General features: G+C 41.2%; 1 protein-coding gene across 1 annotated transcript; it reads right to left on the bottom strand.

The window, feature by feature from the left end:
- Positions 1-1,169: 1,169 nt before the first annotated feature.
- On the bottom strand, positions 1,170-33,006 carry GOLM1 (golgi membrane protein 1). The gene is made up of 10 exons (XM_082497102.1): positions 32,929-33,006; positions 26,928-27,100; positions 24,315-24,494; positions 13,944-13,998; positions 12,802-12,904; positions 9,405-9,543; positions 5,355-5,484; positions 3,808-4,095; positions 1,611-1,724; positions 1,170-1,284 (listed from the first exon to the last, which is right to left on the bottom strand). Exons 2-10 carry the CDS (start codon positions 27,054-27,056, stop codon positions 1,220-1,222), a joined length of 1,203 nt encoding a protein of 400 aa, XP_082353228.1. The 5' UTR covers positions 27,057-27,100; positions 32,929-33,006; the 3' UTR covers positions 1,170-1,219.
- Positions 33,007-57,745: the final 24,739 nt, after the last annotated feature.

The raw sequence follows: 57,745 nt of genomic DNA, 5'->3' as shown, positions 1-57,745 counted from the left end.
GCCATACAATGCCAGTTGGACTGCAGTTAAGGGTGCTTTAGTGGTAGTAAAGGGTTTTTCTAGGTTATCGCAAGTAAACTAGTTTCTAGTTTACATTCAACAAGTTGTAGAAAAGACAAAGACTACAGAACATTAACACCACAATACATTGTGCCTAACATAGGACTTCACAACAGCTACAGCTTCACCTGTGGGACACATTGAGATGTCTGGTAAATGCATAGTCTGGTTTACCTTCTTCAAAAGTCTGGCAGAGAAGACCAGTCACTTCAAACAGCTGAGATGATTGCTGTTCTACAAAGCAAGCATTTGCCTTTCTACAGTTTAGTGGAAGATAGTGGCTGAAGGAGTAAAGGGTAGTCATAAGCACTTCATAGCCTTTTCAGATGGCTTCTGTCATGAAAAGTTCAGGAGTTTGAATTTTTACACTCTGAACTTGTGCAAGTTAGTGGTAACTGAACCATACTGAATCTCGTGAACAGGAGTCCAGTAAAGCTTTCAGAAAAATCTGCTAATCTCTTAATGAGAAGACAGTATTGTCAGAATCTGTTTGTTGGGCTTTTTTTTTTAACCTGAAAGCTAAGAACACAACCAGGACAGTGCTTCAGCCTGGTTACACATAGTGTAAGCTAGTAATTTCATTTAGGAGGCCCAGGAAAATATATCATACTGCATAATATCTGAGGGCTACAATCATACTTTCTGAGTCTATTTATCTACACTGCAGTAAAAAGGTGCCACAATAGGTAGACAGGTAGACTGCAGCATGGGCCATTTTTCACTTTTCCCAAATTTTATCAAGGTAAGTTAGCTCCTCTTTAGGCTGGGGATTTCTCTACTGCATTGCTCAGGGGAGAGATCGATCCTTGGAAGAGGACTCTTTCTCTTCTACCACCAATCCACACATACTTTGTAGTATCACTGTACAAGTTAGCCGACTTCAAAATTGCTATGCTTATTGCTAGGTGGTTTCAATTTTGTAATCAGTTGGAAGGAAACAGTCATTGCAGAGGTTAAGCTGCTTTAAAACAAGCCTCCAGAGATTTAACATTTTTTTAACCACTGAAACAGTCCTAAAACTTCACAAAGAAATACTACTTCATTTGGGCCCTTACTGAAGCCTTGAGAAGATAATGAAACCATTCTCAGATCACTTTGTTCTCATCATTCCTGCATTTATATGAAGAGGTGAGTAAGTTGCGTTATGAACCTCCTTTGTTTACAACCTCTGCTGCTCTTCACCATGCTCAGATAAGTGCTTCTTCAGATCTTCAGGGTTTTGAACTAATTAGGAAAAAAGAAAAAGATACAGAAATATCTTCAAGAGGCAGAAGTGATGGTTCATCTAAAACACAGCAGGAGAAATTTTGAAAGGACTGTTTAGTACTGTATAGTTTAGTAAAGCTAGACATACTGTCCCCACCACATGTTAAACAGTAGGTAGCTTCAGCAATGCTATACAGAAAACAGGTCACGCTGTCAACATGAGGGAAAGCTCAAAAGACAAACAGAAATTAGCTAGCTATATCTGCTACAGGATAGCATCCAAAATATCATCTTAAAATTTTCAACATGGTACTTAAGACAAAACTTTTTTTTTTCTTTTTTACCATTTTCAATCCCTGCAAGTGCTGCTTGCTTTTCTGTTTCTGATTCAGCTTCGTTCTCATCTAAATTGTAATCAACATCCTTGTCCTGGTTCAGTACTTCGTGTTCCTGTTTGTCTGGAAAAACATTAAAATTAAATAGTTTTATGCTATACCATAAGCTCAACTGCACATGAAACAGTTACTGTCACAATCTTCCACAGAATTTACTTTGCTGCTCAATAAATTGCTGTTTAGAGTAGATTTTCATACTAATTTTCCTTTTGAACTGTTAAATTTTAGAACAGCTTTTGCTGTGTCTTGTCTAAAGAGCTAGATAAAAGACAGAATCTTTTGGGATTTGGAAAGTGTAATAAAATTCAGCCACCACTCAGATGCACAGAAAGAAAAAGCATTAAACAATTTCAGAATACATTAAAGGACAGCCTAAGGAAGAGTAAAACCTGAAACCAATGCTGAAAGCTTGATTGTGGTATTGCTTTTAAATGTATTACTACCAGTGCTAATTCCCTCTTTCTTGTTTTAAGTTTGTCCAACAGGCAGAAAGCTGTGAATACAGCGTATTAAAAAAAAAAAAAAAAAAAAAAGTATTTTAAGTGCTAACTTGACACAAAAGTGCTTTTCTGTAAAAGATTTTCTTCACCCAATCATTAATTAATCTCAAACAACTTTTATTGACTTTCTTAAGATTTCTTTATATAGAGAGCTCAGAATTAAGTGGAAACATTATTTCTGATTACTAAACTACTACCATTATTTTTCAGTTAACCAGCCAGAAAAAAACATAATGGCATAGAGATATAAGCATACTCCAGTTAAGAGAGATCGGAGTCTCTGGTTCTGAATGTTCTTAAGCCAAGCCCTCAAATCAGTAACTGGCTTAGAAACAGGCTTGAAAATGTTTAGCCTTATATGTTGTCCATGTTCAGACCACCACATCAAATAGATTTTTACAGTTACAGACCTAGAGGTCTCAAACTTTTAAAATAAACTTACTTTTATTAAAAGAGAGAGGATGCTGAGAAGATGTAGAAGAAATCTTTTTCTACCTTAGGCTCCTTTGGCTACAAGGAACCTATGCAGTAAGGTATGGTACTTTTGTTGAACAATCAAGCCTGAAGAACATCCTGCCAGTCTTTCTAGCTCACAGAAACTCTGACCTTTCACAGGCTACATGGCAGAGTTTTTTCTTGCAGTAACTGCTGGATGATTTTTTTAACCTAATCTTTCTGCTATTTCCATTAAAATGGAAGCAGTTTAGGTAACTTGTATTCACATCTCTGTGGGGGACAGCCTGCTCTGGCCAGCATCTTTTTGGAGCAGTTGGCAAAATACTATTTTAGCCATGCAGATGAGATTATTTATCCCTGCCAAGTGTTCAACAGTGTTAACACCATTACCCATGATTCTATGAATGCGTTTACTAGAAAAGCATAAACAGCATTTTTTGTGGGCATCAATTCCTGGTCTGACTGCCCTAAATCCTCTTGATTACTCTGGGCCACTGGGTCCACCTGAGACCGAGTTCCTCAAGACACAGAAGGTTGTCTAGGTTCTGGTCAAGTTTAGGCGTAACGTCAATACTCTGCTACTCGGTGCTGTGGAGACGCGTGGTTCAGGGTCACATGTCATAGATGCCAGAAACAGGCACCTTTGCAACATCGATCTGCAGTTTTGCAGACTCACAATAAGAAACTTTAGATACCTCAAGTCTTAATCGAGTTTTAGTCACGCTAGCTTATTCTGAAATATGGATAACTAGCATTTACACACTGACACTGTAAAAAGACTATCTGCAAAACATCAATACTAGTATCTCTCTACTTATCAATGCTTTGGATAGTTAACATTTCATGCTTTTCAAATGCATTGTATTCTTATAAAGCCTCACTACCAAAAGGTTTTGGGGCTAATTTCCCCAAATACCTTGTACAGCCAATGGACAGAGAGACAGGAAGGCTGCTATGGTGATGCAGAAGAACTCAGTCTGGTAGCTCCATGCTGCACAAGCAGAAGCCTTCGTCTTTACCCACAGACTGTAGAAGACTGCTGGGAACTGACTAACCTTTTACATTTCACACTAACCTTTACGAAACCTTACACTAAGCCTGGCCAGCTGCCACCACTGTTGCAGAAATCACGCCCTCTTCCACACTTTGATTTCATTACTGTTCTTAACAATACGTGACATGCTACCAACCAGCCTTTCCAGGGGGCGAGTCATCCTGCTTAGCGTCATAATTTACCAGCTGCTCCCTCTCAATTTCCTCACTGGCAGCCTGCTCTGCTGCCGGCTGTAACGCATCTTGCCCAGCTACATTTTTTTCATCTTCAGGTGGATTCAGCTCCTTCTCTAACTCAGGCAGCATCTCCTTATAACCTGCAGCAGCCTTGAGTGAATCCTGTGGGGTTTTCAGTTGACTAGAAAGCTTCTCCTCTGCTGTCTTAGGCTCCTGTTTTCTGATGTCAGCTAGGCCGTTTATTCTTTCTGTAAACAATAAAAACAATTCTGTGTAAAAAAACTAATGCCTTTCAGTGGTGGCTCAAGTTAAAAACCTTTAATAAATACTGCTTTATCTATCTTCCTCATTCAATTCTTGTTTTTTCTCTGAAAGAACATCTTTCAACCACATCATTTTCAAAGACAAAAAGACGACAACCCATGTTTTTCCTACTGGGAACAGCTAAAGGATGAAACATGGTTTACTGTCAACAGATTCACTCTTCTACCTACTTAAAATTTTGATATGTGCAGTTAACAAATGGGCGGGTGAAACAGAGAAGTTTAAATAAAAATTGCAGTGCCCTAAATAAGCATTGGGTTTCTGTCTGTTACATTTTGTTAATGACAAAACTGATGTGGTGTTCAAAAGTAGCTCAGGACAAAGCAGTCACATGGGCAGATTTGCAAGTAAATCAAGGCTTTTTTTATTTTTAAATATAAAGAGGAAATGCAGGAGGGCTATTATTTTTAGCAGATATTACCGTATCTTTTTTCCTGTGTATCTGTATCTTTAACTAAACAAAAAATCATGATAAAATTTGCCTGAATGAACTATATATAGATGTTGTCTTCAGTTGCTAGCTCTCTAAAATGAGTTGCATGCTCCCAGGATTTTAATTTAAGACAGCATGTAAGTATTATTAAATAGGAAATTGAATTTTTATCACACATAGTACTACACGAGACTGATGCATGAGGATATGTCCATTCAAATTAATAGTTTCTGGGAGTTTAGTGCCAAAAGCAACCATTAGGTTAACTAATCTGATCTCCTGCGTATCATATCTGGTACTTGCATTTTGCTCAGTGACAACACATGGGAATCATGGATGTGTGTTTGTTTAAAGCCTACCTTTCGGCTATTCCCTAGGGAGGGATAGCAGGCTAAATGTGTCAAACTTCCTAAGAAAGCAAATTTTAAATGTGCTTGAAAATCATTGCTTCCAAAAGCAGGGTATTTTCTCCATATTAAATGAGGAATATGACCCCAGAATTGTAAATATTCGTATTTTCCTTTACATGCAACATGTCAATTACAACAAAAACAGACCAGTAGAAATACTAGTAATAAAAATGCTTGAATAGATATTATACCTCTCCACAGCTGAAAAAATTGTTAAAGTTCAGTCTACTGGTGTTGCTTTTTCCATCTTAATCTTGTGTACAATAATGCTTTTGAAATGTTCAATTAAATTGCAAACGTTCTTCACCTGTTGCTAGTGAGACAGTGATTTCCATCTCACCTTTAGCCTGCAGCGGGTCTATCTTTTTTACTGTAGGTACTGCTTTAGGTACATCTTCATTGGGTTTCTGCTGTTCCAAGTCAGCCTGCTTGAACTCCGTTTGCTTCAAGGCTGGCAGTTGAATATTGACCTATAAAGTGAATGTACGCAGATAAGCATTGGTCTATATAACTACTCCTGGATTCGGGAAGGGAAGTGGAAGTTAGATAAGAATTCGGGGGGGGGGGAGGAGGGGGAGGAACCCTAACACACTTGGAAATAATTTGGACTGAAATTTTTATTGGTGATGGAAGTACTATACAATCTCGAACATGCAGTGATATTTCTATATAACAGCGCAACACATCAGGAGAATTTACACACCTCCTTTAATCTATCTGCAGCTAACAATGAGGTTACTGTTCTTGGTTAGTGTTTCACAAGAAAACACTACCTGTTATTGTCTGAGGGTCACAGAACCGTAACACCACACACTTCTCCACAGTTGCCCCGCTACCATGCCAGGGTCAGTGGAACCAAAAAAACCCAGATGGTATTAACTACTGTTAGTAATCTACAGGGGCAGGTAAACTGAGTTTAATTAAGCAAGACTGTATAGAACTGGTCTAAAACTATATTGAATGCAGGATTAAAAGAAGAAAAACATAAATCAATCAGCTAGACATCAGTATCTGTTTAACGTGATGGAGATACTTAAGAATGCATTAAATACTGGTACTAGAATGCTCTCCACATCTAACCAGCTTAAAGATTAATAGATAAGATGTACATCACCTTGAAGATCTTCCAATTTAGCAATTAAAATTCTATACACAACTTTTACTTATATTATTGTTAAATTGGCTGAGAGCTGTGTCAATTCAGTTCACAAAAACACTGAACATGAAATGTGCCTGGAAACCGTGCTGCACTATACCAGCTTTGGTGCCGAAAACTGGACTGTTACGAAAATGTTTGTTCTATGGGGTGTTTTCGTCTGGGTTTTGTTTTGTTTAAAGAAAATCAAAAGAGGCAGAGAAAGAACAAGCATACAGACATTTAGAGATATAAACCTTTTTACACCCAATACTATACAAATGAATGAGAAACCTTATGGTACAGGAAATCATACAGCCAACAAAGTCTTCTGTTGCAATTGTTGATAAGCCTGTAGCTACCTGTTGTTCTAAGCAGGTTAATGCAACAGTAGGTTGCCCCATGTTCACACAGTCATTTGGAAAAATATCTGCAGAAAAAAGTGGTTAAATAACCAAGAAGCCAAAGTCGTAGAGGATTTGTAGGATATTATTACTTGGCTGTTTTGAAAATGTTTAAGCTCAGTGAAAGCCAGGCAGAACTAAAGACCTTGTTGGGTCAACACCATGGAGTCCAACATCAACAACACATAATCTAGCATCAACTCTTATGAAAGTTTGAGAAGCAAGTATTACCACAGAATATTTGGTTATTGCAGTAAGGATATTCAGAAGAACTCCATCTTCCTTCAGTCATTAAAACAAAAATGCTGTATTTAAAAATGTTTCTGTTTTATAAATAATTTGGTCTCTCAAGGTCACTCTCTATAGTAGAAATCACCAGAAACTGAACATAAGACCATTTTTCACTTTATGCTGAGCATGAATTCTTCTGTAAAAAATCTGAGCCTGCACCTAATAACAAGAACTTACCTCTTAATTAAACATGCAAAAGCCCTTAACTTATATTATTGTAAATTTCTAGCTCAGTAATTTTTAATGACAGTGTCATATAAATTAAAAGGATGTATGCTGAATTTTTTTTAATTTGAAGTGATTGGATAAAAAGATAGCAGTTGGAACATGTTGTATATTCCTCAACTGAGAAGTATACATCGTTCCTTAAAATACAGAGCTGCAAGAAAAGCTGTATACTTACTAATCAACCAACACTCTGTTTTCTTTCCCCGTTTTATTTTAACGCTGACTTTTCCATTACATAAGCATCTGCATCTTACAAACAGGAATTATTCCAGCTAAAAAGTCAGGCTAAAAACCTAGATTTCCTCAGGGTCACCTTGCACTAATCATAAATAACTCAGCTTTTGCACAAGTAAAAAGTTGCAATCCTTCGGTAAACAAACAACTGATAAGGTTACAGCTTGACATAAGAAACACTGTCACAGATATTAGGGAAGACAAGCAGACAGAATTTATTTAGGCTGTAGTTATATTAGTGGTTATCTCATCTGGGACCATCCTATCTATAGATCAAAAGGAGAACAGATAACCTGTTCTGCCTAACCTACTGCCTGCTTTGAGTTAAGATTGCCTCCAGCTATGGGACTTGTTTCAGGAGACTGAAATTATCCTGCAAAGGGACTTCAGCCAAACTCCTCAGGTTCCTTCTGGAATGATTTCCCTTCCAAACTGGAAATGGTACAAATAAAAAACCCAAACCATGAAACAAAACAAAAATCAGCATCTGGTGAAAGTAACTGTAATGAAAATCTGCTGCAAAGCCACACTAGAAATTATGCTGACCACCTCTCTAGTATGGTCTTTCCCACATCAACTTTCCAAGTAGTATTTTACAACTTGACATTACACAAGATACGTTTGTTTGAGAAACAAATGTAATATCTCCAAACGATGGGCTTTTTATGTACCTATTACTATATATTTACTATTACTATTATTACTTTTCACTTACTTATTTGACACTGTTGATGTTTATTGACAAACAAGACTTTCACTTTTTTCTTTTTTTAAGGGATACCTGGCTAGCATTTCCTGTCTCCAATGCTGCATTCATCATGCAGCTGTCACACAGTGCAGGTTCCCAGCGTAAAAGGTCACAAACTTCAGCAGCTCTCTCTCCCACCACTTTACGTGAAGGACTGGACACAGACTGGAACCATTACCTGAACACCTAGGGGTCTCGGGGCAGATGTTTCAGCCATATCCTCCCACCCGTGTCCAGCTATCTGCAAAACCCAGCTTCAATCCTGGTTGCTTTACCCTTTCCACTTCTGAAGTCATCAAATTGTTTCTTCTAGTAGCCTTTTCTTAGCCTTAGAAATATATATATATGCCCTTAGAAAAGGGCATATACCACCAAACCCCTGCTGCCTTTGCAATGAGCATTGGCCACCCAGGTATGGGGGAAAGTCCCCCATTTCAATCGGATGTAAAAAAAAATGTAACATCTGTAACTGGTTCTTATAGTCCTGAAGAAAGGGCTACTTTGGTACGTAGAAATAAATCAGTTGTCTTCTCACCCAGGATCTTCACGGTGTGTTTCCAGGGTCATCTGTATGAAGCTTAAACAATCCAGTCCTATCCCCGAGCAAATCCTGCTTCACTGAAGAAGCATCAATAATTCATACACCAAGACAACAGGATGATCTGAAATTTCCTTTTCTCGGGATTTCCTCCCACCCTCAGCACCTCAGGGAAGAAAGAGTCAGCTGGCATGCAGACACCCTATGCAGCAAGCTTGCCCTATCCTAGCGAGCCTTCTCATGTCACCTACAGCAATGCCTTTTGTGGTTCTCTGACTCAGAATATCCAAAAGCAAACAGCTAACACATTTGATCTTCCCCTCATTCCCACAGGAAAAGGCTGACGTTAGGATTTCTGTGAAAATTCATAGCTGATGACTGAAGACCCTTGGACTACAATATCACATTCAGGGCTTGCTACTACTCTGACATGATTCACAATTTATCCTCACCTTTAACAGATATCCTCAATGCACAAAGCAACTATGTCCTTTAAGAAAGTCAAAAGTAGCTGTGAACCAAAGCTCAGCACTGTAAGTATTCTTTTATGGGCTCCACACCACTCCCAGCATCAGCTCTCAAATTCTGCCCATCTCAGAGACACAGTGACTTGGGGTCTCCTGCAGGACCTCTGCCTGTTCTGACCTTGGAATCACTCCATTTTCCATAGATCAGAAACATTCAACAAATGTGAAGGAAAGCAGCGCAAAACTTAGTAAGGTGGGCTAATGTTAGTTGGAGATAGCAGAAAGGTGGAAAAACGCTTCAGAATTCCAAAGAAAAAGATTTTTAAGAGATTACCCAAACCATACCTGGCTTTTTTTTTTTGAGTCTTCTGAGAAGTCTTTGTTTTCTTTGATTTGTGGTACATCGCTACCCTTTTTGGTAAGCTCATCTATCCTTTCTTCACATTGTTCTTTCAATTCTTTCATCTGGTTGATGCACTGTGACCTGGAGAACACATGAACAAGTGAGCAGTTGTTAACATTTGTCCACACTCTTCTAAAGTGTTCTTTTGTAAAATGAATTATTCCTTTTTTTCTTTTTTCTTTTTTTTCATTTTATTATTTTCTTAGTTCTATTATCTGTGCTTACATTTGAGAAGTCAGCAGGAAAAAACGGAGTGTTAACCTAAGTCCTAAGGACAAACTCATGGTGCAGGCAATCCAAGTCCTACTGGAAGAAGCAATTTGAACTGCTTTTGTTAGACCAGTTTAACAAGGTACATGAATTTTCTTGTCTTCCACTAACCAGTCAGTTTCAGTTAAGTCAAAATCAATTTTCACCCTTGAAGCATTTCTAGTATAACAGACATGCGTATTTGTTTATGCATGCACTCACAGTCTTACACTTCTTTGGGCTGCAAATACCAAACCAATCATCAGACTTTTTACAGGTAGCAAAATTCCCAAAGAATCTGCTGCATAACAAAGCTCCTAGGAATCAAAATGCCTCAGTCCAGAGGCTTCTGTTTCCCTCTGGTCGCTGCAGGGGTAGAAGGGTCAGCGGTGCCAGTCAGCCTTTGCTAAACGAGCTCTACCGCAAGCAGACAGCACGGGCACAGAGTGCACCAAGGGGATCTCGGTAAGTTGGCTGCTGAGGAACATGCACTCCTTTTGCACACAATACCAGTAAGCTCAACACAACTCCTGCTGACTTCTGCATGGAAAACACTAAGATTCTCACCCACAAAAAAAAAAAAAGGTAAGATGAACCTTCAAGACTTGTGCATGAGAAAAAACAATGATTTTTGTGCCTTCTAAGTTCAAAAGTTTGGTTTTATTCCACACAAACAACCAATTTTTATTACTGTCTTCTACTGTGCAAGATCCCATTGTTTAAAAACAGTGATTTACAACGTGTGCAGTTAAAAAAAGGCATTGGACTTCTGTCATCTTTTTGTCAGATTTTCAATTATACAATAATACTCTTTCTTCATTCCTCTACTGGGCAAAGTGTACTTGACACATAAGGTGCGAAACCTTCATCTACACAACTCCAACTCAGAGGCAGAAACAGTGGCGTAGCACCAAAGCAGGTCTAACGCCCCCTCCTGCCAAGGCCTAATAAAGATGAAGCAACATGTTGGTTTACTCCTAACATTGAGGGGAGGAAGGCAGACAGATAAAAAGCAACATTTTGAGTCTTTCTAATAACATTTGGTTTTTCTAGGTCCATAATCACATTGGAAAAAGGTTGTTCATTAGCATTTAAAATGACAGCATTTAGTAAGAGCAATGTATATTTCTACAGCTACCAGAATGCAACGCACAGTAATGTAACTTACTACAACAGTGAAATATTAATGTTCTGACATCCCCCCTAAAGGTACGCAACAAGCAACATTCAAAAATCCATTTATATATGTTCTGATAGAATTGCGTGAATGCTACAGGGTGCCCAAGCTGCAAATCATTCCATGAAAATTTGAACTCCAAGTTTGTTTTCTGAACGTGCATAGCTACAAAAAAATCCAGAAATAGAAAAGGAACACTTATTCAGCAAAACTAGCAAAGACAGCCCAGCTCCTTGACTGAGATAACTGCTTTTATGGACTCCCATGGAGAAACTGCAGGAAATAGTGCTAGCATGTGGCTGAATTATCATGCCTGTCTCTACATCTACCCTGACACAAGGAAACCCATCTTCACCACCATAACTTGTTTAGCTCTTCACCTTGAGGCAGCCTTGACCCTGGAGCTGCACCCTCCGGATCCAACCTTCTTCTGTTAAACAAAGAGGGATTCCTTACAGTACACTTCCACAAGCCGGGATACTCTGTCAGTGATTTCCTCAACTGAGCTGTACTTGAAAACATTTCACCAGACATGGGCAACAAACCTGAGTTTTCAGAAACTGGATTCACTATGTTTGCCTTGTATCGCTTCCCTGCACACGTGTATCAGTCCAGTGCTTCAAGGATGTACCTCTCATGTAGAGCATGACTGTACAGCACATCCATACACCTACAGATCCATTTATTCTTTCTTGTTCTCAGCCTTACAAGGAAGACGCTGGCAAACAGATACTATAACTAGCCAAGAATTATCAACCGAGGTCCAGGAGTCCCAGCTGTCATTTAACTAAACAGCAAAGAGATGGTGCTTAACATTCATGGTACACAACAAACTTGGAGGGAAAATGTACCTTAACAAACACGTAAGTGAAACGTGGCTTAATAAAAAGTTGGTACAAACTTAAGTCCCCAACTTCCTTCTACTTTCCTGTTAAAAGCCCTAAATTATTAGAACTCGACTAATACAATCCAACAGGGTCATCACTATGAAATGACCAATAACGCCCCAAAAAGAGTACACAACCAACTGGTATTCAGCAAGTATCCCAAAAGCACTAATACTAACCCTTAATTCTTAAGCTGGGGGGGGGGGGGGGAGTATTTCAAGTTTGGCCTGCAGAATTCAAGTTCTTTAATTGCCTTGTTGAGCTTTTAGTCATAATTCCTACAAAATTTGGCTAAACAGTGGCTGCTGGAAAAATACTTCTCACTACAGCAATATTATTACTGATGGAAAATCATTATGAGAACATGCAAACAGCAAATTCTGTTGGTTTTCTATATCTATGCAGCAGAGGGAAGATACAATAGGATGTGAAGACAGGTAGAGAAAACAACAACATTATTGAAGAGAAAGAACCCAGGAGAAAATCCTAGAAATACCAGAAATGTGTAATTAGTGTAAGGATACTGCTAAGCACTTGTGTTCAGTTATCCATGCCTTATAATTCAGTGGGAAATCTCAACAAAAAAACATGACTAGGTATGAACTGTAATGCAGAACATATGGCTCTGACCATAACTGTGCCAGAAATTTTCTGAGACCTCTGGCAGCACAATGAGCTACAGCTTCTCATTGGGTATTCCCATAAACTTCTTCAGAGTTTAGCCTCTTTGTGTTTCAATTTTCCTCCCAACTCTTAAGTGAGAATACTGCTACCTTTCATTTCCTTCAAGGGAAGGAACATTAAGAAGTTTGGGAGAAGTCTGTGGATACTGAGATGCCAAGCATTGCAAGATCTATGCTCTTCTCCAAGACCAAATGTAATCAATTTTGGAAGATGCATCAGGTGTCACTTTCTCCTTAAAACTGTACATTTACTAACAGTGCTACAGCTATCACAAGAATAATCTGGGTTACAACCAAGACACCTATAACTCCTGAAGCCATCTTTTAGAAAGAACATACTTACAGGTCATATGAAAACTTCCTCTGAAGGTTAGTCTGGTTCTTCTGAAACCAGTAAACATCCAGCTGTAGCTTTCCATATTCTGTCTGTAACTCTTTCACGTGTTCTGACCAAAACAGGATTAAAACATATATTAAAATATATACCTACACATATTACAACAGAAGTATCAAACAACAGATCAATAGTAAGCATGCTAACTCCATCCATCATGCTCACTAAATTTTGTATATAAATGCATAGAGAATTGTTGAATTCATTCATCAAAGATGCACAGGATTGGGTAAGAATAGTCTTTCAGCCTAACACATTAACAAAAACGGTGTAACATAAATTTCTGACCTCCTTTTCTTCATAAGGAATACTCTAACTTGTTTGCAAACCCTTGCTCTGCTAGGCTTCAGCCCAGGAAATCTTTAAGACTACGAAATATTACTCAGAACATAGTACAAAATGGCATTCATGTTTATTAGCCATGAAAAGACAAGCTTACAATGCTCCTCCGAATAACATGCAATTTCCAGTCATGTTCCCCAAAGATAGAGACATCTATGATTTAGCTTTTTCTTCCCAGTAGAAAACTCTGCGTGAGGGCACCAGAAGAAAGCACCACAACATATTTACCTGTTTACGGAACTTATGATCCATTCCCCATACTTCCTGAGAAATAAATTGCTAAGAACAATTTTGAAGCACCAACACGAATAGAAATGAATTAGACCAAGTTTTCTTACTTAATCCAGGAGTTTCTAAATTCCCCTCATGCTAAAACACGTAAGCCAAACACCTCAAGGAGAAATGCAACAATACATTGCAAAAGGTAGAATATATAAAATAAAAAAAAATAATATAATAAAAATACACACAGAAAACAGTTTTATCCATATTATTTTATATCATAAGGGTCAGGAGTCCTACATCAAGCGCAACATGGACAAATCCTTTTACCATTGAGGCAGATTAGTCTGACATTTCACTGAACTGGAACTATGCAGATGCAGGATCTAAGTCACTGCAGCTCCTGCACCATCCCCATGACTTGAATAAAGGCAGCATTCTCAGAAGTCACCAGAAAAATGCAAGTCTTAAAAACAGGAGGCTTGAAAACCAGTATGAGAGAGAAACAGAGGGGTATTTTGACATACCTCGTAAGTTCTGGATCAATCGTTCATTTACTGTGATGTTACTCATCAGCATTGCCTGGAAGGACCAAAACAGAAAACAATGTTTTAATTCCAAATGACCATTAATATTATAAACACCACCAACCATATTACTTGTTACAAGATCTTTTCTTTGTGAAGTGCTGGGTTACAGCCAAACACAAAAGCTTTTAGCTGCTCTAGAGATCTACTATTAAGAACAAACACTCGTTTTAGCCCAGATTTCCCAGTAAGCAGGGGGGTGGGGGAGAAGATGTCACTGCACTTAAATAAAAAGAGGAGGAATATAAGGAGTCCGCTGCTAAAACTGCCTGCTGCTTTATTCTGGCTTAATGTCACGATTGCAGTCACAGTCTGATTTACTGTATTTATCCTTTGAAGAAAGAATACAGCATAGCACAGCTCGCTATCAACCACCCTCTCACCAGGGAATCAATACACCTGCATGCAGGCAAGCAAGGATAGCTATGAAAGCATTAGTCATAAAGCATAAAGGAACACTACAAAAGCAACGTGAAACCCTTGCGTTGTACCACTGTTCTAACTATACTCTCCCTCGCTTTGATAGGAAAGCGCTGGAGTGACCTTCTGCCATTCCCTCACTTTGCCCTCTCTCTCATTCTGAAGAGGGAGTCAACATAGGAAAATATTTTGTCCGTTCCTTCACCAATCCCCCTCTACCAACCCATACATACACATGCCCCAAAACACCTGAATATTGACAGAACTAAGGCAAGTCTAAAGGAAATTAATTCCTGTGAGCCAGATGAACTCAGATTCATATTTAGCATTAAGAAAGTCTGGTGCAGAAGAGTCTTAAGACTACAAAAAGATGAGATCCTTCAGAAATTATCTAGTCCAATCTTAGGAGCTTATTGTTCATGCTTCAGCTCCCATTTCCTCGTTATCCCTCTCCCAGGAGACCCCACTGTTCTGCAGAGGTCCCAGATCAGGATACACACAGTTTCCTAAGTGTCTGCTCAAGTACTGATGTGTTCATAAGTCCACACCACTTTAATGCAAAGAAGTAACTGCATCCATTCTGTTTGCTCAAGTCATCCTGACAACACTGTCAGTGCCTTTTTTCACAAAGGCTACAGTAATAAGCGCTGCTTCATTAGGGAAAGCAATGGGTTTAATCAGTCTGAGTGGGATAGCACATAGAGGGGTAGATTTGTCTTCTGTTGACCCTTTAAAGGGTAACAGTTCAAAGAGGCAGTTGTTTTCAACCCAATAAAAGAAATATTCCTACACTATTCTACACATATAGCCAGTCAGCGAACACCACTGTGAAACCTCAAGAGCAAAGGCCTTGCTCCTTTGTTAAAAAGGAAAAAATAAAGATTAACAACATATACATAATATTGTTTAATACCTCTCCCTCTCCTTTCTCATAGGACAGGGAATAAAAGGGTCTGGACTTGTTTTTTCATTTTCAGTCGTTGACTGCAGAAAGGAAGTTAATGATTTGATGGAAACGCTAAGTTTTGCTAATGCACAAGCAACATAATCAGGTTGTTCCATGATTATCATCTTCATATAAACACAGAATCATAAAATGGTTTAGGTTGGAAGGGACCTTAAAGATCATCTAGTTCCAATCCCCCTGCCATGGGCAGGAACACCTCCCACTAGACCAGGCTGCTCAAAGACCCATCCAGCCTGGCCTTGAACAGCTCCAGGGATGGGGCACCTATAATTTCTCTGGGCAACCTGTGCCAGTACCTCACCACCCTCAGAGTGAAAAATTTCTTCCTGATCTCTAATCCAAATCTACCCTCCTTTAGTTTGAAGCCATTATCCCTCATTCTATCACTACATGCCCGTGCAAAAAATCTCTCTTCAGCTTTCCCATAGGGCCCCCTTAGGTACTGCAACACCGCTTGAAGCCTTCTCTTCTCCAGGCTGAACAATCCCAACTCTCTCAGCCTGTTCTCACAGGAGAGGTGCTCCAGCCCTCCTATCATCTTTGTGGCCCTCCTCTGGACCCGCTCCAACAGGTCCATGTCCTTGTGCTGTGGACTCCAAAGATGGACACAATACTCTGGGTGTCGTTTCATGAGAGTGGAGTAGAGGGGCAGAATCACCTCCATCGACCTGCTGGCCACATTTCTTTTGATGCAGCCCTGGATACGGTTGGCTTTCTGGGCTGCGAGCACACATTGCTAGCTCATGTTGAGTTTCTCATCAACCAACATCCCCAGGTCCTTCTTCTGAGGGCTGCTCTCAATCCATTCTCCACCCAGCCTGTATTTGTGCTTGGGATTGTCCCACCCACATGCAAGACCTTGCACTTGGACTTGCTGAATTTCATGAGGTTTGCACAGGCCCACCTCTCAAGCCTGTACAGGTCTCTCTGGATGGCATCCCTTTGCTCCAGCATGTCGACCACACCACACAGCTTGGTGTCATCGGCAAACTTGCTGAGGGTGCACTCAATCCCACTGTCCATGTCACCAACAAATATGTGAAACAGCACCTGTCCCAGTATCGACCCCTGAGGGACATCACTCGTCACTGGTTTCCACCTCCAGGTTTTCCGGCATTGGCCATTACCAGAAACCATTAATGGACTAGAACAATCTGCATGATATGGCAACTCTGTGTTCCTACAGTTTGTTTTGTTGTGGTGGTGTTTTGGTTTAGGGTTTTTTTTTGTTTTTTTTTTTTGTTTGTTTGTTTGTTTGTTTGTTGTTTTTTTCTCCTTAAAATGAAACTCCCAAATACCAGGGCTCATTTGACAGTAAAACAGACAAGTGTTAAATGTTTTGTACATTAGGACAATAATAACTGTGACTAGCTGAAATGAATAAAATGATTTGCCATGTGAAAAACACTCCTTAAATCACAACAGGGGGAAAAAAAAAAAGGGGGTCCGTTGGTCTTTCTGGATTGTATATAAAACTTCCTTTTGGCAATGCCACACCTAGGTCCCTGAATTTGTGAGTAAGAGGCCAGGAAAAAATACTGAAAATCTAGTTAGCTAGTTAACTTGAGCGGGAAATACTTTTTAATAATTCACAGTGCGGCGTTCCAACTGCCAGCTTCCAATATGACTCTACCAATACCACCAGGTTTTCCATTCCACCTCCTGTCATCCAAGTGTTAACTAGTCTTCACCTCATGGCTGTGAATTAGGCAGACATTATTTTCTTCTGGGGTTTTATGCAGGGCAAGAAAGCAAACTGCTGGGAAGTACTCAGCAAACACATGCCAAAACTGAGTTCTAGGAAGAAACTCACATTTTAAATCTCCTTCAGCCCAAAAAACAATACCTATGAACCCTAGGAGTGAGAATCCAGCTTTTGGAAACTCACTGCATCACCACATCAAAATCTGATCTTCTGTGAGAGAGTAACTCTGTAACACAGAATGAGCTGGTTATTTTTGCAAACATTTCTTGCAGAGAAGTCGCTGTGACTATCACAGAGAAAAAGCCAGTCTCCTGATTGGAGTCAAAGCTGGGAACTGCAGGTCTTCAGAAATCAAAAATCGAAAGCTACACTGCTACTAGCAGTGATGGAAAAATATTGCTCCAGCTAGACAGCAAATTTTTTAAATGACAACTGTCAGAGAAGTACTTAAGAAACACAAAATTTAAAGTTATTGTTTAAAAAAACCCCAAAACATACCTGCAAGGAAGCTTTGAGATAATTTATTTCAAAGGATATGTTTTGAGCACATATTCTGAACTATGTATGTGCATTTGATCCAATTAATGCCTTACACAGTAGCCTCCATAAACCTATTCCTTGGAGGCATTACTACACTAAACTCCTTCAGCATTTCCTACCATTTTAAATCAAGCTAACCCAAGCACACTGAACTGACATACGCTCTTTCTAACACTGACTGCATGTGATGTCTATAAAAGCATAATGAGACAGTGCAAAAGGAAAAAGGAATAAAACGGCAAAGAACTTGATGAGAGTAAGCACTGGTTTCAGAACTAAAACCTAAGAAAAAAAAGGGACTTTGCATTTGCAAATATAGCTTGCAAAAGGAGAAAAAGATGAGCCACAGCACCAGTAAATCAGCTGCTAAGAAGAAAACCAACTAGGAACAAAGCAAGCTGGGAAGGTAAGATTCATACACGTGGAATCCATCAGAAACAAGCATTTATAATTAATCAGGGAGAAGAAGGGCACCGATTTCATTATTAACTCAAACTGATCAAAGTCCTTACCGCAAAGAAAAGGAGCAGTTCTGCCTTGCATACTCCTACTGCTCCCACCACCACATTGGCAGCGCAGCACAAGACATACTTTGATTATCTGTTGTTCATTTCTTAGTTATATCTGGAAATTCCCACCCTGCTTCTCTATTTTTGCAAACACACGTAGCCACACACACACTTTTGCTGTAACATGCATTGTCAATTCTTTTCTTTCTTTGTACTCTTCTTCTTTATCACTTTGAAGTAATCTTCAGGAGTAAAGAAACCATTTATACTAGTTACCAAAAGGCTTCTTCATTCTAGAATATGAGATTAATGGCTAACTACATAATAGTAAGTGGGGAAAAAGTTCACAAATAAGATCCCTAAGAAAATATTTCTCTTTTAGGTTGGTCTGTGGGCTGCACACTCATGCATACTTCAGTGGAGAAGCATCAATTGAAGCAAGCCTAAAATAAATTTCAAGCTCAAAATGGAGGAGACATTGTTCATTTAAACCTATTTCTCACTGAACTGAATTCCATTCAGAAATTACAGGCTTTTCCCTATCCTCAATAAAGAGAAAAAAACAAACAAAAAAAAAAAACCAAACAAACAAAAAAAAAACAAACAACAACCAGCCAAAGAAAAAAAACAAAAACAACCTCCAAACAAAACCAAACCCACAGCTCTATTCCTGAAGAGCGATCCGCAGAAAGATGAGGGATACAATCTTGTTTCACATCCTCTGCTATAAGCAATCTAGACTCCATTTTTTCATGATGAAGGACCTGTGCACTATGGCATGCACCCCAAAACTGCAGAAACCACCAAAATCATAAAGTTAACAATTTCTTACACTCTCAGCGAAAGAGAGAGGAAGTTGACACATATGAATAAGAAGTTACTTTTATAAGTGCAGGGCAACAGCAAGTGGATTGGAGAAAATAAGCCCTGTGCAGCTACAGGACTTTGATGGCATTGCTATATTTTTAATTAAATACCAAATAGTAGGCAGTGTAAACAAAACAGAATCCTGTGATATGAGAATCTTAATATAAAACCTGTACAGGTATATATAATTTACCTTCTGCTTTCCTTTTTGTCCCTTCATTTTGCTATGAAGAGGTAGAAATGTTCCAGTACTCAACTCTTAAGCTACACATAGTCTAAATTTCCACTATTAGGGTCCCTACAGTTCAGCTAGTCCCAAACCATCTGTTTTTTTTTCCTCCACCATGTAAAAATATATTTTAAATGGAGGTAGTCTTCTAGACCTATGTTGTACCAGTTATGACTAAGGAGACTGATTTCTCTTGCTATTTAATTTAGTAACATCATGCTATGGCAAGCAGACCTGGGCGCGAGACAGTGCTTGCTTTTCCTTAAAGCATTTTCAAAACTAGAAGATGCAACATTGTTTGGTTTAAAAAACACACACAAAACACGCATAAGCACCTGTTCCTTTTCACAGCAGGCCACCTTCTCTCTCCCCCGCCACCCAGTGTCATTCCTTTTGAGAACGGAGCCAACTGATAGGTATTTTGTCTCAGAAGGCTGTGCTGGGAATACAAATTTTCCCAGAGGGAAGGGATCTGAAAGCAGCTGTGGCCATGTTAAAAGACACTGAGCAACAGGGCCCTGACGTGCTTCACTTATGTACAAAGCTTACCCCTCTCCTCAGTAAAAAAAAAAAAAAAAAAAATGTGGGCTGGGAAAGAATTACATAAATCCAAAGAAAATGACAAGCTACAAAAGCATGTTCTAGCAGTTAAAAATAAGAGAGATTACACATATTGTTCTTCTGCTACACTTTTCAAAAAGACTATCATGGCTGTGTACATCCCAGAAGCTGCGAGTCCTGAATAACATCCATACAGAATATTGTTCTTCAGAAAATTGCTTACAGATTAGAAACAGCTCTTTTGCACTCCTGATTCCTCATCTGTTGTTACTAAGAGTTTGTGTAAGCTCTCTTCATCTCTTCAGTCTACTTCTGTATGGAATTCCAGAAGCCATTTGCTAAATCTACATAAATCCTTAAAAATTCAAGCAGATTTTTTAAAAGCAGACTGGTAATAGAAGTGTTTTATACATACTCAGACCTAACGGAATAATTACAATAGCTACTTCCCAGGATTACGTTGCCTCAGTGACTAGTGAGCCCACCAGGCGTATTTCAGGCTCTGGCTACCTCCTACCTTCTATGCCCATGTCCTTTAAGAAGCACAGAGACAGTTCTACTAGAAAAGAAGGCAGATTTAACTCAAAGTGATTACCACCAACAATGACTTTAACGTGGCAAGTATCTTATTGTTCTATTAGTTTGGTATGATACTAAATCAGTGGCACAATTATTCTTTATTTTATCAGCAGAGTAATAAGATGCAGTGAGCAGAGATGAAATGCTATTAAGATGGGTCTTGAATGTTACTTGAGAGTTGCTTTTGATAAGGAATCCAGATTGTGAAAGTTTGTTCCTGAATAGCTTTCTTCTATAACCAGAAGAACCACAATTTTGCCCTGAAAAAGAGGGGGTTTTGAGACAGACCATTCACTCCTACACATCAGCTGAAAGCATTTTCATTTTTCTTTAAGAACAACAAGAACTAATTAAAATCCAGTTTATCACTCAAAGATCCGTCTAGTTACTTAGACAGTTTGTATTACTTGTAAAGCAGGTTAAGAGACTCGGGGTTTGGATTTGCATTCATCCTTCCTGGGCTAGGTGAATACTTGTTGCTAATCCCTATGGGGCAAATAAAGTTCAGTTCAAGGACCAAGTTTCCTATAACCAGAAAGAGTGAATTCATTACTTGCCTTCCAGGAATCCTGGATTCCATTGGAATCCATGAAGCTGAAAAACAAGGATATGTGCGTGCCTCTGTTTTTATATGAATTATGTATGCATATAAGAATATTCAACACACACTTATACATGGATATAGATAGACACACAAAAAGAAAAGCACTGTGAAACAGTCTTTTCTTATATTCCACATCCCTCTGTGGAATAACCTCTGATCCTGGAAAACTTCTTCAGATCAAGGTCCTCAGTGAGGAGAACTAAGCTTTCCCTCTCCTTCCCTGCCACCTTATCAGGGGCATTTCTAGATTAGAGTAGTTGAATCCATGCCAGCTTGGCTAATTGAATCTTTTGACAAACACACAGGTTCCCAGAAAACAACTCTCGCTACTTTTAAAATCACAAGAGTTGGAAAACAAACATCATCTGTGCAGGATATTTGCTCAAGTGTCGCAACAAGAGCAAATTTTGAATTTGCCATGAAGTGGTGCACAGCCACACACACACTCTCCTACCACTTCAGGCTCCTGGGACATGCTCTTCTCCAGTCACAAAAAGCAGAAGACATGAAATGAGTCCACTGCACCACTTTTATCAAATGCTTCCTACAGCATCAGCTCCTGGGGTTTCAATAGCAAGCTTCATAGACTACTCCATTACTGAACAACTGAGTTTTAGGATGATGGAGGGGAAAGTACTTAAGAGGAAGGAACAACTATATCAGATTGGCCCCAAAATCCATCTTCCCCAACATCCTGTCTCTAACACGGGATGCCAAATGAACATCAAGGCAGCCATAAGGCACAGTATTTTCTAAGCTGCAGCTCCTTCGCTACTTCTTGCTGAGGAATGACTGGAGCCAGAACAAACACCTCTGTATTGGGTGCTGGGGCAGGTGTTTGTCCAGAGTTATGCAGTTGCTTTTTAACCCACACAGACCCACTGCAATTGGGCATTATGGATGTCACACATTTGCAGCTTCACCATCTATTGTAGTTCAGACTGGGCAGAAGTGCTCTTCACACAACTTGCTGACTGCATTTGAAGCCCATCAGTGGATGAAGAACAAACATGCCTTGTCTTCCCAGCCACGAGCACTTTCTGCACCATTTGGGATCCTCAGATCCACGTAACAGCTCTCCTCAGCTGGCTCGTGTCCAGCCTGTAACCTGTGGATTCCTGTAGAAAAACTGATGCACAGCTTTGGTTATCCTCCTTGCTCTCCTCTGCATGCCTTTCCCAGCACTCCAAAACTCCACCAGTGACCTCCCCACAGTACAACAAGTAACCCAGTTTATTTCTAAGCTGCTTTGTAACTTTTGCCTTATCATTCACCCCTGTGATAACACCAACTTACAGAACAGTTGCATAATTTCTCTAGAAGCCATGCGTGTGCAGCCTTCTGCAATTCCAGGTGTGAATACATTCATGTCTCCCTCACCCTTGTCACTGACTCTTTCAGAGGGAAACTCCAAGAGACTTCAGAAGCAAGATCTGATTCTTCCCCAGACTACCTCCACATCCAACAGCAGTTCTGATTTTGTAAAATAATTCCCACCGCTTTTCCTGGCACAGATTTAATGGGCAACAGTTCTTAAGTGTCCTCTAGACTCAAAAACACCACTGCAACAAGAACAGTGGATTGTGTGGTGCCAGCTACATTTGCCTGGTACTACAGTAATTTGAAGCAGAACAGTTGCACACCATGCTTGGCAGAAGCACCATTTCATCCACTGAGATATCTTAACACTCCTGGGTGAGCTCCTATTACTAGCTCTCAACATCCACCTCATCTGGCAAGCCTGCACTGTAAACTGTGGCAAGCACTTCCAGTTCCAGTGACTTTTAATAGTTCTGGCTAAAGGAAAATCTATTTATGAAAAGGAAGCATAAGATGTATTTCCCTTGTAAAAAAGACTGTAGAGTAAATTAAGGAAATACTAAGTTCTATTTGCTGTTTTCTTACTTTTTTTTTTTTTTTTAAACTCATGCATGTGCTTTCACACCTTGCAGGACAAAATAGGAATGCGAAAGGATGCCAAAACAGAATTATGGGTTTCACCAACATGTAAACTCGGGTACTTTCCCAGAAGATAGTGAATTTAAACAATTCCCACACCACTCAGCAGCAACACCCACTATTAGGAGGCAGAAGTGACAACAAGATTGATTACTCATTCAAATGCCGTCTGACTATCCTGGAGTATCTTTTTAATACATACACACATTTGAAAAAAAAAATAGGCAAACTACACTTCACCTTTTTTTAAGTATATGCAATGGCTGAATCCAACTAGAAGAGAGAAATTATCAGACATGTGTTTGTCTAAAACGAGGTAAAAAGAATTGGTTTATTATTTCTTTGAAGACCTTGGATAAAAATGACTTCAAAATATATTAAAAATATATGCCACTGATGTGCATATTAATGAAACGATTCCACCTTCCATTTTTATTCATTTTTTCTTCCTCTAAGTCCTTCAAAGATTATTCCCGTGGTATTTTGTTCATGCACTGCAAGCTTGGAGCAACCAACCGTTACCTAATGGTGAACCATTTACTTGAAAAGCAAACTATTACCATCTTCAGTTGTGTCTGTTCAATCTGCTGAAAATAATATTCCTGGAAAGCTGATCTATAAACTTCAGTCAAGAGACTCTACAGGAGAAGCAATAAACCCAGAATGAATATTCTCAACTAAACACTTCTGCCAGTAAGAAAAGTGGTATTAATGACTAACAGCCACATCCAAGGTGGTATCAGCAACATGAGGAAAATACACAACAAAACAGTTTGCAAGATACTACACGGCAGCAATCATACACAGTGCTATTTAAGTAGGTATGTTCAGATTCTTCACAACTGACTCCCATCCCTCTGGCAATGCTGCGTTGTCGGGAGCACTGCCATGAAAGACTAGTCCAACCTTCTGATGTCTTCCAGTGCTATTGGGTTTTGGAGGCAGAAGGTCAGGGTGCCATGAAAATTTGTAATGCATTTAGAAAAAAACATCAACCATTTATGCCTACAAATATATCTGTTGGTGCAGCTGCTTCTTTTCCATAAGTTTTATAAGATCAGTGTCCAGCAAAGAAAGCCAGAGGCCAATCCAAGGTTGATAACAATGATTTATAGAGGTGGCAGAGATTCTATTCAGAAGTGCTGTTACTTGCAGCTTCGAATATTTCACATATTATACAATGAATGCTATAATGTGCATTCAATGTTCATTTTCTAAATATTATGCAATAATACATAGATTAAATGTTTTGCCACACCAACCCTGACTGTATGCCCATCAGCTGGAACATCTGAGCAACCGTATTCTGTTGCAGAGTGCGTCTTGGTAAACCACAGCCTCACAGAAAACCGTGTCTAGAAAAGGCCCTACCTTCTCTTCCTGATGTACTCTGTTGGCATTTTCCATCTGAAAGCTGTGCAAGGACTGGATTTTGTCAATCTGCTGTCGCTGTTTCTCTAGCTCTCCTTGGAATTCATTCTTTTTGAGCTCCACAGCACCCCTCTCTGCTGCCGCCCTGCGGACCTTGCCTTCCAGATCCATGATCCGACCCTGAGAAAGAGCAAATTAGTCAAAGCAAATAGAAATGCTTGCCCCTTGCCAGGCTCTTCTCTAATACATTTGAGGTATACCAAATTTAGCAGAACAATGTTAATGTCATCAAAGTATTGTGTCAGCTGGTGATACCTGCCACACACACAGGCAGTCACCCCCCCACCCCAGTTTTACCTAAATTACCAGTACAGCATATTCTGCAGACACTATAAAAATTTCAGTTAAAGATACAAGCAAAGCTGCCATATTACTTGACCTTAAGGAAACCCAAAATACACCCCTCCCCCCCCAAAAAATAACCCCAAACCACCATAAAAAAAAGATTGCAGTTTACAATCTTTCTGAAGTACAAGGTCAAATCACTTTTTAAATTTAATTCAGACAATTAGGACATCACTGCACTTCCCAGTGTTGATCCTAAACTACCTCAGAGGGAAAACTCCTCTCTCAAGTGAATACATTTTTCTGGAAGACCAGGGAAACAGTGGAGGGAGGACACTGCCCAACTTTTACTTAAACAATTGACATATGGCTGTTACACAAAGACAGATATGAGAAAAACTCATTTATAAGCAGAAAATCATCATTCTTCAAGCAGAAAACTATCATTCTTCTTGATTGCTCAAAGAGCAGTGACAACCAGAGGAAAATTCAACACCATCACATACTGCACATACAAACACAGAGACATAAGGCAAAGGAATCAAGCCTGACAAAGCTGTTACAGCTTTTTTTTTTTTAAGTACCAATTTATTTTTGCAGGACATTGTCACGCTTTGGGTTAAAATGGCTCTTCGGCATCAAGGAAGAGTACAAACAAAGACACATGGTGGGGGCAGGGGGAGGAGTGGAATATCAACAGAATTTATCCAGGTAGAAGGACCTGGGGATTCCAGGTGGATTAAAAAATAGATTAAAAAATAAAAACCGTGCATCTTCCAAGATTCCAAGAAAATGGACCAAATCTTCCTACAGCACAGTATGCTGCATATTACTGCCTGTCTACTCTGCTTCTCTGTCATGGAAAGCAAGAGAACAGAGAGGTGGTGAAGTGGGGGGGGTGAGAAACACTTGCAGTTTAACTGGAAGAGAGAAGAAAAGCACTTATTCCATTTCAGGCATAATAGCTGCAAGGTCTTGCCAACAAACGAATGGGACGACAAAGTGCTTTAGAAGCTCCATCTGTGCCTTCAGCTACGCTTTTATTTCATTCAGAGTGCATGACTATGCAGAAGTGAAAGGATTTTCAAGCTAATGTTGGGAGAAACATACAAGGTGATGAAGTAAATCAGTACCAGTAAAGAGGACCTTACATTTCTAGGTTATTGAGATGAAGAATAAGGTAGTAAGGTAGCTTATTCTCCTCACTATCAGCTGCCTTACGGCCATGCAGCAAAACTTCAGCAGTACTGACACAGTTACTACCTGCTGGTAGCCACCAACCCAAGGCCACCAACTAAAAGCAAAACAAGGGATTACCAGAGTCCCAGAAGACAGGGCATCATACCCTACACCAAGGGAAAGCTAAGATATACCCTTAACTGCATGGCCAAAGACACATGTCCCGTTTGAACAGTGCCCACTCTGAGATGAAACAGGATTTCAATTCCTACAACTGCTAACTCAGTACTAAAATTCAGCTCAGTTACAAAGAGGATACAAATCCATTGGAAAAACTTGGGAGCAGCTCTCATCAGCCACATTTAATCACCAGGTTGTTAGTTTCTAGGTTTGCTTATTAAAAAAAAAAAGCAAAACACAACAACAATTCTGCACACATTGTCACAAACCAGAAACTTTATTCACGTACTCCTCAACTTTATAATCCAGAAAGGATTAAAACCCAAGCTCTACAGTCACAGGAAATACATTCACCATTAGAAAAATAGCAGACAAGGTAATTATTCCATGTGACTTGTGTGTCCTCTTCAGTTTCTAAGAAACACAAATTCAGATTTTTAGACCCTGTTCCTGAACAAGCTAGATTTCCTTGTACTTGGTGGGAAAGCATGCATACATTCTTATGGGTCATATAAGAAAAAAAAAAAAACTTAGGGAGGTGAGCAAATTGCAGACGCCCATTCAGACTAAAAATAGGAGTGCCAGTCTCAATGTACAATTAGGAAGAAAAACAGAGGATGGCATTTGCCACATCTGCAAACTGAAACAGCACAAGATAGCTGAACGCTTTGTGTGAGCAGAAGTGACAAGTCCCATACAAGCAGGTCTTCAAGATTTGGGTCCCCCTCACCTACATATAGGCATTCTTCCCATTCCCCCCATCTCCCACTACTGTAATATTTGTGAAAATTCCTATAACAAGCTGAAGCTCCTGGCCCACCACACACAGGGGAAGCATCGTTCTTGTTGTGAACTATGTTTTTAAACACACAAGTACAAGACGGCATGCAGAGCAATAGGAAAAGTTACCTGCAGATCCACGCTGCGAGAACTTGCAATCCAGTAATTGAAACCCAAAACAATGATGCACGCCACAAGCGCAGCCACAAGGAGAGGTGGAGACTTCATCCCTCGGCAGCTGTTTCCTAGCCCTACCATTTCACGAAGAAAACAAACCCAAAGAACCACAACTGTGTGGAAACCTGCAAATTAAAATAGACACATTATATTGCATCCTCTGCTACGGCTATTTTATACACGCAATTAAACTTTTATTGCAATAATGCAACAGCTCTCAGATGAAGGGACTACACCCAGCAATGAAGCCTACGTATTTCCATCTGAAGGACAAAGAAAGGCCAAATTAGCAGACACTCCAGTAATTTCAATGGTAAATTGTATTAAGTGATGTTTGCTTCGATCCCCAGATGCTTTCTCTGCTCCTAACAGAAAATAAATAACCTTACTTTAACAAATAAGCAAGGGTACTGCTGGTTGAGATTTGGGTTGTTTCTGTGGAACAGCCTGTCTTAACAGAAAAATACTGGCAAAGGGCAGTTGCAATTATGTTTGAAATAGGCCACATTCATCCTATGCAATCACAAAATCTGGTATGAATGAGTGTAATAGCACCTAGCTCAATGAATCCTCAGATTCCACCAAGAATCTTGGGCACAGTTTGTAACACGTTGCTCTCCTGTAAACTGAGATCAACTTTTTTTCTTTTGCACTCTGCAGACAAAAGCCAGCAAAAACGAGCACAGAAGATCAAACAGACAGCAAACACGGATGCATCACAAGACACTAACTAAATCTGAAACAGGTACATTTACTATTAATATATTGTACAGTCTCTCAAGGTGTGTGCTCTTAAACCAACTTCTTCCCTACAGATGCAATTCACAGGTTGCGATGTATTTAAAAATGAATAAAAGGTAGCAACCCTCAAAGGGTTTACACATGGACATACGCTGTAATTACAGAGGAAGAAGGCAACACCAGCAGTGAGCAGGTACCAGAAATGCTGATTCTACTGTATGTCCAGCACTTAAGTCCTTCAACAGCTCATCCGTACCTAAGTGCGCACATGCACCTTCTGCAAAATCCCCTCTTTGCATTCAATTTAAGATACAACCCAACCTCCTCTTTTCTCAGCAGGGAGTGCACAATACTGCCAGACTGGTGAAGGTTTCTAATCTGTTTGTTCATTTGAAAAGTCTGTGAATTTGTTTATATTTGTGAATGGAGCATATAGGGAGCCTAAGAGTAAAACACAGCTTCCTGAAAATGCTGCCTCTTCGTGTACATACACACAAAACCAAAACAAATCCAAAAAAGTGTGCACAGCTGCACAGGTCTGACACTGAGGCCCCACTCGCTTGCCTAAGGAAACCTCATCCACGGATCAAACCAACACGTGCAGCACAGCTCCAGTGGACACCCGTGGGGTCACGTACAGCTGAGGTGAGGTCAACAGAAAAAGCAGAAGTACGGGGAGGAACCACACGTTTTTGCGGTAAAGCAAAAAAATCAAGATGCAGTAGACCAAAACACACAAATAGAGAAGTATGCACAAATTTCCAATACAAAACTAAGAACTGAAAGAAACACATACATCTTGCATGGACTATTCTCCTGCTGAGCCATCCTAGGAGGAGCGCCTCACAAGTACGGAGCCACCTCGCCTTACACAGGTTCCCTGAAAGCCAAGAACCACAGATCTCCAGAGTGGCAAAAATGAAAGGCAGTAAATGGGGATGATCAACACTGCCACACCAGCTAAAAACAAGATATGTAATTTACTTTTGCTTACTACATTTCAAAAAATGTATCTCAGAACCTGTCATGAAGTCATTCATATCCTGTTCTTTGCTTTAAGGGTATTAGTTGGTACACTTGAAAATCCAGAAAAATTACTAAATATAACACTGCAAGACATAGTGCATCATTCCAAGTGCTACTTGAATAAAATAATTGGTAATTTCCACCTAACAGTCAGAAATAGAGAACGTTATGCTACCTGTGTTACCAGCAGTCACAACTTGCACTGGAATTTAACTACTGAATAAATACAAGGGACAAGCTGTTTAGATCAAAAATTTTCAGAGGTAAAGCATATATATTGTTCAAATGACAAATGATGCTCGAAGTACAGGTGCAAAACCGTGTTAAAGGACTGCCGATACACCTACTGACTACACAAATCCAGCAGCCTCAGTGACTCTTCTGCTATTTTCAGCTATTAAAAACAAGCAGGCAAGAAAGCGTTGTCTTCACTAAAGCATGTTTGACTTCAATACATTGTTCTCTCTAGAAAATCCAGTGTTGTTTGCACTTAAATAATTTATGTTCGTTATGAATATATTTTTATAGTCAACAGAAGGATAGGCAAAAGGAAGTGGAAAGAGATGAAACAGAAGGACCTTCCATCCAAATAGTGCAGACCCAAAACATCACCTCAGTTGTAATATTGATATTCCCTCTCTTATCAGTTTAAAAATAAAAACTGTTTAACCTTCTATCATGGATACACACACGCATGTATTTTGGAGAAGATATAAACAAATCAGATTAGTAAGTACATTTACATGGGAATGTATTTGTACATGCTGTTTTCCAGGAAACATCTGCCTGGACACAGTTATTTGAGTTGAAAATAACATATGTTTCTGATTTGATGGGTAAGAAAGTGACCTGACTGAACATGAAGGAATCCATCTTTCATGAATGTTTACTACAGATGTGAAAATGAGATGCTGTATCCCGTGCATAATGTTCTACAATTGGCAGAGCATATATTTCCTGACTTCTGAACAGCAGATTTTATCCTTCTGCTTTGCCAACCTAGCAGTGCTTCATTGAGAGAGATGTTGTAGACTCTGAGACATTCAATCAGACTAACATATAGCATACTTTTATTTCCCATATTAATATACCATCAGTCTGAGCAACTCTTTCTTTTACTATACTCAGCTGAAGTAAGATAGCTGGTATCTAGCAATCTTTCACTACAGGTAATTAATAACCGTACTGACTAATTCTCAAGACTAAGACATCAGAAGCAAAGACGGAGCAAAACAATTTGTGCATTTCAGACTCCCAGAAGGAAAGCCAAGTCTCTCTGCTCACAAAGTCCAGCTCTGTGTATTTACATGAGACCTGCCTAGCGGCAACAAAGCAGAACAGATGAAGAATTCAATAAAAGGAGTGCACAGCACCCCCAACTTTAATAAAAGCAATTCTTATATAAGCAAATCAGAGAGCAAACATTTGTGCACCCAGTCTTCCAAAAGAAGGTGATCATTTCCGGGTGGGTGGAAACGGAGAGGTGACAATAACGAGTCAAAAACTTTCAGTTTTAGTTTTTATATATGGTTAACATACAGTAGTGATCATCCTTGAAAGAGAAATCCAATTGTTGGATTGTCACTCACAGCTGGATGTTACCCACAAGTATCACCACTCGCAGTGGCGTAGCAAGAACCAGTTACCGCCAGCAGTAACCTTTATGCTTTCAAGGGTGCACTGACTGCTGACGGGGGTGAGAGACTGGGTCTAATACACTGTCATAAAACACAGCAAACAAATTTCTTATCATCCTCTGCAGCAACACTGTTTGGGGGTGGGTTTTTTTCAAGTTCGCAAATCAAAAGAGGTCAAACAAACATTTCTCCAGTAGAGATTTAAAGTTTGTACAATGAACTCAGTGCTGCTGACCACAAACTTTCTAAATGCCTTTCACAAAAATCCACAAACTGCATGCTAGGAAAAAAAAAAAAAAACAAAAACAAAACAACACGAAAAAACTCCTGAAACACTCAGCAATTTCAAACTTGTGTACTTTGGACGACTGGCTCACTTCGAAGTGGCAACCACCACCACCCCCCACCCCCAAAAAAAGCAAACACAGATGCCACAGTAATTCACTAAGTCACTATTTGCGCAAATTATCAAGTTACATTTTTCAGAAGAACAGGAAGGGGAGAAGTATTTACAGCACAACACGTTCAGCAACTGCACTCTCATCCCTCTCAGGAATAGCCATCAATTCGGTCTTAGGTCTTCCTTTTCTAATGCATTTTAAACTAGAAGTAACAGATCAGAAGAGTATGAAAATATTGAAAGAGCATTATCTGTTCAGGGGGAGTAGTATCAGTCAGAGACTGGTATCAATCGCCACCACTTATGTTTCAAATTGGGAAGTATCTCTTCTTTCAAAAGATTACTTTACAAGAAGCTGATAACCAATCGCCCAAAATGTCCTGCCCTTTATCTGATTAAAGAGAAATCCCAAATAGGGGTATTGCTAAAAAGATGCCAGAAGTATAAGGTAGGTATCTCTTCTGATAAAGGAAGTTAGGTAACCAAAGACAACTTGACAAAGTCTTCTAAAATACCCGCACAAAGTTTCCAGACATGCTGTCTAGGTGTACTTGTAGACAATACTACTACCACCTGAAAATACTGTGTATGAAAACTGAATAAAACAAGCAAATTTATACACCAGAAGGATCTGAACAGTTAGTCAGACTGTTCATTTCTTTTTAGGAAAACAGTTTGTTGTAGGTATTTCTACCAAACAACATGAACTATCTTGTTAGGATCACAATTAATAGGACACCCACTAACAAATTAAAAAAAAAAAAAAAAACAAAACCACCATTAGAAAATGGAGTACAGTCAGTTTAGATGTGTGGTGAGAAAACCACAAAACTGCTACCATCCCCCACTCCTGTAACACTACGCCTATGATTTCGCTGTAAAACACGCAAACCTCCCCCTAGAAAGAATAAAAATAAAAATCAACATTGCAAGTAGTTCTTTATGAGCAAAGAGCTGTTAAGATGCAAGATGAAGGGCCATTTAAAAAGACTCAACCCAAGAGCAAGGTTAATTAACCTGATCAACTACTCCCATCTTCAAGTTGACAAGTGAACAAGGGAATCCAGTAAAGCGAAACAAGGTAAACCTCCCGGGTGCAGGAAATAAACCTGGTATTTACTGTAGACCCAGCAGCCAAACCAAGACTTCTGAGGAGGTGGGGGAAACACTTTTCCAAGCAGAAGTGGGAAGGCCTCCGGAGGCACCAACGTGGCGAAAAACTATCAACCACCCCAGCTGGGGCAAGAAGGGAGAGAGAGACCTCCGCAGCTCTGCCCGTGGGAAGGGAAAGCAGTGAGCGCCAGCTGGAGTGGGGCTGGCTCAGGAGGAGGATGAGGGTGAACAGTGTCAGGTCACAGCCCTGGCTGGAAGGGACCTCCAGAGACTACCTGGTCCGACCTTTGCTGGGAAGGGGAGCCTGAAGGAGACTACCTCACACCCTGCCTTGTTATGGCCCGTTCTGATCTCTAGCATCATCTCTATTTCTACCTCCACTGTGAATATCCAGAGCTGTTTGGGGCTCAACACGCTTCTCTGTGCAAAAGACCCCAAAGAGGGAAGATTGACTGAAGGAAAAAAAAAAAAAAAAAAAAAAGAAGTAATGTAATAAAGCGCTGCTAGTGTCAGACGTGCAGGCAAGATTAACTGCAGGCGAACCGCCCCGGTACCTCCGCTGGCATCCACCCGCGGCGAGTAGGGAGGTACCGGGGGGACGGGGTCCACCGGGGGGACGGAGCCCGCCGGGGGGACGGAGCCCGCCGGGGGGACGGAGCCCGCCGGGGGGACGGAGCCCGCCGGGGGGACCGGGCTGCACCTTGCCGCCCGCTCCGCCGGCCTCACCGCCCGCCTCCCGCCGAGACCGGCGGCTGCCGACCCCCACCCCCGTCGCCGGAGACGCCGCTCGCCGTCCCCGGGCTACTGGAGCCGGCCGAGACGAGCCCGGCAGGGCAGTGCCAGCCAAGCGGCGGCAGGCCGCCGCCCGGGGTCCCCTCACGCCGCGCCGCCCACCCTCGCCCGGCCCGGGCCGGCCCGCCTCCGCCGCACAGGGCCGCCGAGCGGGGGGGGGGACGGGGCTCCCGGCAGCGCAGGCCCGGCCGCATCGACCCCCAGCCCAGCCCGCCCCAGCCCCGCGGGGGCCGCGGCCGCTCACCTCACCTCGCCGGGCCGCGCCGTGCCGCTGGCGGCGCCCCCCGCTCAGCAGGAAGGCGGCGGCCGGTGCCGCGCCGCCCGCTGCGAGGGAGAGCGGCGGCGGCAGGAGGGCCGCCGGGGAGGGGAGGGCTGGGCTGGGCTGGGCTGGGCTGGGCTGGGCAGCGCAGGAAGTGCGGGGCGCGGAGGAAGTCTGGCGGCCGCGGGGGGCAGCGAGTGCCCGGCCCCGCCGGCGCCCCCCCCCCCCGAGGCACGGGGGGGCCGGGGGAAAGGGCAGGTCCCGGGCGCGGCGCCGCGGGGTCGGGACTGCGGCGGACCGCCGGTACAGCTGGGGGGGGGGGGGGGGGGGGCAGCGTCGCTCGTCCGCCACCGCGGCCGGAGTTGCCCTTCCGAGTATCTGAGGCAGAGAGCCAGCGGCTTTAGCCGGGCTCCGAACTGCCAGCGCTGCCCGGTTTTCTGGGAGGCGACGTGCGGGGGAAAAAAAAATAAAAAAAGCTGAGCGTCCGAAATCGGAGGCGAGTGAAATAAAACTCAGCAGGACCGGTTTAATGCTTGGTTTTGACAGCCAAACGGGTATTTCCTTCGTTCAGAAATTTCAAAGCAAAATAAAGAAAGAAAAGAAAAATTAGGCAAGTCGTTTTTTCTCGTGGGTATTAACTCAGGTGGGTGTTTTCCACCATCGAGGGGTGCGAGTTGTGTCTGCATTTGCAAGGGGAAGAGCAAAAAAAAAAAGTTTGCAGTGCAAACAGCAGTTGAGTTGTCGGCTATGAAAAACCGCAAAATAATTTATTAGGTTTTGGCAGGAGTTATTATTTCGAGGTCAGTTTCCTTAATGGTGTGGTGGATTTAACAAAAATCTGAAATGTCTCACTGAGCAAAGGGCACAAACTTAACAAAAAATTATCTTCCACGTGTCAGAAGATAATGCCAAATATGAACCTTTCTTCCTGCTCTTGAAGACCGTTTAAAAAGTGATCAGCGTACGACCTGCATTTTAGCTTTTTCATGGGAGAGAACAGATACTTACTTTTTTTTAGTAATACATGCAATAACTTTGTCTAGCTCAGAAACAAAAATCTTTCTTTTAAGTTCAAAGCCATGTTGGATCACATCACTCTAGTTAGGGAGAGACATGATTTCCAAAGTGGGAGCTTTTTTCCCTTGTTTTTCAATTTTTAAGGAAAAGTGGATTAATTTTTAGCAGCCCAGCACCACCCAAGCCTAGAGTTGTAATCTGACTAAAACCAGGGTTTCAAACGTTTAGGGAACTGAACTGTTTGTTGCGATTCATAAAAACACAATGAGACTCAGAAAACAGCTCATTTGTCTTTGTCAGTAAGACGAGAAGATGTTAAAAATAAGCACCAGTAAAAACGTTAATTAGGAATAACTGTGCAAGCAGAAAAAAATGAGGAGTGTGCAGCTGGGACGACTGATTGACTAATTTTGCCCTGCTTGCTTACAGGCAGCTAAAAATTCTGGAGACATAACCCCATTGTTTTCCCTGTCTCATGAGGTTGTCTTGAGAAGATGCAGTCCTGTCCAAAAGATGGGGGGGTGGGGAATCATTTAGATACAGAGATAACTGACAAGTCTCAAAATCTTGTTGACTATAAAGCCTATCTTTCATAGGGAGAGCGACGGTTTTATTAAGTCCAGCACTGTCCACAGCATGAATCCAAGGAGAAGAAATGAAAAGAACTACTTCAAAATGTTTATTGGCAGTCATCATTTACTAGGGTTTCATAAAATATCAGTAACTGATACTGACAAAGAGGAAGTTGTGAAGAGCTCAGATGCTGCAGAGCAATGGTTCTTAGATAAGAAAAAAACAACTGCTCTATTTAATCCTCATAGCTATCATTTCCCTATTAATCAATACTTTAAACTACAGCTATAACCAATCTTGCACAAAAATTAGTAGAACATGCAACATTAATAAAAATGTATCTTTATTTTAAAAATTAATAGCCATGTATTTTAACGGAGAGCTAACAAGTTTTGTCTTTGAACGTAAATGTGGTAAATCAAAAGAGTTCTTAAAAGAAAAAACCCACTCATGTGAGCAAAATGGATGGCATATAGCGGCCAGACCACTCAGCATCGTTTCGTGTTTGCTATGTATTCACAGTCTTACGATGGTCTTTCAGAACTATCTTCTAACACTGCTTTGAAGCCAATAGGAACACACATCAACACACTTTAAACAGCAGAAAGCTTGAGGATCTCAGCAGGATCTCTTGGGACCAGTACCAGAAGCAGTACATATGATAAGGGATTGTTTATATGGGCTTCACAAGACAGCATTGTGACCCTCAGCCCAGGACAGAGCTGGCCTTGATAAGGAAACCCAATTTGTACTTGAAAACACTACATACTGGGACTGTTAGTGACTTACTGCTGCCAAAATACTGTGTCTGAAGAGCGTGGTGTAGAGGTAAAGCAATTTGCAGAAGGCTGCTGGAGGTGGTTTGCCTGCATAATTTGTATTTGTTCCAGAGGTATTTGGGAAAATCAAAACTTCTGTTTTAAACTGAAGTAAGAAAATTAGATGCGCTTTGAGAAAGAGGGATTAAAAGCACCCAAATCTGTATAATAATGGTTATTTATCATTGGATTAATTAGAAACACAGCAGTAGATGTGTGATCATTGACATATGTATAGCTGTCATAGCACTGAAATCAGGATGCATTCACATGCAAAACTGAAAGTCAGCAAGTTGGTCAATGGTAAAGGAACAAATGTTGGTTTATTTGTGTCAGAAACATTAAAACTGATGGTGGTGCACATTTTATTAACTTTGAGGGTTATCCCATGAAAGACAACAGTATTCATCAGATGCCTTTATTATACGAGTTTCATCATGTTGCTAACTCTGCACAGAAATTTCATTATAAGCAGTAGGTTTTGATAGATGTTAAAATCTCCCTAGAAAGAAAACACATGAGGTACAAAGTACTTTGCAGTTGATGCTACGAAAATAGTACATCTGTTTTTTCTTGAACTCCTGGACAAATGAATCAGGAGAGTTAATCTGTGTGAAAGATTGTTCTGAAATGTGGGCATACTATGTTTTCAGGAGGTGACTGACATATAATTGCTTGACATGTAGAATCTACAGTTTTTAGATATTACCAGCCCGGTGTTATGTGTCTGTGCTTTATGTGGTGTTTGTGATGTCTCCATGCATGAACAAAACTAATGCTAAACCCGCCTGATACCTCCTTCTCTTTTCTACTTTAGAAAATATCTTCTAATTTTGCATTGTGCTTTTGTCATTAACTGAAGTACAAGGATGTTAATTATTTACTTATCTAACATATGGGGAAAGAGCTATAGTATTTTAAGTGCCATGTTGTGACTAGTAAGAAGGGATAGATCAAGCCCTGCTGAATAAGCTCTGTTTGATTAGTTCAGGCACTTCTGAAAGTTTGAAAGTTAATTAAGATGTATTACTTCAGTGGCTTGGACATAGAGAACATCTCAAACACAAAAAGTGTTGTCTTTTCCACGAGTCCACGCAATCTTCTATGTTACCTGAATTCCTGAGAATCTGTAAAATAGATTGTAACTATAGTGCTGAGACCTGTTGATCATGCAAGCAGCTGATCTCTTCTTTGATCTGCATTGTTTAAACATGTGTGAGAGATGTGGATGTAGCCTTTATTTCAAATTCCATAGTTTTCTGCCTACTTGTGAGGAAGTGAATTTTTTAAATCACGCTGCTTTACAGTCTGAAGAGAAAAATAAATGTCCTACCATTTCTTAAAAAAGTAGCAGTTTATAATCTTGATCTGGAGGAGTACACTCATAAATTGTTTGGGGTTTTTTTCTTGACCTTCTCTATGGTCGTTCGTACATACATACTAATGCACAGGTAATGCATAACTGTTGACAGCTCCCTTGTCCTGCTCTGGGAAACAGGTTTTTCACTCATAGGCTATCTCTGAAGGTTGCTTCAGAAGGTTCATTGATTAATGTTACTCTTCACTATTGGTTGCTGCCATTTTCTTGGGAAAAGTAGTACCTGCAGGCAATGGCTGTATTCACTCTTGTTCACCTTGGATACCTATGTAGCCAGAATTAAGTCATTCTTCTCTCTTCCAAAACAATATGTAAAAGACGGAGTCCCTTATTTAAGCTTCCATATGTGGAAACCAGTAAGACAAACACAACGTATTCTCTTCTATGGATGTTATACTGATGGACAGATTTTTGTGATACCAGTTGCATAGGCAATAACAGATGCCAGATTTGCAAGCATTTGCTGCAGCCTTGTGTATATGTATAGGGTCACATGCACAGGTCACAGACTGAACCTGGTTTTCCTAGAATGCAGGCTGCCACTTGCAAAACTTAGGCCTATTTGACTGAAATTCAGAAAGTGCAGTTTCTAGCCTGACCTCTGCTGTGCACAGTTAAAGTACAAGTCAATCTTCTCTATTCCTCAGTAAGTCAGAATAATAATGCTTTTTCCACCTAATGAGGGCACCGAGAGACTTAATTTATTAGGGACAGCACATGGCTAGTCCAATACAAACACGTAAAACAGGGTAAATGTTACGAAAACTGTCTCCAGATCTTGAATGTCCACCCAGGTCTTGGTCTGTATTTTCTAGAAAAACAGTGACACAAAACTGCAATTCTGCAGGGAAGGGCACTGGTAACTAACATGGTAGCTAAGTACAGTTTTGGCTAACTTGACTCAGTTCATCTTACAGGAAGCTAGAACATGTAAGGATCATTTTTTCACTTCTTTGTGCCAGAGTTCACACTAGGTAGCAGGTTATGGTAACATATGATAGACTGTCTATGAAATTACCTGTCAGCTGCAGTATTTAGCTCTGATGGTGCATCTTCCTACAGGGGTCTTGTCTCTATACAGCACAGGCTGATTTACACCTCTTTACATGAATCTGCACTACCTTGTACACAATACATGTACTGCATATGCAGGTATAGGGCAAAAAGGGAAACAATGGTAAAGGTCACATGGGAACTTCTAGAAGTACTTTGGAAATGCAGATGGGAAACAGGATTATCCAGTGAGGCACTCTATAAATGGAGGAGTAGCAGCAAGACAAAAGAAAAATTATTTTCTGTTGAATTTTCAGAGGTTCAAAGCACACGTTTCATACAGTGGTATTTGTTTATGTGACAGCAGTGCTGTTTTTTCTGGGACTGGTGTCTGCGCGACACAAGTGCCTGTGTCTGAACCTGATTTGCCATCTCATGGGTCACAACAGGGAGCTAATAGAGCATGACAGCCTTACCAGTGATTTTGCACCAAGACAAAGCAAAGCATTTCCACTAGGGCTGCTAGCTAATTGTCCACACTTGGGCTGAGACTGCTGCCAACATTAACTCACTGGCTGCATGAGTCAAATCTTCTTTTGCCATCAGCAGTTCAAAGATGGTATGTACAGGATGCCACTGAAATTGAGAAAATGATGTTTTTGCACTCCCAACATAGCAACAGGTATAAAAATGCATCACCTTTGGAACGTGTCATGTCAACAGCATTTCAAGCTTTTGCATTGTAAAAATATGGCTAGCACAGCAAAGCCTGAAGGTTCAGATTAGACAGCCTCTGTGACGGTCTGTTGCTTCTGCAAACCTACATGAGTTGATACTGCACAACAGGCACATTTTAAAAAAACGCCATTAATTTTGCATCCCTGTTATTTGAAGGGACAGAAATAATTAGCAAATAAAAATGCAGTGTATGGAGATAGCCACCAGATGGTAGCAACCACAAAGTATGGGTATCTGTTGAATTTTCTAAATTATACTGGATTTCTTGAAATCATGAACACTCACATGTGTATTTATACATGTGAGCTCAACAGGCTGTTCTGTAAAAATACTACATAAATTGTGAACAACTGCTCAAACCCTCCAACATCAAAAAATACTAATGAGAAACATCCTCCGCGGTCACCTTGCTCCTGTTAGCAGAACACACCCTTTATGTTCCTTCTGACAAACAAGTGAGACAAAATTAGGATGTTTGCAAAAATCAGCAATATGGTTGACAGTAGTCTTCAGTCAACTGGCTGTTGCATTGTCAAATTTGATTCTCAATCTAAAGTCAAGAAGCCTCTGATCCTTGCTAAACTCTTTTGCCTGATAGCTTCTGCATAAAGGTTGAAAAAGTAAATAGTGTGGAGTGGAAGAACTTTTTCCAGGATATTCATCCACTACTTTCTCAAGGAATTTTTTGCCTCAGTCTTAACTAGCAAATGCTCTAGCCACGCTGCCCAAGTCACAGAATGCACAGGCAGGGACTGGGAGCATGAGGAACCACCCACAGTAGGAGAAGACAGGAAGACTAGGTTCGAGAACATCTAAAGAACCTGAAAGTGCACAGGCCCATGGGACCTGATAAGATTCATCTGCAGGTCCTGAGGGAACCACGGATGAAGATGCAAAGCCCCTGTGCATCATATTTGAGAAGTTGTGGCAGTCTGGTGAAGTTCCAGCTGAGTGGAAAAGGGGAAACATAATCCCCATTTTTAAAAAGGGAAAAAAGGAAGACCCAGGGAACTACAGGCTGGTCAGTCTCACCTTTGGGCCCGGCAAGTTCATGGAGTAGATCCTCCTGGAAACTCTCCTAAGGCACATGGAAAATAAGGAGGTGATCAGTGGCAGCCAACATGGCTTCACTAAGGGCAAATCATGTCTGACAAATTTGGTGGCCTTCTACAATGGCATTAAAGCATTGGTAGGTAAGGGAAGAGCAACTGACATCATGACCTGGACTTGTGCAAAGCATTTAACACTGTCCTGCATGACATCCTTGTCTCTTAATTGGAGAGACATGGATTTGATGGATGGACTGCTCAGTAGATGAGTAATTGTCTGGATGGTCGCACTCAAAGAGTTGTGGTCAACAGCTCAATGACCAAGTGGTGACCAGTGACGAGTGGTCTTCCTCAGGGGTCAGTACTGGGACCAGTGTTGTTTAGCATCTTTGTCAGTGACATGGATAGTGGGATTGAGTGTACCCTCAGCAAGTTTGCCAAAAACACCAAGCTGTGTGGCATGGTTGACACATGGGAGGGAAGGGATGCCACCCAGAGAGACCTGGACAGGCTGGAGAGGTGGCCCCGTGCAAACCTCATGAAGTTTAACAAGGCCAAATGCAAGGTCCTGCATGTGGGTTAGGGCAACCCCAAGCACAAATACAGGCTGGGTGGAGAATGGATTGAGAGCAGCCCTCAGGAGAAGGACTTGGAGGTGTTGGTTGATGAGAAACTCAGCATGAGCTAGCAATGTGTATTCACAGCCCAGAAGGCTGACTGTATCCAGGGCTGCATCAAAAGAAGCATGGCCAGCAGGTCGAGGGAGGTGATTCTGCCCCTCTACTCTGCTCTTGTCAGACTCCACCTGGAGTGCTGCATCCAGCTCTGGAGCCCTCAGCACAGGAAAGACATGGACCATTGGAACAGGTCCAGAGGAGGGCCACGAAGATGATCAGAGGGCTGGAGCATCTCTTATGAGAACGGGCTGAGAGAGTTGGGGTTGTTCAGCCTGCAGAGGAGAAGTCTCTGGAAAGACCTTATATCAGCCTACCAGTACCTAAAGGGGGCCTACAGGAAAGACAGGGAAGGATTCTTTATCAGGGCATGTAGTGATAGGATGAGGGGGAATGGTTTTATACTGGAAGAGGGTAAATTTAGATTAGATAGTAGGAAGAAATTCTTTACAGTGAGGGTGGTGAGACACTGGAACAGGTTGCCCAGGGAAGCTGTGGATGCCCCATCCCTGGAGGTGTTTAAGGCCAGGCTAGATGGGTCTTTGAGCCGCCTGGTCTAGTGGGAGGTGTTCCTGCCCATGGCAGGGGGTTGGAACTAGATGATTTTTCCAACTCTAACCATTCAATGATTCTATGATTCTATGCTGATACCATCTGCTCACCAAAGTAATAGTGAGACCCTGGCCTCTACACTGTTTTTTGCAAACATCGAAATCTTCCATGTCCCATAGAAAAATAAATACATAACTCCTAATCAAATACTGTAGTTTGTTATATTTCTGGTGACCCTGATTTACAGAGCTGCAGGGACTGCATCGGGCTTCTATAGTTACAATCTCCCCAGATACCAGAACAATGTATCACTTAGGAAACAAGGCTTTCCAAAACTGAGCATGTGTACAAGGGAGAGTGCATCAGGCCTTCAGGGAGCTTCCTCTACCCTTTGTTTCTGGGTAAAGTGAAAAGCTTACATCTGCATGGGTCATCACCATCAGGTGGCAAAAAAACCCAACCCCAAAAGTCTTGACAGCACTTGAATCCTATGCCATCACCACCATAAGAATGACTGTTATTTTGGTTCTAGAACTTCCTGGCTTAAGAGTTGAGATATTAACAGGAAAGAAGATGCTAGATTTTTAAGAGTTCACAATACCTCTACCAGCTCTCCATAAAGGATGGCAATGTTACTTTGCTTGCCAAGTGACCCATGCCTCTCAAAGAATGACATTTTGCATCAGAACCATGAGGTACAATTTTGGATCCCTTGCTTTTAAAGTATGTGAAAACAACAGCTTTGTTTTCTATACTTAGGGGTAAATTGTGGCAAATTGGCTGTCTCCAAGTTCTTTTTGGTCCTCATGCTCTTTTGGGTCTCATCCCTACTTCTTCCTTTAATACTGTAGTGGCACCTGGCAGAGCTGTTGTGGAAATATATATCCCCCATTACAAGATCCCATCAGAGCCTCCACATACTCTGTATTGCTTTGTTGTTTTCTGAACAGTGATCATAGCAGTGGAAGTTGGAAAGACTTTACTACAGATAGTCTGTTGCTCCTACTCCTACTTCTACTACTTTCTTTGTCATGACAGAAATTAAGGCATATCTGCACTTGTCTTCACCAGTGGCTACAGTTCCCATTAAGAAGAGGTATTGTTTAGTATTATGTTCCATCTTTCCCCTAGAAGATTAGGTTATTTCATGGGGACTACTGATACAGACAGGAGAGTGGTGAAAAATATAGTGCTAGCAGTGCTAATCCTGTCATTGAATTTGTATAGGAAACAGCAGGCAAAAGACTTTTTGGAGCAGTAGTAATGAGTATATCATGCATGGCACAGAGATGTGATCCTGCTGCTGCATCTTGGAAGAGGAATCTGTGCAACAGTTGAAACACAACTATGTGTAGGGGCCCTGCTACCTTTTGCCTGCTTATAGCGTGCTAAGGCTAACTCCTGAAGTCAATTCATACTCCTTTGCACAGCCAGGGACTGCCTTAGGTCCAACAATAAACTGCACATAAGCACCTTTTGTGAGCTAGCTGCCCTGCAGCACAAAAAAGTGCAGCTGGCCCAAAATAGTCCAGGAGCTCATTAGATCTGCATGTCATCCACTGCACTACCCTGAATAGCTCTTTGTGGCCACCACTTTTAGAAGTGCAGTCAGAGCTGGCCCTGGTCCAACATCCATAGGCTTTTATAGACTTGAAGGCTCTAAAAATAATGCATTTGAAATAATATACTCAAAGCAAGAATGTGACAGACCACTGAAGCATAGCTCAGCACAGATTGTCTCTCTTGGTGCCTGAGGAGCAGTAAGAGGGGACTAATTACATTGATCATTTCTCTTCCCTGATTGTATGAACATGATTTTTAAGAGCCTGGGATCAGTTGCAAGTACAAGCACTTACAGACCTGAGAACCATTTCTGCCAACATTTCTATTTCTATTTCTATTTCTATTTCTATTTCTATTTCTATTTCTATTTCTATTTCTATTTCTATTTCTATTTCTATTTCTATTTCTATTTCTATTTCTATTTCTATTTCTATTTCTGCCAACAGACTTGTGCCTGCCTGAGAATACTCCAGGACACAGGGAGTGTGCAAACACTTTCTCACTTTTTTTTGCAGTGGCTGCTCAGCAGTGCTCCAAGTCTGCAGAGCTACTGTTAGGCATGATCTGTGTGCCACTCGCCCTGCTAATGTTACTCTCCCATCTCACAGAGATGGAACTTTTCAAAAAATCTTCCCTTATAATGAAACAACCTTAGCAAAAAAAAAAATATGAAAAAACCCTAAACATTAGAGAAAACAGCGGTTTCCTAGCTAGACCAGTAATACTTTCCTATGTCTACTTTCTAAGTGATTGCAGTTTCAGGTGGGAAAGAGGATCCAGGCCGTCTTGAGGTGTCTCCATTCAAATGTAATCATCCCCCTTTTTTACACAGAAGGCAACTCCATGAAGCAATTGGAAGAAGAGCCGAGCAGCTGTTCTTTTGTAAATCTCAGTATATCTGCTGATTTGTGACACATCTCCAAATCTTGCCATGCTTCAGTCTCTAGCATTTTTTTCAAAAACCTGCAGCCTCTTACTCTATTCTCTGCAGTCCCTCAAGAAACCACAGATAGGGCTTTGCACCTGCATTACATAGAATTTATTATAACTGTTAGTTGTGACAATCATTTACATTAGTTCATGCTGCTCTGGCAATGCACAGGGCCTTCTGCAATCAAGAGAAGTGTAATTTATATCTGCTTTGGGGCAGTGCATGATTTACAAGGCATAATAACAGAGACTAAAGACAATAGCTCTTGAATATTATTTCCAGCTGTAATCACTTTGATTGTGTGACCCTGGGAGACCAGATTCTATATTTAAGTTTCCATGCATGTGTTTGCTCCTTAGAGTGGCTGTAATCCTTTCTAGCTGGTGAGGTCAGTAGTTGTCCAGCGTGTGTATGTGCACTATGCACATAACACAACAGAAATAAGCTACAACATCATACAAAACAAAACAAGTACCTTAACAAGCTAAAACTAATAAGACAGGAATATTTACTTGTATACTGGGAAAACAACAAAAAAAGAATATTACCTCATCAAAGTTTTTGAAACTTTCTCTTACACCGCCCTGTTCATATTCACAGCTTGTGTCAATAAGTACCTGTTTCTGAGAGATTGGGAACAGCCAGTGAAATCCCCACTGAAGTTTCTAAGCCAGTGCGTGAATGCAGGAGAACACGGTCACTGTCAAGCATTACTTAAAAAAAAAACAATTACCCAAACTAACAAACAGTGGAAACTTATTACATGTTAAGAACAAATTGTTGTATTTTATAATTTACTATATATTATAGCTAATCTGTACAAGGCAAATAGTTACTCCATTGCATAAGAGGAAAACTTCTGCTGCATCATGCCACTGCTGCATGTTACATAATGATAAAGCAAGATTTCAGTGAGGATTATAGAGTTCTGGTGGGGATGGACCACTTCTTTCCAATGTAAGAAGTGCCCCTGGTTCTTTGTGTTTTACATATAATTCACAAAAGAGCCTGGTCTTCTGTTCCCTCTATGATATAATAGTATGGTGAAGCTGTGCTTCAGATGTGAGAAAAACCAACCCACCATGACACAGGCATTCCTAAATACGCAAGCTGTTACAGTACTGATCACAGAGCAAAGAAAACTGCTGTTGTTGCAGTGTTAGATCAGAGACAGAGGCAGTCTTAAAAGGACAAAAACCCCACCATTTTTGTTTTATGTATTCTATTTGTTGCATGAGACCCAACACTATGTTTGTAAGCATGAAATGTCAGAGAGCTAAAGAAAACTTGACTAGAGCGACTTGGGGGGGGAAAAAGGAAGAGAGGGGAGAGGTCTAAGATCAGCTTGAAAGATATAACTTCTAATCATGTTGCTGCATAGCAGAATTCAAAGACCCATGTTAGACAGCGAGGCGTTCCCTGCAACTTGCAGGCAGAGTGCAGTGAGCCAGCTCCAGCACCCTGCGTGGAATAAAGGACTTCAGAATTAAACATACAACATAACAACCATCACTGAAAGTCAGGCTCTCGCGTCTTGTAATACAGGTAACTACAGATGAGGGGTAATAGCTCAAATTACTCCTCAAAAGGAGTAGCAGATACCAAAAGCTTGGAAAAATAGACTGTATTTCTCCTACATAGCTTTCAGTTACTCCGTTTCAGCAATGTTGTTAGAATAATTTGTATTAAACTCTTCACTGTAAAAACTAATACATCAATAAAAACATTGATACAAAACACAGGTTAGAGTACATTCCTCCTTCTCATTTTCTTTCCCTCCATGGACTTCTGCAAAGACTTTTAAGCAATTTTACTTGTTTTAGCTTGCCTGTGAATTTTAGGCATCAAATAAAAACAGCCTAAGCTGACCTCCTGGACATTATGCAATCTTTGTTTTATACTAGGAAATCTGTCTTTCTTGCAAACTACAGACAGTGAACAGTTATGACAGTGCTACAACTGAAACACAAGCACTAGCTTCCTTTTGTTTTGTAGCCACTTGTTCTAAGACCTACACAAGCTTTAATTTGTGTTACATATTCTAGTCCAGCACTATGAATTTATCTAAATAGAGGTAAGATTCACATTTTAAGTGTGTTTCTATGTGCAGAAGGAATCATATGTATAGAATCTGGTTTATCATTCTGTAGATTATTTTGCAAGGGAAGGACACTTTCCAGTGTGACACCACCATCAGGCTGAGATGCAAGAGTCTCCAGGAGCTAAGGACTTTGGGCAGCACTAAAACACCTCCCTTTTTTTTTAATGAATCAGTTCTACAGCAAGTTTATATTATCCTCCTTCAGTTAGAACCCATTTGCACACTGTTCTTCAGAGGCAGTGCTTTCTCCCAGCAGTTCATGTCTGGGAAATCAAGCTATGTGTCCTTTAAAACTAAAATTCTATAGTGGGGACAGCTATTATCAGAAAATAGCCAGGATACTCACTGAATAGTTATCTTTCTTGTGTCAGAAGAAATCCATTTCATGCTTTATGGTCCTAATCCAAAATTCACTGAAGCATTGGGCTTTTCATTAACTTTGATGGGTTTCAGATCAGATAATTTAAAAAAAAAACCAACAACAAAAAAACATAAAGTAGTCTTCACCACCTACCTGCCAATGTACCACCTAGCAGCTTCTGGGTGGAAATACAATTAAAGCTGAGCAAAGTAGAATCCAGCTGAGGTTTTCACTCAGCTCTTTCCCACATCCCTTATGCATCTGAGAAGAATACTTTGCAGCTTTAGAGTAAATCTGAAATTCTTACATAGCTCTCTCACCCAGTGGGATTTCTAAGAGAATGACTAGTGGTGGGTAGCTAAGGCAGCTTTGGCACTTTTTCCTCAGGTATCTTCATAAACACCATCTGGTACAGCAGGACTGCACCCATGCTTGGTATCTCATCCTTGAAGAAAAGACTGTTTTCATCTGCTGTGTTTAAGAGTCACACGTGCCTCCAGGGAATAACTTATTTGCATGGTGAAGGCAGAAAAAGAACACAGTTACCAGGCAGATACCAGCAGTGGAGACCTCTGAGTAGACTGAAGAGAATGGTTGTGGCTGTTCTGGACACCTGGAAAGAAGGGAGTCTTTTTGGCAAGGGAACACCACTGGACTAAGTGATTAGCAATGACAATCAGGCATGCCAAAGATGTTGCCAACACTTGGAGACAGGGTTGTGGGTCTGGCAGAGAGGTCTCTTTCATAATCAGGACTGAGGGAATCTTGTCATAAAACAGGAGAGTTTGATGGGTCAAAGGAGAATGGAAGAGGAGGAAGGAATACAACTGAGAACTTTATACCTGAAACAAAACAAAATGAAAGAGGGGCTGTTCCCTGGGCTTTTGGAAGCAAAGACTGCTTCATGACTGACAAGAGTAGAGTCTGAGAGAAAAGGTGATTAAAAATGCCCAAGGGATTATTTCGAAAGAGGGTAGAAGACAATGGAGAAATATATATATAGTGAGATGGATATGCAAACATAAGGTGAGAGAGGAGGAGAGAGGAGGAAGGACAGACCTGAGTTCCTTAGTCTGAGCAGGGCACAACCTGGTCAGGTAAGTAGGCTGATTAACCTAGAACATGCCTACTCTTAGGATCACATCTAACCTAGGGATATTTCAGACAGTAGTTAATTGAGCCAAACTCTCTAGAATGGGAATTACATTGAACAGAAACAGAGGTACTACAGCAACTTACTATGTTCCTGCAGAGACAAACAAATACATGTACATTTTTTGTTTGAAGGCTTATGTTTCCCTCCAGCTGCTCCACCTCTGAGGAACAGCAAAACATTTGGGAGAAAGAGTCATTCTGTTCTGCTGTGTTTATACAGCATGCGGAGGTCATGTTCCAGGCTCAATTTCAGACTACTACTACAGTCTGAAGAATAATTAAAAATAATGATAACTTTTTAATTGCGTGCAACTCTTACAGTTTTATTTGCTTTCTCTGCTGAACTGTAGTCATTCCCATTTAGATTCATGTCGCAGAACAGGATATGCAGGATAAACAGAAAATTATTGAATCCTTAAAAATCAAAGGGAGGACATAGTGTGCTTTCTGAGTTGTTCCCTCTAGTATCTTGAAAGGTCTGTAATTTTCTTCTCTCAAAAAATTTTAGAATGGCTGTTTCCTCTTCACAGTGCCATTATACAATTTCCATTGTAGTCCCCTCAGATTATGGAAAATCACATATGGTATTTCTGACACTGGCAAAAAGTATGCATTATGTTAACACGTACGTAATATAATTTTTTCTCTAAAGTAAGTGGGAGTACACTGTAACAAGGCAGAACACAGACCTCTGCATGCTATAAACTGATGTTCAGGACTCAGCTGTTGCAGAGTGGTATCCACACTGATAAATACCGCCATTGTTTGTTGTTGTGGGTTTTTTAGAAAAAAAAATTGTCCTAGACCTCCTCCAACTGAGAAGACTAGAGAAATTTTTTACTGATTACAAAGTTAAGAGGAAAAATAATTCACATGTCATCATCACTGTTAGGCACTCATATTGCCAGTCTCGGTCACTACGCCAAAAATTGACTAGGTGTCAACACTTAACAACTGTACACTCTCACAGATGTGGGTTGTTGGCAGATCAGAGAAGAAAGGTTTGTACTGATGCTGCCTACATTGCATCTGCTATTTGAAGTAAAACATAGATCTTACTTCAGCTTGTTTCATCCCGTCCCCATGCTAAAGCCTCCCTGGTCATCTAGGCATGGTTTTTATTGCTGTTGGCCTCTGAGGAACATCTTGGCAGAGACAGTGTGTGAACCAATTGAAACTAGCTGCCAAAACAGTTGTCAGCTTCTTGAAGGATGTAAGGAAGCGGATGGTGTGGCAGTCTTCAGGTGCAGACTCACCTACCCAAAAGTATTGTAATGGTGGAAAACATACAGCCTCCACCAAATTGTTCCTTGGAGATTTGAAGTTATAGCTGAAAATCCAGAAGCTATAAAAATTGGTTTAATTTTTCCCAAGTTATGCAGGAGGGCCACTCAGACCCATTAACTGGTGTTTTTCTTAGACATGCATGCGCACACACACACAAACATGCACAGACAGTATTATACGAAAAATTGATAAGAAGCCCTAAAGTACTTTGAAGTCATGAAGACGGGGAGGAGGGGAGAAATACAGAAAGTGTTGCTTTGGCAGTGGTTCTCCCCTTTGTTGTTCAAGTGGGATCAAAGATGCTATCGTGTGGTAACCTCTCCACACTGAATGGTCACAGTATATGCAAGCCATTAGCTGTAGCAAATCCATAAAAAAGCTTGTTAATACTCTTCAGAGCAGATGTACAGTTAAAAAAACACAGTGCCATTCATTTGAGAATCCAGTGCTCTGCTCAAATGAGGAGAAAATTGTTTACATGAATCCAACTCCCACCAAAATCCAAGCCAAGTTTCCCACTGAATTCAATGTCAGAAGCAACTAACAAGCTTGTAAGAATTTACTACCTCTGTGCACACAGATCTGTGAGAGTTCCAAATGCTTGTCATGATTTTGTGTATGTTTTTGATATTTCTTGCAGACTTTGGTGGGAAAAGCAATGTTTGGTGTAAATAAGTGTAGCAGACTTTTTGCCTACTTTTGCTTTGACAAACATATTTTTCCATGTCCCAGATATTCATGCTTCTATTATTTCAAAATTATTTCAGAGTGTAATATCTGAGTTCTTATATTCAGGAACTTTCTCTTGAAATTCAGGCTCAATTATTTTCCTTCTTTTAATTTTTAGTCTGTTGTTCCTGGCTAATCCCATTTGTGCTACTCAGGTATCCATAAATAATTGTCTCTGCTCACTGTCAGAGGTGTGTAATGTAGAAACGGAGGAAGTCTTGAATGTCGGCTGGAGACATTTCTCTTTCCTGAAATGTTGTGTCTTGCATAACATCTCCACACTGAAACATTTATCTTGGATCAAAGAAACTGGCATAGGAAGGCAATTTTTGATCAAAACCACATAAAGGAATATAAGTTTTTGCAGTGGGTCACAAACGTCAGCTTTTTTGTGCCCTCCAGCAACAGATATTTTTGACTTTGATTCAGACAGCTGTTTGACATCTTCAGATATGAAACCATGTGGGATTCTCATCCCTGTTCTTGGTGATTCAGCACTTTCCTTTTCAACATCTATTTGTGAACAACTACTAATAACAGGCTCATTAGAAAGAAAGTGGTGTTTGTTATATGCTGGAGCATCCCACTTGTTAGGTCTTACTGCTTCCTGTATAGTATAGAAGACAGAGATGTGTGCTGTAAAAATAAATCCTATGGCTGACTACAAAGTTCTCTTTTATTACTATTACTATTATTACTTTAATTTTTTGAAGACTAGAAGTTTTGATAAAAGTCACAGTTTGGTAGCCATTGATCTTCATACACTACAAACAAATCATCCTTGCCACAAAAATCTTATAATCTAAACATAGTGTAAAAAGTAATCATGGGCTAGGTATGAAGACGAAAGCAAGATCATCATATAAGAGAGAATGTCATGGTTTCAGTTGGGATAGAGCTAACTTTCTTACTAGCAGCTGGTATAGCACTAAGTTTTGGATCTGGGATGAAACTGATGTTGATAGAGCAGTGATGTTTTTGGTTGTTGCTAAGCAGTCAAGGCCTTTTCTGCTCCTCACATGCCCTGCCAGCAAGTAGGCTGGGAGGGCACAAAAAGTTGAGAGGGGACACAGCCAGGACAGCTGACCCCAACTGACCAAGGGGATATCCCAAACCATGTGACATCATGCTTAGTATATAAAGCTGAAGAAAGCAGCAGAAGAAGGAAGTTGGGGGGGACATTTGGAATGATGGTGTTTGTTTTCCCAATTAACCGTTTCACGTGATGGAGCCCTGCTTTCTTGGAGATGACTGACCACCTGCCTGCCCATGGGAAGTAGTGAATGAATTCTTTGTTTCACTTTGCTTGCATGCGCAGCTTTTGCTCTACCTATGAAACTGTCTTTACCTCAACCCACAATTTTTTTCTTGCTTTCACTCTTCCAATTCTCTTCTTCATCGCAACTGGGAGGAGTGAGCGAGCAGCTGTGTGGTCCTAGCTGCTGGCTGGGGTTAAACCACGACAGAGGATGACCCATGTTCCAAGCACTCCACAATAATGACAGAATACATTCCCTTTGGATTGATTTGTAACATTATGCATATCTTATAATGTTTATAACAGACTGTAGATGTCAACTGCTCCATGAAAATAAATCTGTGATTTTCCACATCATGCCTTGATTAATAAAATTGTCCAAACTAGTTTAAAAACATAATTTGTCTGGAACAATGTGTAAGGATAGGTATATAAAACAGATCACTAGGAGGGAGAAAGTGAACCTAAGGAAGCTATAACAATGTGTATACCTCTGCTTAGCTTATGTCCAGCACCCAGTGCCAGCCAATCTCTTACTAGGAAGTTGCAAAGACAATGCACAAACCAGGAGAAGGATGTGCTATTTGTTTGCTGTCCTATACTATTAAGTACTTGATCCAAATATTATGCATTAAAAATAATTTTGTTTTACTGAGAACTCATGAGAAACTGACCATTTCTGTAGAGATGTAAGCAGCATAGCTTATACTAGAAACTAGTCTAGGCAGAATGCCTATTGTTGGGATTGCAAAGGCTCTTTTGTTCATTCAGAGTATTCAAAGTTTATGAAAGAACCCAAGTGAGCTGTGTCATTAAGATAAATGACTATTCAAGGCCACACAATCCAAGGGACAAAGTAGAATCAAGATACCTGCCTCTTATGGATCTTCTAACCAAGCATACTGACACATATGGCACCCCAAAATTATCTTTCAATTTATGCCATGAAGATAAGACAAATACTTACTTTTTTCAGAACAGGGGCAAATGATAGTAACTGAAATTCTATGCTGATAAATACTAAACTTGAAATGTTAAACAGCTATAAATTCTGGTATCAATTCCATTTTCACTTCAAAAATTCAGTACAAATGTATTTGTGAATACATAGAATATCTTTGCACTCTGACAGTGCCACTATACATACCAAAGCGGATTTTGAACAAATAAAAATTTGATACTGTAGACCTACCTAGACAATCAGTCTATAAAAAAATGAGGATAGTGGAAAGTAGATGACACAGAAAGCCTACAAACTGTTTTTACGCTGTTACAATACTCACTTTCAAACCAAGAGAGAATGACTGTTTCTCCTGCTTCATATTTTCTGGCAGCATATCATTCCTGTTTTGATCTCTTGTTTCTTCATTGTGCTGAAAAAACAAAAGCAATTTTAATTAGTAATCAAAAGACATGAAAATGATAGACAAACAGGATTAAAAGAAGATGAACAGGAAAAATCCAAATGGCCAAGAGGGAGTTGATCCCTTATTCCCCAGTGTCTGGTGAGCTAACCATGGTGCATTATTATTCTGTATTACGAATCACACTACTCTCCCCACCAGAGTTCAAAACCTTCTCAAAGATTGCAGGATTTCTCACTTTGCTTGTGAAACAATTCCCAGACCGAGACATTTCAGCAACAAGCTCATCCTAAAATACTACATTTTCCTTACTTAGCGTCCTTCTTTTTTCCCCTGGTTTCCCTTTTCCTGCCGTAGACAAATCCCCTGTTTGCTTGCTGCCTACACATCCTGTTAGACCAGCATTTTTCTCTCCTTTTCTTACATTTTCCCAAGGTGCACTGCTGCCTTCAAAGCCCACTTTGTGGGTTTCTCTAGTGGCCTTCCCACTGTTGCGACGCTCTCCCCTAAATTCATCTTCAACACCCCAGGAAGGCAGAGAGTAGCAGAGGAGAGCCCCAAGGTGCATGGTGGGGGGGGAGGGGGTGTAATCCTGGTGACAACCTGGGCCCACCTCGCTTGCTGTGGGCCCTGCTCCTGCTAAGCCCCGCCATGCACCGTGTGTAGACCACCGCGCTCCTGGTGAGATGAAGCTCGTTAGGAAAACGAGGGCCACATGAAACACCCGCTGGCCCCTCACCCTGCGGCCTGTGAGGGAGCCGCTGTGGGGAATGCCCATGGCCGCCTCCCCGCCCTGAGCAGCCTCACTGAGGGGGGTGGAGCCGCTGATCAGGGAGAACACGATTGGTATGCTTGGTGGGTGGGGCCGGGACAGAGCTTGATTTGGCCAATAGCGGCTCAGGACGTTGTGTTCAAGGAGAGCCAGAGGGCGCTGAGGAGCGGCCGGGCAGCGGCAGCTGGGGCTGGGGAACATGGCGGCCAGCGCCTTGGCAGCCCCACGCCGCCTTTTCTGTGCTTGGCTCCCCGGCAGGAGGGAAGGGGGGCCTTGGTCCTTCCCGCACACCCAAAGGGGTGGGGAAACCCCAGGTTGTGGGACTGCAATCCCTAGCTTGGGTGTAGCGGGTACAACTGGAGGGGAAGGCTGGGGGTAACTCTTGGGGCCTCTGGGCCATGAAAACGAGCATCAGTAAATGGCAGCTCAGGTTGGCACAAGGACAGATACAATGCTTCATGATTTCATCAGAAATTTTGTATTTGGCTAAATATTTTACTAAATATTTTGCTTTGGGTGAAAAAATCCTGGGTTTCTGCCTATTTTCACGCTCGTCTCACCTCCTGCCCAAAAGGCCGCTCTCTTGAATTAAAAGTACCATGCTGTGGTGGACTTGCTTTAAACAGCGCGTGACTAGGAGCGCAGCTGCTCGAGCTGGCAGCGCTGGAGGTACCAAGCAGAGCAGAAACGAAGCCACAGGCTTCGCTATGCACCAAAGCATCCCCCTGTGCAGAACTCAGTGCTGGCGGGTTCCCACCACAGTGCTGTTTTCCAGGAAATATTTTTCCAATTCATAATAAACCAAGGCTTCCATTTTTAGAAGCGTGCGCATGCAGAAGCCTCTATATTGCGACATATGGCCTTAATTATAATGCAGGGCTGGTTTAACCGGTTTACATACAGCCCTAGCAGCACAAATTTCAGTAAGGTGCAGGAGGGCAAATGCATAGACATGACATGAATAGTCTTCTTTGAAAGTAGCGAAACCTGGAGTTCAAAACCATTTTTCTGGGTCTTTTTTAAACTGTTTCACAGTTCCGCAGTGCGCCATGCCCATCAAATGGGAATGGCAAGGATCCATGTTACATGTTTAACAAGCTTTGGGTTTAAGGGTTGCAAGAGCATTTTAGTGTTCTAAATCCCCTGGTGAGGCCACATCTGGAGTACCGTGCCAATAGTATCCTGGGGTACATCAAGAAGAGTGTGGCCAGCAGGTCAAGGGAGGTCATCCTCCCCCCTCTACTCTGCCCTGGTGAGGCTGCAACTGGAGTATCATGTCCAGTTGTGGACTCCCCAGTTCAAGAAGGACAGGGAACTGCTGGAGAGGGTCCAGCAAAGAGCTACTAAGATGATTAGGGGATTGAAGCATCTTATGAGGAAAGGCTGAGGGACTTGGGTCTTTTCAGTCTAGAGAAAAGAAGACTGAGGGGGGATCTTATCAATACTTATAAATACTTAAAGGGAGGGTGCCAGGTAGATGGGAGCAATCTTTTTTCAGTGGTGCCCAGTGATAGGACAAGAGGTAACAGGCACATCTAAGCATGAGAAGGGACTTCTTTCCTTTGAGGGTGGCAGAGCACTGGAACAGGCTGCCCAGAGAGGTTGTGGAGTCTCCCACTCTGGAGACGTTCAAAACCTGCCTGGACACCGTCCTGTGCAACCTGCTGTAGGTGACCCTGCTCTGTCAGGGGGGTTGGACTACATGATCTCCAGAGGTCCCTTCCAACCCTGACCATTCTGTGATTCTGTAAATTATTTGTAGAAACCATAGGTTCTTCATGAAAAGAGTATTGTGGGAGGCAACTTACAATATCCTTGCAGCAGGTATTTCAGGCTCCCTAAGATGTGGGCAGATAATCTCTAGTTCTTCTTGGTAGGGCAGTTTAAGTAAACTACACTCACTATATAACTATTTGTCACTTGGCTGGGGTTTTCCCACATTGCAGCAAGAGTAAACAGGTTCCTTTCTTGGAACAACTAAGTGCACAGTGCAAAACATTAATGTAAACTCACCTTCAACAGTTGAGGCTCAGGAGCTTGTTTCACAAATCTGCCATAGGAGTGGCAGCCTCAAAGAGAGGGGACAAGTAAACAGGAACTTCCTAAAACCACTTCAGCAAGATTTGCCAGTGTTTGTTTGGTTGAATCTTGGTTCATAACTCAAATAGTAAAGGCAGAAATTCAGAAGATGTATCTCAAGGAGAAGCAATTGTGATTTCTTTTCTCAACAACGTTTCCAGATGGCAGTTTTACATTATCACTTTTTATACCCAAGTATTGATTTTTCTATTTGTTTATTTCAGGAGTGTATTCATTAGATATTCACTAGAAATAAACATTGACTTTAAACTTCAGCAAGCTCTCATTTGCAAATGGGAGGACCGCACTCTGCAGATCTCTTGTGAAAATGAAGATTGCTAGGATGGTCTGGTTCCCATTTCCTTCCACCTATGCTTCATCAGATCCCACAACATTATGTTCATTAGCATCTTGCCTTTTCTCCTTATTTGAATACTTGCTTGCATTTAAGCTTCTTATGTGAAACAAGCACAAGGAAGGAAATAATATAATTAACAGCAGAACAACCTATTTAAACACCGTTTTGCCATACTCCATACAACTATTTAGTATTTAGTCAGAAGGACTACTGTGATTAGGAATGAAAGGTCTACATGAACGACTCACTGTGAACAAATTAAAGATTAAAACACGTGATTGAAAAAGGAAGTGGATGGCTGCAAATCCTCTGTATGAAATGAATTCTGCTACTCAGGTTATTTCAAATTTTTGGAGGCAGTCTCGTTTCATTAGCTAGTAAGGGGAACTTATTCCTACGTCTGGACTTAGCTTCAGTAAACTACAGAAGGAATTTTTCATTAAAATCATGTGCAATAAAATCATTACGTGCTCAGTAAAAAACCCAGATAAGTAAGGGTATGAAAGTATTGCTGTTGTGAATGGAGACTGTACTGTTTCATGAGATCCTTTGTCCTGCTGTACTGTGCCATCCCAACAAGGAACTTCTGTTACCCTAGAGGTTAAAGCTAACCATCAGAAACAAATCTCCAATACTTTGGAGCTGGACACATTAATGAGGTATATTAGCACACTACTAGCAAGGGGAGGTGAAAAAAACCAATGCTTCAATATCCAGAGCTGGCCAGAAAGCTATGCTCTCTGTCTGCTTCTCTTTGCATCAGGAGCTTGGAAGTGATTTGGCATGTTGCATTTCTGCAGCCACCTGACATCCTTCGGTAACAGGTAAAAAGCACAGAGCAGAATACAAGAAGGACAAACTGCAGAGCTGAACAGTAGTTTTCACCAGTATAGGTAAAAGAACTCCGGTGTTTAGGAAATGCAATAGGAAACTCGGAACACAGCGATTCGTCTTTTGGAACGCGTGGACTGGAAACTTGCTGCCACCCAGTGGCAGTAGGTATCTGATCTCAGAAACTGAGATTCCGGAGGGATGCCATACAGATGAACCTGGACAGGCTGGAGAGATGGGCCCAAGCCAATCTCGTGAAAGTCAAGAAGGCCAAGTGCAAGGTCCTACATGTGGGTTGGGGCAATCCCAAGCACAAAATGCAGGCTGGGCAGAGAATGGCTGGAGAGCAGCCCTGAGGAGAAGGACCTGGGAGTGCTGATTGACGAGAAGCTAAACATGAGCCAGAAATGTGTGCTCACAGCCCAGAAAGCCAATCCTATCCTGGACTGCATCAGAAGTATGGCCAGCAGGTCAAGGGAGGTGATTCTGCTCCTCTACTCTGTTCTCATGAGACCCCACCTGGAGTACTTCATCCAGCTCTGGAGCCATCAACATAAGAAGGACGTGGACCTGTTGGAGCACGTCTGAAGGAGGACCACAAAGGTGATCAGAGGGGTGGAACACCTCTCCTATGAGGACAGGCTGAGAGGTTGTTCATCCCAGAGAAGAGAAGGCTCCAGGGAAACCTTATTGCAGCCTTCCAGTACCTAAAGGGGGCCTACAGGAAAGCTGGGGAAGGACTTTTTGCAAGGGCATGTAATGATAGGGTGAGGTGGAATGGCTTCAAACTGGAAGAAGATAGATTTAGATTAGATATTAGAAGAAAAAATTTCACTCTGAGGGTGATGAGGCACTGGAACAGGTTGCCCAGAGAAGTCATGGAAGCTCCATCCCTGGAGGTGTTTAAGACCAGGCTAGATGGGGCCTTGGGCAACCTGGTCTAGTGGGAGGTGTCCCTGCCTATGGCAGGGGGGTTGGAACTCAGTGATCTTCAAGGCCCCTTCCAACCTAAGCCATTCTATGATTCTATGAACTAGTGTTTTGAGTCTCTCTGGAGATTTTCAAGACCCGCCTGGATGCAGTCCTGAGTAATGTGGTCTAGGCAATCCTGCTTTACCAGGGGAGTTGGACTAGATGATCTCTAGAGGTCTCTTCCAACTCCGAAAATTCCATGATTCCGTGAGTCTATGAAGAGAAGCAGGGGTTAGGACCCTGCCCCTAGGCAGACAAGGTGTGGGAACCCTGGGTGCTACCATATGAGAAGCTTGAGGAGCAGCACTGCCAGAAAAGCCACACACAGGCTCAGAAACAGCCCACTGAAAGAGACCATAAAAGAGGAAGGCAAAGACCTTGGTTAAATTCAGCAGTTAATCTTCCCTTGTTGTATCTGTCTTTAAGAAAAATAGCAGATATTGCATACAAAAATTGCTATTCAGAAGCTGCTCAAACCCAAATACATATGGAATTGTGCTAAGTGGTTGCATTTTTTCTCATGTTAAGGCAGCATATCTCATATATGTTAAAAGTGGCAGTAGAGAACAAAGCGGACCAAACTGCTCACTGTCTGGCAGACAACTTTATGGACAAAAAGTTGTACTGGTCACAAACTGCTCACTGTCTGGCGGACAACTTTATGGACAAAAAGTTGTACTGGTCATAACAAAAACTATTTCTTTCAGGTAGTCTTTTGAGGGTTCTTTTGGGATGAACACAGAGGTGCACACTGTGCCACATCAGACAACTATGGAATTTTTACGTCAGAAGAGATGGCAAAATTTTAGCATCATAAAACATTTATCTAATAAATGGCCAGGCAACCAGTGTAAGCACAATACTGGTATAGTTGGAGAATTTTTCCACTAGTGAAGGCACTGATTTAAATAAATGGGGACAATAATAATTACAACAAAAATCCCAAACAATAGAAGAAACCTATGGCAGATAGGATTTAATGGAAAAAAAAAAAAAAAAAAAAGTTCCTTGACATTAAATTTCACAATCCCATTACCTGCATCTTATTTTATATTTTGGAGTTCAAACTCATTTTTTTTCCCATCACCTGTTGTCAGGATGACTTGCATATTGAACTGCTCAGTGTTTTCTTAAACAAGGTGTTCTTCCTGAGCCATTCAAAGACAGCGATGAAAAGGGGTGGATCAGGAATACTGAATTGCTGGTGCAAGTGTTTTTGGTTTGTTTGTTTGTTTTTTTCTTTTAATAG

The sequence above is a fragment of the Vanellus vanellus genome, assembly GCF_965231255.1.
Source record: "Vanellus vanellus genome assembly, chromosome: Z".
Taxonomy (NCBI): domain Eukaryota; kingdom Metazoa; phylum Chordata; class Aves; order Charadriiformes; family Charadriidae; genus Vanellus; species Vanellus vanellus.
Note: the sequence above shows the minus strand (reverse complement) of the source record. Positions and strands in the feature narration are given on the sequence as shown.

Excerpts from the sequence above, each read along its gene's own strand:
- GOLM1 (XM_082497102.1), bottom strand. The coding sequence starts at position 27,056 with ATGGTAGGGCTAGGAAACAGCTGCCGAGGGATGAAGTCTCCACCTCTC. Across the intron at positions 13,999-24,314 it reads GAGTACATCAGGAAGAGAAG|GCAATGCTGATGAGTAACAT; the intron begins GTAGGGCCTTTT and ends TGGTCCTTCCAG. Across the intron at positions 1,725-3,807 it reads CTCGCCCCCTGGAAAGGCTG|ACAAACAGGAACACGAAGTA; the intron begins GTTGGTAGCATG and ends ATGTTTTTCCAG.